The sequence below is a fragment of the Mytilus trossulus genome, chromosome 3, assembly GCF_036588685.1.
Source record: "Mytilus trossulus isolate FHL-02 chromosome 3, PNRI_Mtr1.1.1.hap1, whole genome shotgun sequence".
NCBI classification, from domain to species: Eukaryota; Metazoa; Mollusca; class Bivalvia; order Mytilida; family Mytilidae; genus Mytilus; species Mytilus trossulus.
The window spans coordinates 87,434,046-87,506,134 of record NC_086375.1 but is presented as its reverse complement, the minus strand read 5'-3'; the positions used below and the strand labels follow the sequence as shown (position 1 = coordinate 87,506,134).

At 32.7% G+C, this 72,089-nt stretch overlaps 2 protein-coding genes across 3 annotated transcripts; one reads left to right on the top strand and one right to left on the bottom strand.

Annotated features, from left to right (window-relative positions):
* The first annotated feature begins 18,333 nt into the window (after positions 1-18,333).
* Positions 18,334-22,520, top strand: LOC134712741 (uncharacterized). 2 transcript variants are annotated; one of them, XM_063574579.1, is made up of 2 exons: positions 18,334-18,894; positions 21,483-22,520. In XM_063574579.1, the coding sequence occupies exons 1-2, from the start codon at positions 18,390-18,392 to the stop codon at positions 22,475-22,477; spliced, it is 1,500 nt and encodes a 499-aa protein (XP_063430649.1). In that variant the 5' UTR covers positions 18,334-18,389; the 3' UTR covers positions 22,478-22,520. The 2 variants fall into 2 exon arrangements, with proteins under 2 accessions (XP_063430649.1, XP_063430650.1); XM_063574580.1 differs by having other exon boundaries at positions 18,334-19,553.
* An 8,936-nt stretch (positions 22,521-31,456) lies between these two features.
* LOC134711120 (myosin-9-like) lies at positions 31,457-67,424 on the bottom strand. The gene is made up of 6 exons (XM_063571564.1): positions 66,915-67,424; positions 50,031-50,637; positions 49,321-49,407; positions 47,766-48,101; positions 32,614-32,760; positions 31,457-31,602 (listed from the first exon to the last, which is right to left on the bottom strand). Exons 1-6 carry the CDS (start codon positions 67,419-67,421, stop codon positions 31,457-31,459), a joined length of 1,830 nt encoding a protein of 609 aa, XP_063427634.1. The 5' UTR covers positions 67,422-67,424.
* Between the last annotated feature and the right edge of the window lie 4,665 nt (positions 67,425-72,089).

The following is a 72,089-nucleotide window of genomic DNA, read 5'->3' as shown; positions in this document are numbered from 1 at the left end:
TCATCATCATGAAAAAGCCGAAAACAGCAAATTATTGAAATGTCATTTTATTTCTGCAGGTAATGCGGTCATATTGAAAGACGACATGAAACTACACAACATGATCCAACCAAAATATTGCTAGTACCATCGTACATTGCTGTTTTTCATGTAACAATAACGATATATGTAACCGAAGCCTCAATAGTTATTGTTACATTCGTAATTAATCAGGTCCTTACCCAACCATGCATTCCGGCATTTAGTCTCCAATGTAACAATACTATTTTTATTATTGTTACATTTCCATGTAACCGTAGCCAGTGCCTTCTTTTTTTTTTAATTTGAACTCGGTTGACATATTGATAGATACAACAGAAAATTGCAAAATCAACAAAAACACAATTAGCAAAATAAGTAATAGAAAAAAAATCATAAAAATAGAAAACATTGGCCCCGAGGTCTTAGGCGTTTTATACGATCAGCTGTCATACGTTTACACATAGATTCGATTTCTGAATCCATTTTACCTTAATCGTGTTCTTTAGCTTTTATATAGCTTTGTATAAATTAGTGTTTCTATCTTTTTAATCAATATTTAAAAAAGCAATCTTTATTTCACGTAAATTTTAAATTATCAGTCCCTTTTGTTAATGCAAATTCAACTGTGCTGAATACAAGTAGTATGTTCCCTCAGTCTTCAAAATTAAAAAAAAAACGATTCAAACTTAATTCTCCAGCCAACACCTCACCCGCCAGGAATATAAAATGGTCGTCCCCTAGCATTAAACTATAGGTTGACCGGGATCATAGGTGGTCACATCCGAGTTATGACTACCTCCTCCGAAGTTTCAGGGACTTTAAAGTAATTTTAGATGCGAAATTGTTTTCAAATCAACGTGCACTTAATTATGTACGTACATTTCTAAATTTCAATTAAATATATCTCAGTCGTGCGAAAAAGGAAAATCAAGATTTTTTTACTGATTAAAACTTGACAACGGATTCAGGGAAATGTTTAACGAAGAACAAATTCTAAAAAAAAACACTTATGCGTTTCTAATTTCTCGTCATGAATTTCGTGAAACGTCAAATTCTGCGATGTTTGATTGTCTTTGGAAATTCAGGTATTAATTTTTCTATTCAAATATGAGTACGGGAAGCATGATAAGCAATGAAGTTAATATATAAGTCATGACATGATGAAAACAAAATATGAGTTGCGTTTTTAAAGTAAAGTCTGTCAGACGATGATGAAAAATCAATTTTACTATTTATCAATTTCTATTTACCCATGGACTCGACATGGTTCTCTTTGTTAATCATGAGAAACATTCATAAAAATATTTTAAGCTAAGACAAAAGCTAGTAATACATACTTTTTGAAGGTTGTTTAGAACCATAAGCACTGTCAGGATCTTCAACATCCCTGTAACAATAAATATCTGCAAAAGAAAATGTACGAATGCAAACAACTTGTCATGATTCTTTCTCAGTGATATATAGAAAGGGCCACATTACAAAAAGTAATATTCTAAATAATCCCAAAACATGTTAAGTTTTTTACACCAAAGCATGGATTGTCTTTGTGCTTTCTGTCCCGATTCAAGAACTCCTAATGAGATTAATGTAGAAACAACGAACATACGTCTGGCGTATTGAGTTAAAAGCCTTATATTTGGTAAGATTTTTTTTCAAATTGAACACTTAAGTATCAGATGATCAGACCAATTGACCATCTCATATTTTGCATTCAAGTGAGATAATGTTAAACAAGTAAAACCTTTTATTGTATAGCAATATAATATTTCCCACAGAACGTAACCAAAAGTTAGCGTGCAATAAATTCTAATATTGCACTAGTGCAATAAGTCTTCAATATTCATGACGTCATCAACGACAAAATCTTATCTAAAACCATTTTTAACTTTCAAATATTATATTGCTATACAATAAAAGGGTTATTGCATGAATATTGGGGAATATTGTCCCTCGTAGAACATATATTGCACTCGCAAGCTCGTGCAATATAAAATTCTACTCGGGACAATATTCCCCAATATTCATGCAATAACCCTATATTCTAAGATATTGATATTGCAAATTAATTTTGAAGAGAAAGATACATTTCCAAACTCTTTTGTATTTTTATGATTTAATTTTTTAAAATATATTGTAGATTGAGATGAAAATGACGGTTCATATAGACAACGTTTGAGTCTATTAACTCTGTATTTTTCTGTTTATGCTGATCAGTACTCGACAATCCACTTGATTCAATTTACTATTGAATCTATTTTTCAATTTATTAAGGTATTTGTAATACATTGATGACACATTGTATTACGTGGACTATTTCTTCTAACCAGGTAGTTTTTTTTAATATTTTTTCGGCTTGAAGTACATATTTTCTTTATCCTCATTATTGTATACTCCAGTCAAGCCAGACCATGATTTATGAAAAAAATGCAAATTTTGACGATCGTAGTGCGTAGTCAGGTCGTGGTGATTTCTTCATGATCGCGTTGATCGCATGTAACTGACTTTGGACATGTTCAAAACAATCATTGTGCGTTCGTGGCAAAAATAGGTCGTAGTAGTAGCGTAGTGAAAGCGCAGTACGGTCTTGTTAAGATCAATTGCTGCAACATGTATGTATATCATTGATCATTCTGCTTGTAGAAAACTTATAGGCAAAACAAATTGTTTTGTCACTAGTGTATTTTTGCTGTCATTTTAACAAAATTTTCTTTTGACACTCTTTATAAATTTCGAGAACCAATTTGGCATCTATTATATCAGTTCAATTTTGGGTATGTTTAATTATTTTACAGCAGATATCGAATTTGGGTTTGTTGATATATGTAATATTGATTTCGTATAATCAGCCTTCTAAAAGTCTTTTTCAGTGTGAAGAATGTAAGTACAATATAACGCATTACTGTATAATTAATATCATACACATACATATATATGGCTTCATTTTTATAAAGCCCAGGTGGTCGTGTGGTCAAGCGGGACGGCTACAGTGCAGGGGTTTTTGTGTCATGATATCGCATTAGCATGGGTTCGAATCCCGGCGAGGAAAGAACAAAAAAATTGCGAAAGCAAATTTTCAGGTCTAACATTGTTGGGTTGATGTTTAAACGAGTTGTATATACATAATGTACACAGCCATGTATCATCATCACTGCTGGTGGTCCGATGGATAAATCTGTTGTAGAGTTGTCACTGGCTCAGACGTACTTATAAATATAATTATTTTCTGTGATTGTATCTTACATTTATTTGTAGGATTTTTTACTATAGATAATTGAGCTGATCTGTAAAAAAAACATCTCCATGCCTTATATACCATGTACTGTAGTACGTCGCTAGATTATAACTGACGTGGAAAGGTAACACATGGCCAGCGAAAGCTTCATTTTTATGAAGCCCAGGTGGTCGTGTGGTCTAGCGGGACGGCTACAGTGCAGGCGATTTGGTGTCACGATATCGCAGTAGCATGGGTTCGAATCCCGACGAGGGGAGAACCAAATATTTGCGAAAGCAAATTTACAGGTCTAACATTGTTGGGTTGATGATTAGACGAGTTGTATATACATAATGTACACAGCCATGTATTACCATCACTGCTGGTGATCCGATGGATAAATCTATTGTAGAGTTGTCACGGGCTCAGACGTACTTATAGATATAATTATTTTCTGTGATGGTATCTTACATTAATTTGTAGGATCCTTTACTATAGATAATTTAGCTGATCTGTAACAATAACATCTTCATGCCTTATACATCATGTACTGTAGTATGCCGCTAGATTAAAACTGACGTGGAAAGGTAACATATGGCCACCGAAAGCTCTTTTATTGAGAGCCCAGGTGGTCGTGTGGTCTAGCGGGACGGCTGCAGTGCAGGCGATTTGGTGTCACGATATCACAGTAGCATGGGTTCGAATCCCGACGAGGGAAGAACCAACAATTTGCGAAAGCAAATTTACAGATCTAACATTGTTGGGTTGATGTTTAGACGAGTTGTATATATATATATATATATATATATATAAACGAGTCTAAATTGAAAACTACGTTCAAACCTATGACTGCGTTGGATAAAAACCGCAATTTTTATACGTGTGCATGTCAAACAAATTTCGTTGTAGAAGGGTCTAAAAACAGCACAAACAACATTTTCCAAAAGACCAAAAGAGTGAAAAAGTATATTTAAACAAAACGCATTTGACTAACAGGTCGAACAACTGATGTTCTTTAACCCTGCTGACTGCCATTGGCGATTGCCAAATAAAATTGATCACAGGTTGTAACAAAATGGATCTTATTATAAATTTAATACGTCACAGAAAAAAAAAAATTGTTAACTTGTGGACAGGATGTTGTGCCACAAACATTCGGTGTCAATATTTCTTTAGTACACCATATCCGGATTTCGACAATAAATGTCTCTTCAGTGATGTTAGGGATCGAAACGGTATTTGGAAGGCCATATAAAAAGCACCCTCATTTTTAGAGAAAGTACCCTCATTTTTAGATTAACTCTTGAATTTTAAGAGTCAATATATAGGATGAACGGATCATATAAACCGGAGGGAAAATATGATACATGCCCAAACAAAACATATAAACGAGTCTAAATTGAAAACTACGTTCAAACCTATGACTGCGTTGGATAAAAACCGCAATTTTTATACGTGTGCATGTCAAACAAATTTCGTTGTAGAAGGGTCTAAAAACAGCACAAACAACATTTTCCAAAAGACCAAAAGAGTGAAAAAGTATATTTAAACAAAACGCATTTGACTAACAGGTCGAACAACTGATGTTCTTTAACCCTGCTGACTGCCATTGGCGATTGCCAAATAAAATTGATCACAGGTTGTAACAAAATGGATCTTATTATAAATTTAATACGTCACAGAAAAAAAAAAAATTGTTAACTTGTGGACAGGATGTTGTGCCACAAACATTCGGTGTCAATATTTCTTTAGTACACCATATCCGGATTTCGACAATAAATGTCTCTTCAGTGATGTTAGGGATCGAAACGGTATTTGGAAGGCCATATAAAAAGCACCCTCATTTTTAGAGAAAGTACCCTCATTTTTAGATTAACTCTTGAATTTTAAGAGTCAATATATAGGATGAACGGATCATATAAACCGGAGGGAAAATATGATACATGCCCAAACAAAACATATAAACGAGTCTAAATTGAAAACTACGTTCAAACCTATGACTGCGTTGGATAAAAACCGCAATTTTTATACGTGTGCATGTCAAACAAATTTCGTTGTAGAAGGGTCTAAAAACAGCACAAACAACATTTTCCAAAAGACCAAAAGAGTGAAAAAGTATATTTAAACAAAACGCATTTGACTAACAGGTCGAACAACTGATGTTCTTTAACCCTGCTGACTGCCATTGGCGATTGCCAAATAAAATTGATCACAGGTTGTAACAAAATGGATCTTATTATAAATTTAATACGTCACAGAAAAAAAAAAAAAAATTGTTAACTTGTGGACAGGATGTTGTGCCACAAACATTCGGTGTCAATATTTCTTTAGTACACCATATCCGGATTTCGACAATAAATGTCTCTTCAGTGATGTTAGGGATCGAAACGGTATTTGGAAGGCCATATAAAAAGCACCCTCATTTTTAGAGAAAGTACCCTCATTTTTAGATTAACTCTTGAATTTTAAGAGTCAATATATAGGATGAACGGATCATATAAACCGGAGGGAAAATATGATACATGCCCAAACAAAACATATAAACGAGTCTAAATTGAAAACTACGTTCAAACCTATGACTGCGTTGGATAAAAACCGCAATTTTTATACGTGTGCATGTCAAACAAATTTCGTTGTAGAAGGGTCTAAAAACAGCACAAACAACATTTTCCAAAAGACCAAAAGAGTGAAAAAGTATATTTAAACAAAACGCATTTGACTAACAGGTCGAACAACTGATGTTCTTTAACCCTGCTGACTGCCATTGGCGATTGCCAAATAAAATTGATCACAGGTTGTAACAAAATGGATCTTATTATAAATTTAATACGTCACAGAAAAAAAAAATTGTTAACTTGTGGACAGGATGTTGTGCCACAAACATTCGGTGTCAATATTTCTTTAGTACACCATATCCGGATTTCGACAATAAATGTCTCTTCAGTGATGTTAGGGATCGAAACGGTATTTGGAAGGCCATATAAAAAGCACCCTCATTTTTAGAGAAAGTACCCTCATTTTTAGATTAACTCTTGAATTTTAAGAGTCAATATATAGGATGAACGGATCATATAAACCGGAGGGAAAATATGATACATGCCCAAACAAAACATATAAACGAGTCTAAATTGAAAACTACGTTCAAACCTATGACTGCGTTGGATAAAAACCGCAATTTTTATACGTGTGCATGTCAAACAAATTTCGTTGTAGAAGGGTCTAAAAACAGCACAAACAACATTTTCCAAAAGACCAAAAGAGTGAAAAAGTATATTTAAACAAAACGCATTTGACTAACAGGTCGAACAACTGATGTTCTTTAACCCTGCTGACTGCCATTGGCGATTGCCAAATAAAATTGATCACAGGTTGTAACAAAATGGATCTTATTATAAATTTAATACGTCACAGAAAAAAAAAAAAAATTGTTAACTTGTGGACAGGATGTTGTGCCACAAACATTCGGTGTCAATATATATATATATAAAATGACTGAATAAATAGTCAACGATCAATCTTACAGGGCGATGGATCATGTAATATGATTCTGTACACTACAAAATATAATATATAACAAGTCAAAAAGGGTACAACATCACCATAAAATAACTATAAAATATACAAATATTAGATATTTCGGATAACAGATATCCTTCTTCAATAATAGCACGATGTCAAATGAATCATGTCAATTCAAATTGAGACTCTATCAAAATCTTGATTTATACAATTTAAGCGAACGCTGGAACAATTTTAAAATTTCCAAACACACCGCAAAGACTACAGAAATATGCCAAAAATAAAAATAGTTATTTACGATGTGAAATGGCACAGATTTCCAAAGGATGTTACAGTTGAGATGTAACAACTGCATTGAGGGCAGTCCTCAAACAAAAAAATCAAAATAATCAAAAATGTCCTTACCGATCCAGGATGGTATACATTAGACAACGGTAGGGCAATTACAACGGAAACTACATATTAAAGCCTTCCAAACGAATAGCAGTATAATAGTGATTGAAAAAAAAATTTTGTATATTGAGCTTAAATAATTGAACGTGGCAACGTACTTATACATCATCCCGAATCAATGAAAACCTGTAATTTAAACGGTAATTTTAAAAATAATTTCGAACTGTAAAGCCAGTACAAAATCCGGCGTTGTTTGAAACAGGTGGTCACAGGAAAATGAGGGACTCGTTCTATGTTTTTCATTTATGCCCTCTGGGGAGACTGTCCGTAACTTTCTTATCCAAAATCTTGATTTGCGGATTTGCGAAAAGCGGATTTGATCCTCTGAGGAGGCTGTCACGAAACGGTTACAGGAACTTCGCGGATTTTTTACAAAACGAGGTTATAAGAAATTGGACAAAGATAAGGGGTTTGCGCGCGCTAACAATAACAGCCGCAATGACCTCTTACAGTACAAACAGAAGAGGCGCAGCAAAATAGTCCCGTTTGTTCTTACATACAACCCAGCCTTTAATAACCTTTCACGTTTGATCCGTGCCAATTGGCAAACTATTGCCAAACACCCTAAATTATCCAAGATCTTTCCCAATCCTCCTGTCTTAGCTTTTCGGAGACCAGCAAGTCTGAAAGACTTATTTGTTAGAGCTGACGTTTCCTCAAATAAAAGCTGTTCAACTGCAGGATGGTGCAAGTCATGTGGTAACAGACGTTGCCTGACTTGTCAACAAATACTGAATACTCAAACATTCACTTGCCACTCGACTGGGTCTGTGTACACTATATATTGCAATGTAACTTGCAAAACCCAGAATGTTGTATACCTCCTTCAGTGTCGATGTGGCATGCAGTATGTTGGCGAGACAGAGCAGCCATTTAACAAACGCATGAATGGTCATCGAAGTGACTACACTTGCAAGCCCGACCTACCCGTAAGTCGTCATTTGAGATCACCTGGACACACACAAGCTGATCTCAAAAACCTTACCATCACGATCATAGACCACAACGAGTGTTGGTCGAAGGTCGACAGAGTCGCTCGGGAAAGATTTTGGATAAGAAAGTTACGGACAGTCTCCCCAGAGGGCATAAATGAAAAAACATAGAACGAGTCCCTCATTTTCCTGTGACCACCTGTTTCAAACAACGCCGGATTTTGTACTGGCTTTACAGTTCGAAATTATTTTTAAAATTACCGTTTAAATTACAGGTTTTCATTGATTCGGGATGATGTATAAGTACGTTGCCACGTTCAATTATTTAAGCTCAATATACAAAATTTTTTTTTTTTCAATCACTATTATACTGCTATTCGTTTGGAAGGCTTTAATATGTAGTTTCCGTTGTAATTGCCCTACCGTTGTCTAATGTATACCATCCTGGATCGGTAAGGACATTTTTGATTATTTTGATTTTTTTGTTTGAGGACTGCCCTCAATGCAGTTGTTACATCTCAACTGTAACATCCTTTGGAAATCTGTGCCATTTCACATCGTAAATAACTATTTTTATTTTTGGCATATTTCTGTAGTCTTTGCGGTGTGTTTGGAAATTTTAAAATTGTTCCAGCGTTCGCTTAAATTGTATAAATCAAGATTTTGATAGAGTCTCAATTTGAATTGACATGATTCATTTGACATCGTGCTATTATTGAAGAAGGATATCTGTTATCCGAAATATCTAATATTTGTATATTTTATAGTTATTTTATGGTGATGTTGTACCCTTTTTGACTTGTTATATATATATATATATATATATATATATATATATGTGGGACTCGGGGGTGCGATGGGGACGGTGAAGTGCGATGGTCACGCTGAAGTATGATGGTCCACACCGAATTTTGAAGATGAAGGTTTCATATAAACAACAGATAGGAAGGGAAAAAGAAAGTAACGAGCGACGGAAGTCCCGAACAGTTTTGAGCAGTGCAGCTGGAGTTAATAAACTTATATTAAACTATGCCAGGCGGAAAGTCATTGCGAACAAAGCAGATGAATTATGAACATGGTTTACCAGTGTTCGGAAGTATGCTGTAAACCATTTTACAACAAATAAAATATTTTGATCTAAATATTAATTTTGACTTCACTTCAAGTGTGCTTCACACGATTTTGTGTGGACAACTTAATAATGAAATTACTAGTATTATCAATGTTTTTGCAATATCAAGTTGATATGATGTTGTTTTAGTCTCAAAATAAATCCTGATTTGTAATAATATATATTACCTCAACTCTATCATTATTTTATTGTGGTTACAGTGTTAATTGTCTACAAAATGTTAGTCCGAAATTAACACGACTGGTTCCTACGTGTATTTCCAAATTAATTGTATACTCCTCAGTTGTTTATCAGCAAATGTCAAAGTTTTGGGTGGAAAATGTTACAAGTGCTTTTATATAGACCTACAAGATGAATATTTGTTTTCATCCTTGAACACCATATTTTTTATTCAATACTAATGCGTACTAATTCAAATTAATATTAAAACAAATCAAAACTTTTCTCTAATCAAAAGTCTTTGTTTTGGACTGAAGAGATGGGTCATCTTTCTCCTTATTTTCAAAAATACATATAGATTTATTTAATGGTAGCATTGCGGAAGTGACCCTTCATCTTATGTGGAAGTGGAAGGACAATGTTTTCTTTTTAAAATAGATTGTTTGCAATTGGTTCTAAATATCTACAAAAAAATATGATTTACGAGTTGTTTTGAAAAATTTATATAAAAACCATACTGCAATTTCTAGATTTTTACGACTTTCTTTTCGTTGGTTGTACGCTTTAAATTCAGATAATACCTACTTAAAATAAGGTTTTCGAGGTACAATGTAGGTACTATTTCGTTTGAGATTCTATTGCATTTATCGGACATTTATAATTTTTGGATAATCAAGATGGTTGTGTCCTACTAAGTTACGACATAGTGATACGATTGTGCTTTTGGTGGTAAATATAGTAACCATCAATAAAAAAAATGTTAATCAATTATAGCGAATGTTTGGCTGAAGAGTTATAAGGATTAAACACAATTTTCCTGAGGTTATTGATGTGTAAATCGGGGCGATTTAATCACAAACTGAATAAAAGTCCTATTCAGTTTGTGAGTTAATCGATCCGGTTTACACATCAATATTCTCTAGACAAAATGTGTTTAATACTATTATTATTAGGTGATTCGTTAATTCTGTACCTGTCAATTTTGTGTGTGTGTGTGAAAAACATAATAGTATGCAGCTATAACATTAAGACAAAATGTAAATGGCATACATGTAAACTTCAAATACTGCGTAAGTCAGAACGCAGGAAACTGTGTTTTCTTTTTTTTTAGGAGATAATACAAATTCGCTAAAACATTCAGTTAATATTATGGAAAACGTATTTGATGTGCAATGCTTTACACAAACTTGAGCTTATGTTAACTGCCAAGATAAGGTTGTGCCAGAAATAAATCTAAATTTGAATTCAGCAGGTAAGGTTATATTGCTTGCAATATTTGTTTATACAGAAAGCGTTAAACTTTATAAATTCTAGAAAATAGAAAAAGTTAAAAAGCTATATTTAATTGATGTAGTTACCATATCACGTCATTTTTCTCTGCCTTATCTAATTCAATCCACAACTAATTTACCTTACCTCCCGTCAAATATAGTTGAACAAAAACAAGAGAGGCGGAAAAGATCAAAGGGAAATTTAAACTCGTAAGTCGAAAATAAAATGCCAAAACAAAACAAAAAAATGAAAACAAAGCAAAAGACTAAAATACAAATAATAGAACATAAAGCGCAACACGGAAAACTACAGACTGAGCAACACGAACCTTTATTAAAATCCGAGGTCGATCTCAGGTACTCCGGAAAGGTAAGCAGATATTTTGCCACATTAAGCACTCGTTGAGTTGTTCAAGTATGTACACAAGTTATAAGTCAAATTTTATGACGGGATTGCTGTCAATTGTAACAATGAGAACATATCTGTAGTCATTTGTTAAATAAATATTCCATAATGCAGGCTTCAGACGTTCTCGAAATATGATACCAAATGGGCACACGATGAAAATCCTAGTAGATTTGAAAAGTTGAAGAAAAACAAATACAATCTGAATTTAGTCTGTACTGCAATTCTAGTTTTTTTAACCTAGATAAATTAAATATTAAATTTTTACAGCAGTACACCAAACTACATCATGATCTGGGATTTAATAAGATCAATATATTACCGAAGTTTTATGAAAATCCAAGTTAATCTATTAGTAATAAACAAAAATATTGACTAGCTGAATTCAGTCTGACTGAAAAATCTAGCTTTTTTTACGTATTAATTGAATTCTCAAACATTTAATCAAACTACCAAACAACCTGGCATTCTGTAAGATCAAAGTATAGTTGAGATAGCTGTAGCGTTTAATGAAATTCCAAGTTTATTTGAGAAAGTTACACAAAAAATTAAATATGATTATATGAATTAAATCAAAATTTAAAATTCTTGTTTTTTTCATCAGTTAATTCATTTCTTCAATTTCACAGCAATGCACTAAACTAACAAATAACCAGGAATTATAAATAATTAATTTAATGCGTTAGACGGGCTGATTCAGACCAGTCAAGACTAAATTTAAAGGTCATTACTAGTCGAGACAGGTCGATACTGGTCGAGCCTTGGTCAAGAAAATTTCAGACTACACCAAGATCATCAAGTACGGTAACTGAATCAGACTTATAAAGTAATGTCGAGTACAGTTAAGATATTTCGAAATAATGACGAGTTTAATCGAGTGAGATATGTTCTGCCTTTACTGATCGAGCACCAAATATGGTCTCTTCAGGCTGGCCTCAAAGCATCTTTTTCCGACAGTCATAAGCAACACTTGGGAACAGAGGCGCGTGAAACTCCATAAGCTTCAATTACAATTTATAACACTTATTAATTCCTGCAAAATGACATTCTTTTATGATAAGCCAATCAGGAAAAAGAATACATCTTAGAGAAAATGATGAGCAAATCCTCTTCGTTGAAGGTAAAAATTGTCTTATTTCACGTTCTGAAATGTTTCTACTTGCCCTTTTTAAATATTCGATAATATCCTTATCTTATTTAGCTTTTTGTTTTTCAGTGCAATAACAAACTGATGTTAGTTGTAAACTGAGGAAAGTGTTGATGGGAACATGGAAGTCAGTCAAAACAAAAAAGAACGCTATGGGCATCACAACAGTCTACTAAAGGCACTAGAGACAGTAAATGAGAAGTCATTCTACCACTCTGCACGACTTCACAGAGACGTCTAATATGATATCACGGCGTACGAAGTGTATAAGGTAGAATTAGACCTTTCAAACAATTTGACAAAAGATACGAACGAACGTAAAGGGAGTACGTATTACATTTCGACAATAAGAATAAAGAGTCTTTGTTTAATCTGGTATTACAGCATTCTTTTCTAAATCAAATTTATGTGTCAAAATTAAGCATATCACAAATAAGACACGCTTTTAATATCTGAAAATAAAGAAAATAGTATCAAATACACTTACGTCCGATACGTTACTTCAGCTAAAAACGTATTCACACATTTGCGCGGGAATTGTTCGAGCAATGTGCTTCACGATTAATATTTTAATGAAATTTTGAAGCACGGTTCTTTAAATTTATCAGCAGATTGTCAACGTGCATCATCGAGATTAACAAGACAACTTAAAGGATGCTATAAAGTTTTTAAAAAGGTAATATGAAAGGAAGTTATAGAGCAACCATTTAACTTCAAAGAGGGAGGGAGAAATGTTTTTTTTTGTCGGAGTAATTTTTTTTTAGTATTTCGACGTTCTCAATTGAATTTTGTTTTTTTTAAATTTTAACACTTTATGGTATGAGGAAAATCTGTATTCAGAATATGTGTTTTTTTCATCTGCTGGACCACAATATTTATCAAATTGGGAATCAGAATATTTAAAAAAAATAAATAAAAACATAACCATTTGAAGTAAAATGCTCGTTTTCTTACACAAAAAGTAAAAACGAGGAGCTTGAATGTTTTTGGAAAATTTTAAAAGCGCTTCTCTCTCTCTTTGACGAAATTGTATATAATAGAGCAAAGCAAATATCTAGAATTAAGGACTAGGAACAGTAAACATGCTTTAAAGATAAATGCCTAGTGGTCACTCAACGTCCAGTGGCGAATATTCTATGAATGTTCAAGACTCAAATTTAATTATACTGTGATTGAACGGTTCCATAAAAGAAGTTAATTCTGGTGTATGGGCACATCACCAGGCGACAAATAGTATTAACTAGAGAAAGGCGGTGATTCACTGCATGTTATTAACCCTTTTCCATTCAGGCATTTTCGACCTTTACTTATCGAAAAGACATTATCAAAGTTTAAATGAATACTGCTTTCTCATCAATGGTCATACATATGTCATATTGGGCTCAAATGAAAGATAATTGGTAAATTATTTTAAATAATAAATTTTGAAGATAATTCGTCATTTTTTGGTCACGTAGTATATTTTCAAAAGTCACGTGACTGTTGGAGAAAAAGTGAAAAAATACGAAATCCTGGGGCAAAAAGTCGTACAGGAACATATTTGTACGCTAATAAGGTCAGGTTTGGGTGGAAACACAATGCCTCGAGACTGTTGAAGCCATATACGTTATCATAGTGGTATAAAAAGACGCATAACGTGCTATAGGCTTTGAAATATAGTTGTCGGTAACATTCAAAATAACAGATTTTGGACGCTGTCCTTGTCCGATTTCAAACTTGGACCCTAGTTATTTGTCTTATTCGTTTTCAATCAATAAGCAGCTGAAATTTGTTTTTATAAAGGGAAAATTCATTGAATTACCAATGCTACCTTGATCTGGGACACCCTTGACCGAGCCCGATGGAGCAAAGGGGATAAAAAAAGGGGGGGGGGGGTAATTTCGCACACACCTTCTTTTAAAAAAAAAATAGTAGGTTTTCTTTTTGAAATTGAAAGTAAAGTTAAGTTAAGTTAAGTTAAGTGACATAACATTAAATATAGGAAATTATTTTTTCCAACTCCGGCAGTGGAATTCGAACTCTCAACCTCAGCGCCTTGGTATAGATCAGCGTACAACTGCGCCACTGGCATTGTAATGAAGTTATTGAAATTTAAGTACTGAAGTCTACTACTTCTGAAGAAAATTAAAAACAAAATAGTAAAAAGATTCTCACCCAATTTGTTTTCTTTTGGAATTGTGTGTTCTGAGGATAATTTTTTGTTGCCAAATGCATGATTTTTACGCAAATCTAGGAGGAATCCGCTCTTTAAATTGTCAATTTTTCATTAAAATATACATGTTCCTTTATTCAAACAAAAGTATTTTCAACTTTATCATACCGCAACACTTACGAAACCATGTTTTGTAACATCTATTTCAACTTTGCAAAAAAAATTCAGAATATTTTAGTAGTTTTTGTCTCTTTTCTCATAATATCTCAAAGAAATGACTTCGGAAAATTAGCGCATTTCAAGTTTGTGATTGCGCTGCTACACTTAAAATTACAGTTGCAACAAGTGTAGAAGATAGAACTATAAGTTTAATACTATTCTTCAAAAACTCACTCCACAGTTATTGAAAAAAAGTCATAAATCGTCTTAAAAGAGCAGTTTTCTTTGAACTTCTTTTTGAGAATATTCCTAAAATTTCGAAGAAAAATAAATGTTTTTTTACAGAAAAATTACATATGAGTTAGGGGCGTGTTGTTAATTAACTAATAATGATAGAGATACACATTGAATCGCATTGCTGGTTATCTGCGGATTAATTTAAGCCCTTCACCACATCTGTGCGTCATCAAATGGCGATGGAACAAGTCTAAATGCCCCCAAAAAATCTTAAAATTGGCTTCACCGGTAATTATATATATAAGCTGTACCGGTTTGAATAGGAGAGGGTTAAACGAGCACCGGCATATGACATAGTATTGAATTAAACTTTTTTCTTCATATTGTATTTTGGTCGTTTTGAGTTTAGTCAGTAATTGCTTTTTATTTTTTTCATTTTAATTTCAGAAATTTTGATAGAGAATTCCTTTTATATAGAAATTTAAAGACCGTGAAAAATAAGGATAAAGTAAAAATAAAAATAAGTAATTGAATTAATCTTTCCATAGTTTGCCGAAGGTATAATACCACGGAAGGTCTTGTGAAGCTTTCGTAGCCAATTTATCTCATTACGACATCATGTTTCAACCTGCGTAACGTGAAGTTCGGAAGCCATCCCATGTTCGCCCCATGTTGCACGATATTTCCAAGTTCCATAATCGTATGACCAACTTATGTCAATTTTGGGACAATTTGAGGCTCGCATAACGGTTAAATTACTTGCAAGAACGTCCGTCAAATTTACGAAGGGAGGATTGCAATTTCATCACTTGGAACGTTTGATTTAATAGCATCATTTTTTTTTTTGTAATATATATTTTATTATTTTCATATCATTTTCAAATCTCATCTACAAATAAAGATGCACAAACAAATTATTCTGCTATAAATCCTAAACATATAGTTAACCATACTTGTTACAAATATTATAAAATACAAAGTCAGTAATAGATTACAGAGTACATCTGCATTGAGCTCTATTTCTTAATAATATTATCAATGCTTGACCATTTTTCCTTTAATCTTATTGCTTTACTGGTAGAGCATAAATTCATAGAGACCATGTCAACCCTATAATAATATTTAAGCCATTCAATTGCTTCAGCAACAGATGGGACTGTAAATCTAACTCTACATAAATAAACATATCTTTTCAATATCAGAATACATGTATTAAGAATATCTTTAAATAGATGATGTTTAACACCCAAGATTATACTTGATAAGGTTGGGAGAAAGCTTACATTACATACATCTTCTAACTTTTGAAAAAAATTAAGCCAGAATGTTCGAACATAACTACATTCAAAAAAGAGGTGTATGTATGTTTCTTTAGTTTCAGTACAAAAAGTGCACAGTTCTGTTTCACTATATTTACACTTCATAAGTAAAGTATTTGTTCCTAGAATTCTATGGAGTAATCTGTATTGAAATGCCCTTAGAGTGGGATCTTCAGTTATAAGTAAAGGAAGACTAAAAAAATAATTCCATTCTTCGGCCACAATATCTATTCTCAATTTCATTTTCCATTTCTCTTGTATGCGTGATGGGGTTTCCTTTATTTTATCTAGAAAAAATTTATAAAAATGTTTTGATACTTTATCAACTGTTTTTATGGCGGTAACATTTTTGTGACTGACAGTATTTAGTTTGATAAATACTTGAGAATGAATAACATTCTTCCATTCCTTTGGCAGTGCCAAGATTAGTCCATAGAAATCTAAGAAAGTTGTTTTTATATTATAATTTCTAATAAATTCATCATAATTGTAAAATTCTCCATTTTCCTTAATGAGATCATTTATGAAAAATACATTATTCTGTATCCATTTTTTGTAAAAAGCTGTTTTTCCATCAATCATAATATTTTCATTTAAAAACAATGGTTGAGACAAAATATCACTTGGGGCTGTGGTCAGAGGTTCACACAATGAGGTCCATGATGAAATTACATTTTGCCAAAAAGGGTTAAATTCTTTTTTAATTTCATTGAGTGCTGATTTTGATAAATGCCACATATTTTCACCACCATTCATTTCAAGGTGATCTGCCAGTAGAACCTTCCATGAGGAATAATTTGTGGGGTCTAAAACTTTTTTAACCCAGGATAACTTAAGTGATTTTATAAATGATTCAATATGTGGCATTTTTACACCACCATCCTCGTAATTTGAGATAAGTATATTTCTTTTAATTTTGTCCCCTTTACCATCCCACACAAATCTGTATAGCATAGATTGTAACTGCTTTAATATATCTGGGGATGGATCTGGTAAAACAGTAAAACATTGAATTAGAATTGGTAGGGCGAGAGTTTTCACAACTACAATTTTCCCATATATAGTAATATTTCTAAATGACCAGTCACTTAAAAGATTTTTAAGTTTTTGAATTTTTTCTAAATAATTATCAACACATATATCAACTTTTGACAAACAATATTGAATGCCTAGGAGTTTGAAATTTCCTGAATGGTTCCATATTATTGTTTTATTTGTGTTTAGCTCCTCACCACAGCCCCTTTTTGCCCCAATCCATATTACTTGGGTTTTTTCAAAATTAGCCTTCAAACCAGAGCATGAGTAAAACAAGTCTATCCTATCTAGAGCACTGTTGAGAGATTCTTCACTATCATCCAGGATCAAAGTCGAATCATCAGCATACTGACTGAGTAAAAATTCAGAATTCTTAATCTTTATACCATTTATGTTGTTGTCATATTTTATTGATGCACTAAGCAGTTCCAAACATAAAATAAAGAGATAGGGAGACAATGGATCCCCTTGTCGTACCCCCCTCTCTATTACAAAAAAATCAGATAGATACCCATTATTTTGAATGCAGCTTTGTGAATTATAGTAAAGGGTTGTGAACCATTTCACTATTGTGTCCCCAAAACCTAGAAATTTCAAGGTTTCACATATAAAGTTCCACTCAAGAGAATCGAAGGCTTTTTCAAGGTCCAACAAGACAAGCAAGCCAGGAATATCTTCGTCATCTACTTTTTTCAAGAGGTCATATATAAGTCTCGTACACTCACCAATATATCTGCCTTTCATAAAGCCAGTTTGAGTTTCACTAATCAGGTGATCAAGGACTTTTTTAATTCTATTTGCAATACATGTTGATACTATTTTATAGTCTACATTAAGCAGTGAAATAGGTCGCCAATTTTATAGAAAATGTTTTGGTTTACCATCTTTGGGTAGAACGGTGATAACACCTTGTGTTTGTGAAATTGATAATTTACCTTCTTGAAATGATTCTTTGAAAGAACGCAGTAGGAAAGTATTAATGTCGTGCCAAAAAAATTTATAAAACTCAGTTGTAAAACCATCCAGACCAGGAGATTTTCCATTTTTCATATTTTTTAATGCATTATGAATTTCTGAGCTTTTTAGTTCCCCCTCTAAATTGGTTAAAAATGGCTAGTCATTTTGTTTAATTTGTTCGGGGCGTACTCCATGTTTTAGATTCACCAATATAGCTCTTTCTTAAAAGAGATATGTTTAGCACATCAATTATCGATCCAATTTGGAAACCACGTTTTTATGTCCCAAAGGATTTGTAGCTTTTGTGGGATCAAAGTTGTTGATCATAGAGGACCAACGGGGATCAGATGTCCAAAGAACATATCTTATGACTTTTCTTTTGATACACGTAATCAGGGACAGGGTGCTGATGCTATGTCTTTAGAAAATCTTTCTTCCACCCCCGATAAAAGTGAAAATGGCGCGCTGGAAACCATGGCGGGTAATGTACCCAAAACCCCGAAACAAAGCCTTGACGAGACTTTGTCAGCTCTAGAACAAGAGAATGAAAAACTTTTAGAAGAAATTAAATTGCGTGAACTTGTCGAAAAGAACAAAACTCTGAAAAAGAAACTTAAGCAAACAGACTTTAACGTGAAACAAAAACAGGACCAAACTAACAAAATTGATTTAAAATCCTTGAGAAAAGACGAAGACTTGAAACAGAAAATAACAGAAAAACAGAAAGGATTAGTGAGCAAATTATTCATATCTGATGATTCCGATAGTGATACAGAATCAGAAGGTGAGATTCATTTCACACAAACATTCAAAACACTTAACTATCCTAAATTCAAACTCAAAAAGAATAAAAACCTTTCAAAATCTGGTTCGTCTAGAAAATCTAGTGATAAGGCAATTTTTCATATCGCATGGCCTCATGAGTTTGCCGGGAGTGACGATATCGAATTCATGTCCTTAAGTATGCCTGCTCTTGTCAGGGGAGAAAATTACATTATACATAATATTGAACCCGCAGAATATAGAGACAAACGTGCTGAACATCTGACACAGCTTATGTTTTATAGTGAACAATTTATATGGTCTGATGTGCTTGCATTTCACAAAGATGTACTACGAGAAATAGAAACTGGTCGTGCTTCATGGAATGACAATTTTGAATTTTGCAAAGCACGTCGCTTGCATCAGTCTCATCCTAGGTTTTATTGTTCAGCTTACAACAAAGGTTCATGCAACAAAAAAGAATTACACAAAAATACTCTGGGTTTATTGGAGGAACATTTCTGTAGTTCATGCTGGATTAAACGAAAAACTATAATGAATCATGCTGCTAAAGACTGTCAAAGTCAAAAACAGTTCCAGGGTAATGCAGGTCGAGGTCGAGGTTCAGACTATGTCCAAAATTGGCAACATGACTTTCCTGCACACAGATGACTAGGAAAAGTATGTGGTAATTCAGCTAAAACTATTGATGTATCAACACAAACTGACAATTCCGACACACATAATGAAATCAATGTAAAATCAAAACCATGTATTATGCCTTCAAAATTTCAAAGCAGATCAAATATAGATAAATGTTTTAAAAGTACTGTTAATATTGGTACTTGTGTAGATCATACATGTAGAAAAATTGTAAATGACTTTACACTGGTAGATAATAATGTAAATGATGATATTAATCAGGTGTGTCAAAATCCTGTTGTTCTTCATGATATTGTTTTTAAATCAGGGGTTCCAAATTATATTGGATCACAAATACATGTTCCTTCAACAATGAACATTCCTATATGGAGAAAATTGTTAGATGGTTATCATGACTATAAAATTGTTGATTTTTTAGAATTTGGTTGGCCTGTTGGCTATAGCAAACATGAATTTCCAGAGACTATTGTTAGAAATCACAAGTCAGCATTGTTTTTTAGTGAGCACATAGACGAATACATAAACAAAGAATTATCATATAATGCTTTAGTTGGCCCTTTTAAGGTCAACCCTTTTCTAGTTCCTTTAGCTACCTCACCTTTGTCTTCTGTTCCCAAAAAAGATACAATAGAGAGAAGAACTATCATGGACTTGTCCTTTCCCATAGGTACTTCAGTCAATGATGGCATACCAAAACATACTTACATGGGTGACCCGTTCACATTACACTACCCTGCCACTGATCACTTAGTACAGCTTATAAACGAAAAGGGTCCCAACTGTCTATTGTACAAAGTGGACATAAAGAGATGTTACCGTTGGTTACCGGTTGATCCCTATGATTATCATTTATTAGGACTAGTCTGGAATGACCAGTTATACTTTGACACTAAAATTCCCTTCGGTTTGCGTACAGGGGCTATGGCAGCACAAAGGACCACAAATGCTATAATGTACATGTACAGAAACATGGGTTACAATGGTGTTAACTATATTGATGATATAGGTTCAGCTGAAACGACAGAATTTGCGGGGAATGGTTTTCACATTCTCAAAAATTTAATTGATGATCTTGGTTTTAAAGTTGCAGAGCAAAAATGTTGTGCACCCAACACAAATATGGTATTTCTTGGAAAACAATTTGACACTGTAAATATGACAATTTCTATTCCCATGGACAAATTATGTGAAATAAAAGGAGTTATTGAGAAATTATTGACTAAGAAAACTATCACAAGAAAAAAGCTTGAATCAATTATTGGAAAGTTGTCCTACATAGCTGATTGTATTAGATCTGCAAGGTTATTCATTGCACGCTTGCTTGCTCTACTCAGAACTGTATCACGCAAAGGTCATCATATTAATTTGAATGGCGAAGCCAAAAAAGACTTGAAATGGTTTTTAAAATTCATGACAAGGTTCAATGGAAAAACCACAATTCCAGAGCATATCTGGACCACACCGGACCAATTAATACAAACTGATGCGTCTTTATCAGGAATAGGTGGTATTTTTTATAATAGTGGCATCACTGAGTACTTTCATAGTGATATACATACATCTTGGTCAGGCCACCATATTAGTGTTTATGAACTTTTGGCTGTCCTGATCAGTTTAAAAGTGTGGGGTAAAAAACTGCAAAATAAACGTATTGTGTTGCAATGTGACAATTCATCTTCAGTCAGTCTACTTAATACAGGTAGATGTCGTGATAAAATCATGCTTAGCATAGCAAGAAACATTTGGTTAATTTGTGCGCAATATAACATTCAAATCAAAGCGATTCATATTCAAGGAATAAACAATCGAGCAGCAGATATTTTGTCGCGTTGGACATCAATTGAAAACCCTTATGCAAAACTGTCAACTGCTTTAGATGACAATTGTATGTTAGATATTGAAGTGCTGGACAAATTATTTAAGTTAGACTTTTCAATTTAATTTCAGAAACCAGATCAGACGAATGGCTATCACTTCGTCGGAAAGCAAGAACAGTGTTAAAAGCAGCTTTCAGACCGGGAACTTTTAAAAATTTGAGGACTCAGCTAAATACATACCTTTTGTTTTGTGAAAAATTTTGTAGATCAGCATTTCCTGTTGATCAAGAGACACTCTGCGGATATGTGTGTTTTTTGTCAGATAACTTTAAGAATAGTGGATCCGTTAGAAATTACTTATCAGGTGTTAAAACGTGGGCCATTCTGTTAAATTTTGATACTGAGGAGTTTAATTCACCGTCGCTCAGGCTAACCTTGTCAGGTATTGACAAGCTTAATACTAATATTCCAAATATAAAATTACCATTTGAACCATATCATTTGAACCGCATGTTTGAAGTCCTAGATATGACAAGTGTACAGGATGCTGTGATGTGGGCTGTTATTATGATAAGCTTTTATGCTATGCTTAGAAAATCACAATTCGCTAACAATTCAAGGACAACGTTTAACCCTAAGGAGCAGTTAACCAGAGGTGATATTCAAATTACTGAGGAAGGATTAATTATCGATATACAGTGGTCAAAAACTAGTCAAAAACATAAAAATATTCACCAGATTCCTCTTAAAAGAGTCGAGGATTGTACTCTATGCCCGGTACTGGCTTATTCTAGAATGGTAACAATGTTGCCTGCACTACCAGGAGAACCCGCTTTCGGTCTAAGTGATAGTAAGGGAAAGATTTGTGCCTTTTCAAAGTCAGACATAGACAAAATTCTTCACAAACTCTTAGTGCGTTGTGGAATAGACACTTCACAATACTCGTTTCACAGCTTGCGTAGAGGCGGTGCAACTTGTGCATCAGCTGCTGGATGCTCAGACTCAGAAATTTGTACAATAGGCAATTGGACTTCCTCTTGCTACAAGGGCTACATCAAACACTCTACTGACAAACTTTATTACATTTCAAGCAAGATGGGACTTTTTTGCAAACTTTCCAACTGATAAACATCCATGATAAATTTTATTTTGTCCTTCCTTCTGATTTCTGTGCTTGGCTTTGCGTTGCCTTGGTAATTGTGGTGTTCATTTTTTATATGACAATTGGTGAAATAACATTGTTTCTTTATGCGTGTTTGCATATTTATATTTTGTATGCGTATTTGCATTTGATTTATTAAACACCACCTTTGAATGCCAGCACAGACTTCAGTTTTATATAGCCTTTCTGATAGTACAGTTCAAATAGGTTAAAAATGGCTAGTCATTTTGTTTAATTTGTTCGGGGCGTACTCCATGTTTTAGATTCACCAATATAGCTCTTTCTTAAAAGAGATATGTTTAGCACATCAATTATCGATCCAATTTGGAAACCACGTTTTTATCCCTCCCGCCCACCCTATCAGAATTATTGTCTTATTTCATATGCATTATGTTAAAAAAATTTTTTTTTCTCGACATGTCTTAGCTTGCAACTTTAGTGAAATGTTGTTTGCAATATTTTTTTTGTATTATTTTTTGTTGTATAAATTTAAAATTATTTTACCTTTATAGGTAATTGTGGTGTTCATTTTTTATATGACAATTGGTGAAATAACATTGTTTCTTTATGCGTGTTTGCATATTTATATTTTGTATGCGTATTTGCATTTGATTTATTAAACACCACCTTTGAATGCCAGCACAGACTTCAGTTTTATATAGCCTTTCTGATAGTACAGTTCAAATTAATATTTTGTTCATCAGAGAGAATTTTGATAAATGGGTTTTCAAGAGAAAAGAAATTAGCTCTGTGTGTATTATTTATAAGTGTTTTCTTAGATGAATATAGATTCTCATAATATAACTTTTGTTCCGCACGAATTTTTGCTTGATCAGTGATGCATTCACCATTATCTAAAGTTAATTTTTGTATTACTTTGTCAATATAATTTCTTTTCTCTAGATTACAGAAATATTTTGTACTTCTCTCCCCTTCAATTTGCCATTTAGCTTTTGCTCTCATTATTGCCCCTTTTATTCTAGATTCTCTTAACGACCTTAACTGAAGTTCAATACGTGTAATTTCTTCCCTTTTATCATTGATATTTTCATTATTGTTCAAATTGTTCAATTGACTTTCTAGTTCTTGTTCTTCCCTACTGCGTTCTTTCTTTTTAAAAGATGAATAAGAAATTGTTTTTCCTCGTATCATCAGTTTTAAAGTTTCCCAAAACAGTTGGTCGGAAATGGAAAATTCTATTTCTTCCCTATTTTCAGAGTCAACTATTTTATATTGATCAATACAATCAGCAATACAAGTTTTAGTATTAGTAATAAATTCTTTGTCGTATAATAAAGCATTGTTAAATTTCCACGTCCCTTTGCCTTTTTCATTTGTATTAAATTGAATGGACAGAGATACGGGTGAGTGATCAGACCTATATGCAACACCAATATCACACGAGGTTATCAGTGGTTGAAAATCAGATGAGACAAGGAAGTAGTCCAGTCTTGCCTGCTTCTTGTTAGGTCCTCTCCAGGAAAACCTCTTTTTCTCTGGGTATAATTCCCTATAAACATCAACCAGATCTATTTCTGACATCATTTCATTAACCTTTTTTTGAGCTTTAGGATTATTTTTATGCAAATAGTTTAAAGTATCCATATCATAATTTTGTGGTAAATTCCAATCACCCCCCACTATTACTGAAGTATTACCAAAATTTTCAATATCTCTTTGGAGTATTTCATAAAAAGCTGGTTTGTCCTCATTGGGTCCATATACCACTGCTATTGTCATTCTATGATTGAAAATTTTTATATCTAGAATTGCATAGTTCCCGTTTTGATCCACTTTCTGTCCAAAAATTTCAAAAGAAAAAGTGCTTCTAAACAAGATAGCCACGCCTCTACTGCTCGTGGTATGCGACCCAAATATAATTTTATAACCCCATTCTGCCTGCCAATACTTTTCAAGTTCTTTTTTACAGTGAGTATCTACCAAGAAGACCATATCATAATTTTCTCTACATTTACTAAATATATCTCTTCTTTTAATTTTATCAGAAGACAGGCCTCTACAATTTATGCAACCAATTTTCAAACTACCCATATTTTATATCACTTACAATTGTAACAGATGAATGATCTAAAATTATACAGTCAATCAACATATTCAGAGCAATACAAAAAAATAAAGTACAAATAAGTAGAGAGAAATGAAAGTGACATAAAAATGTTTTTTTCGAACCGTTTAACCCACAACAACCTGAGGTCTCCCGTTTCATGGTAATACAATTCTAATTAAGTAAATTAATTAACTAAAATACAGTGGGTGTCTCTCTTCCCCAGCCCTTTATATATAAAAACAAAATATAGTTTTTTTAACAAAAACAAAAAAACAAAAATAACTGTTTTCCCCTTTCTTTATACCTCTAAAAAAAAAGATTATGGTGCAAATCTCTGTAAGTCTTTTCCCATTTCAAGTTTTGTAATGTTTTTAATTTTGAGGATCAGAAGTTCAACTGTTTATTATTGTTGTCCGGGGTGCCCCCTTTTTGCTGAAAGCAGATAATTCTGCTTTTATTTGAGAATGACATGTCTCTCAGATTGTTTAGTTGTTTTTTAAAGGTGATACAGTTTTGAACAACTGTTAAGTGACATTCTATTTATATGTGGGGTTCTTTACATAAAAGTAGACAGTATGAGGAATTATAGCCATGTGCGTTTTATATGATGGACCGCTAGTAATTAAGTCTGACCACGTTTAAAACTTAATAAAAACTATTAACACCTACTAGACGAGTTCAATAAGGGTGTATATTTGGAATAAAGTTTACCTAAGTACTCTTGAAAGGCACATATAATTTATTTCTTTAGTTTAGAGAGGGTTTTATTATTCTCCGTGTTTTTGTCTGTATCATGAGCCAAAACATCCGGTTTACGTTGCGCATGCCCACCTGAGCAATCTAATATGCAAATTAGCCATGTGCGGATGAGCCAGGACATACAATTTATCAACATAGAAAAAAAAACCCGAACAATTAGAGAGTTTTAGAATACACAATGTAGAATAAAAACAACCCAAAAACAGGAACGTAGTAATAAAATACAACAATAATAAACAGAATGTTACTGTGAGTGTTCCAATGCAATTTGTTTAAATATTTTTTTGTTTAAAATCAGTTAAAAGTTATTTATTTTACATGAGAAGGTCTGCTGAAGGGTCTATGATGATCTCTTCTTTTTTAGCATGACAAACGGATACTCTTTAATGTATACAAGATGGACTTTCCTCTGTTCAGATGAAGACAGTGCACGTCTTTCATTTAAAAGATTAAATCGAAGTTTGGCAACAGACGGCGGCACATCGGGCACAACACTATACCCACTTCCACGTTGGAGCTTCATCCCAGCGGCCAGAACGTCGTCTCGATCTATCAGACTATTAAAGCGCACAATAATCTTTCTCTTCTCTTTGTCTCCCTCTTTTCCTGGTAGCCTATGCACGGCCTGGAACAGCATTTTTTCGATGCGCTCCTTGGGTATTTCTAAAGTTTTTTCAAAGAAGTGTCGGACATACACATCAGTTGCTTTAGGCATCTCGGCCAAGGGGGTTCCTCTCACACCACTTACCACAAGGTTCCATTTTCTGCCCCAATACTCTAGCTTTAGTCTTTCTTTTTCTTCTGTCGATATTTTTTCCTCAATATCAGGAAGGAGAGTGTTATGTATGTCTTTAATACTGTCATCCATGAGTTTAGCATGAGATTCAAGGTTTTCTACATTGTCCTTTAGTACCTTGACCTCTGTTTTCAGAAATTCAACATCCCCCTCTAATTTGAGGTGCAAACTTGCAAAGCATTCGGACACAGATTTAGATTCGTACATTTTTTTTAATGTCTCATACCTTTCTTGTTCCCTGGGGTCCATGGTTATCAGTTGTCTCCGTATATTTCCGTCAAAATGTACTTTAAGTAACGATTATCGATTCTGACTCCGACCACTGACCTGACCTCTGTTTACACGAATAACGAAGTTCGGTCCGGGACTTCCGGTAGCATGGCGATTGCATGAAGTGGTGTTTTTCTACTCTCCGCCTTTTTTATTGAAAAACCAGTTAGTAAATGTATGTGAGTTATGTGAAGGTCGTAAACTAAAAACAATAGATGATCCACAAAAACTCTAGCAAGTTTTTAATGACATAATCCTGATACAAAAGTCTTTAATTGTTACAAACATTATCTTGGAAATATTATTCGAGTGGACCGAACTTCGTTAATAGCATCATTTTGAGTAACAATCCTCTATCAAGAACATCGGGATAATGATAGGAAATGCACGATCTGGTATAATGTATCAACTGTGAGATATAAACTCAATATGCAGGCGGTGGAAATGGAAATTTCCCAATTATTCTATTGTTTAATAAATAATTTAAAATAAACATTAAACCGATAGTTTAGGAAAACTGATGCAAAGAAGTTACACTTTGAATAAATGATTAACTAAATGATTATATGATCTTTCAATCTGCTAGGAAATATTCTGTCAAAACTGCCTTCTCATATGAACTGATATTAAATATAAATGATTCAACAGCTGGAAACATACCATTCTGGGGAAAGAAAAGAGTTTCGATACATTGAAATATTGATTTCTGTCGAAAAAAAACAGTATGTATTTCAATTCAAGAATTGTCTCGCTGTTTTCAGAACAGACTATAAAACATCATGATAATGAACAAAGAATCGTAAAAAAGACATCCTAAAAGGAACTGATAGCAATACATAGAGATTAATACATGGCCTTTTCCATATCAGCCTGGGTATCATCCCGAGACCCCCATATCAGCCCGAGACGGAGTCGAGGCGCTGATATGGGTCGAGGGATGATACCCAGGCTGATATGGAAAAGGCCATGTATTAATCGCTTTATCATATACTTCCGACAATAGTTTTATGTCAGGCAAATAAACAAATGCAACAACAAAAACAGTATAAAACTTTACAAAGAAGTTACGTTATGAATCAAATATACATCAACATCACTACCTCCATATATATGTATGGTATATATGTATGGTAACATTTCCTATAGAGGCATTTTGAAACATTAATAATTTGGAAGAGTTTTATGATCATTATTATTGAAGGTGTGTTGTACCATAAAATGATTCATAATTGCCAATGGCATTTGTTAGCAAGTACTTAACTATCCCCACAAAAGTTCACGTAGATTTTGACGTCGTCATAAAAAATATCTGACGTCACAATGGAAAAGTAACAACCGATACCGGAAACACCGGAAGTAACATGCACGAGAAGCACTGTTATGGGTTTTTGCACGAGACGCCCCTGATATGGGTTATCAGACCGGGCTGATATGGGTTATCAGCCTGGGTGGGAATTTATGGCTAGTGTACTTCCGTTCGTTACACATATACAAAAGCTACCATATTAATGCTAAGTATATGATAAATTGTTTTAATTTTTAAATACAAAACAAATGCACACATAAACTTAAGCACAAAGTGTGTTTTATTCAAGTGAAAACTGTCTGAAACAGTCCTCTGAAATTTCTGTAAAAAAATGTGAGCTTATCCTTCTCCCATATCTTGATAGAATTGTATGGTTTGTAATGAAAAATAGACTGTTAACCATATTAGACCTTGGATTACCAATTTTTGCAAAAGTTGTAATGTGATATACCGAATTAGACCTACCGAATTAGACTATTTACTGGATTTGTTATATTATGATCAACACTACGGGTGCCACATGCAGAGCAGGAGCTGCTTACCCTTCCGGAGCACCTGAGATCACCCCTAGTTTTTGTCTTGGTGCTTGTTGCTTATTCTTTAGTTTTTTATGTTGTGTCATGTGTACTAATGTTTGTCTTTTTCTTTTTTAGTCATGGCGTTGTCAATTTATTTTCAATTAATGAGTTTGACTATCCCTCTGGCATCTTTCGTTCCTCTTTTGTTAAAGATCCTACGAATAAATACAAGATGAAGTCACAGAAATAATTATATGTATACGTACGTCTGAACGAGTGACAACTCTACGACAGATTTATCCATCAGAACACCAGCAATGATGGTGATACGAGGCTTTGTACATTCTGTGTATATATTTCGTCTAAACATTAGCTTAACTATATTAGAGCGGTAAATTTGCTTTTTGCTATGTTTAGGGTTTTCCCTCGCCGGGATTCGAACTTACGCTAAAATTGAGAATGGAAATGGGGAATGTATCAAAGAGACAACAACCCGACCATAAAAATAAACAACAGCAGAAGGTCACCATAGGTCTTTAATGTAACGAGAAATTCCCGCACCCGGAGGCGTCCTTCAGGTGGCCCCCTAAACAAATATATACTAGTTCAGTGAAAATGAACGCCATACTAATTTCCAAACTGTACACAAGAAACTAAAATTAAATTATGCTACTGTTATATCGTGAAACCAAATCGCCTTGCACTGTATCCGACACCCTATAGACCACTAGGCCACCTAGGCTAGACAATGATAAATTTATTGATGGCCGGATGTGACTTTTCCTCGTCAGTCTTAATCTAGCGTCGTAATACAGTACATGATATACTGTAAATTCAGAAAATATGGCGAGGTTTCAATATTGCGAAAAATGCGACACAGTTGTAATCGCAATAATTTAATCTCGCATTCTGAAATATTTTATATGAATTAAAAAGGATTTTTTTTTTTCAAATCGTAAAATTTAAAATCTTAAATGACAAAATAGCAATAATAGATGCACGCAATAATTTCTGAATTTACAGTATAAGGCATGAAGATGGGATTGTTACAGATCAGCTGCAATATCTATTGTAAGGACCAATTTATTTCTTAGATGAAAACCTTGTTTAAAGCTTACCTTCCTTTCCATCAAGAGAGCAGAAAAGATAAATAATCAATACTGTATTGCCTTGTACAAGTAACTATATATTTACTGTAAAATAAGTAATTTCCCAAAACACTACCATTCTTACTATTACGAAGTTTTTCTATGCCTGTAGTATACGCATGATCATCTTTGATGTTATTTATAGAGCCCGTTTTTACAGATTTGATGCATGTTAACTAAATGATCTGTAGAAATACAATTGTTTCCTATTTGAAATTTCAAAAATTTGTAAATTTATTTTATTTTTATTTAAATTTATCATTCGCTCGCTCGCCCCAGTTTTTTTTGTGGAAAATCGGTAGAACAAGAAATAACATCGGTGTGGCCTAACCAATTAAAATGACAAATGACAGTCTGAATTTTAAATATACGCAAAAGTTTTTTTTTACTTTTGTTTGATATTAAGGTTAAATATTTTAAATAAGTACTATTTAAATATTTTAAATTTCATTTTTTTAATGTAATTTTGAAAAAAAGTACAGTTGTTATATGTATATGTTCCGGACCATATGAGTATTTGGACCATACGCGTATGGTCATGACCATATGGGTATATACTCATTTGGTCCGACCATACGCGTATGATCCCACCGTACGCGTATGGTCGGGGTAATTAACACTCTGTTACAGTTTACTTTTAATACTTATAAACTCTTCATATGGTATGACCGTTCATTGAAAAGACGGTCCGCTATCATATAGGTAATTTTATTAATATATTACAATAAAAAGATAAGCTAAATAAAAATAACAGGTTTCACCTAATTAATTTTACTTACATGTCAAAACTATAATAAACACATTTTATACCTACATGTATGTTCAATACTGATGGTCATAACCGATGGTCAATACCGATTTCATATTACGAGTGAATGGCAATATTTCGACTTAAAAAAAAAATCAAAATTTTCTTAATAAACTGAACAACATTACACAATTGAGAAGTTACTGGAAAGTAACATAGTTTATTTAAATGGTTTGTGAATATGATGTATTGCAGTCATGTTACGATATTTGAGATCTAGAGCTTCTTTTTAAAAAACAACGTAGACATATCGGGATGGCCCAAGACCTCGTTGTCACTGTACCCAGAGCTACAAAAAAGGCTAGCTTTTCACTCGCAAACAACAGGTGTAAATATAAAGAATCGTGCACAACCAAGACTTTCAAATGCAAAAAAACTATGATGTCGTATGGAAGTAAATGTCACCCAAGACTATAGCTACATGTAAGAATGTAATTAACGATGAAAACTATGGCATCAATATTTGATTGTTACGTAGTATTTTATTATAAAATTTATACATTGTCAACTTTTATAATGTAATTAAAAAAAGAAAATATGTACCTATATGGTCCAAATACTCATATGGTCCGGCCCGTTAATAATTAAACGACTATTATACTCATTTGGTCCGACCATATGAGTATACGCATATGGGCATGACCATACGCGTATGGTGCAAATACTCATATGGTCCGGAATATATATAAAATACATTAAGGTAAACAGTCAAATTTTTATTGAAATATTATAAAACTGCGAAGACAAGAAGCTGATCAAAGATGTCAAGACGACAGTAGCTAACTGATGTTGATATCTCGTAAATCAAAAAGGAAGACACAAATTATGGTAACGAAATGGAACTGAGGGAATTACATGTCGATAGAGTAGACGTCAATTGATATGCATGCTTCATCAGCCATGCGAACATACACTAAGCAAAAAGGATGCAATTAGAAATATGACACAGTTGGTGAAATTACATATCAAAAGACAATACTGGTTTCTTAAAATCTTAGATCGCGAATAGATATCGCTGCTGATGAATATAACACTTATAAATTGTCGATTTCAGTCGTCATTTTTTATGACTGTTGGAGCAATATTTTTACAATACCAGAGTTTTGCCTGAGAAATAAATCACAAACACACACATAAATATTTTGACGATCCAAGTTAAATATTTCCAATAAGCAACCATGAATTATGTTTTTTCTTCAAATTAGTAATTTTCATTAATTGTCATCTTTTTTGTTCGATAATTGGGATAGAATTATTTGTCAATATATTTTAATTACCCTTTGCTTTACTATCATGATGTCCGGTTATCGAACGATGCAGGCACACCTTTAGATATAAATTCTCGATATCTTGCTCTATTTCAGTTATTCTTTTGTCTTTTTCAATACAATACATACAGGTTGACGTTCTCGTATCTGAAATGCAAACATCTAAGGTTATTAAATGTTTTATAGTAGTTTGTATTTAAAGTTTGTTTGTCTCCAGGAGTATCTTGATATAAAATCATGTTTAAGATTCTTTTTTATTGAGATAATTCAAATGTTCAAAGAAAGGAAGTCAAAATTTGACGTGGATACTTTTTAACACTAAAGCCTTTCATTAATTTCGTCGTAAAGAGATTGTAATAAGTAGAAAATGTCCATGGGAATGGAATATAGATTGCCAATTATATATGTAAAAATTTGTTTACACGCGGTTAATAAGTTGAAGGAACCAAATGAAATCCGTAAAATAAGGGTAACCTAGACACACATTATCTAGTAGCGCCTGTCCGTTAACCAATAAAGATTAATTAAAAACAATTCATCTGGTAGCACAGGGTCTTTTTGTTTTGCGACAGTGGTATTCAGCAGCATTTGTTATATGATTACAGCGAGTTGCTATAAGGGTTCTTTAATATGAAAAAAGGTTGACACTATCGCTACATGAGGTATAGTTTTAACATCCCCATGACGCAGCTGCGAATTTATTCATCTTGGAAATCAAAACGCACTCTCATTTTAAGCAGAATGGTAATGCTGGAATGGGAGAATGAAGGGGATGTTTGACCATATTTTTATACTCCAGCTGTCAATCCTAGGATTCATATTTTATATGATTTAATGTTAATAACAGAATTTGAGCTAGTTTTATGATACAATAAGGATTATACATTTACGCACGGGCATATAAATACCACAATGCCTAAAAAACGTTAAAATGGCAATACAAATACTTACTAAAATCCCGGCTGAAAAAAAGACATACGAAGGTGATAGTAGTTATCAAAGGTACCAGGATTATATTTTAGTACGCAAGACGCGCGTTTTCTCAGTCATTGTGTGCTAGTGCATACAACCGACAAGAACATTGTTCTATAAAATACTAAGATTTGTTATTATACATACTAGTAATGATTGGTCAGGAATATAACAAAACTATATTACCTTTTTCCTTTTCGGTACTTTCCATTTTGTCTTTTTCAATAATACCAGTTTGTTCATTAGTTTTGTCAGGTTCTTTCTGGGGACTTAATATCACCCTTTCACTTGTGCTTTCTTGTCTGATTAAATCGATCAGAACATTAATCTCATCTTAAAATAAAAAAGGGAAATACTTATTTGCAAATGCTATATTGCCTACAAAGTAACTCAATATTGTTTTTCTTTTTGTCATACCAATAATTATCAAGCTATTTCGTTCTAAACAAAGAAACCATACAAATACATCGCCACACAAACTATCAATAAAACTTTATCTTACATTAAATATACAATTCATATTTTTCAGTTGAAATCATATTGACTCATGGTCCGCTTAAAATTGACGCATTGCCTGTTTGATATAACAATGATCGCATTTTACTTCAGTTTGAGAAGGAATATACAGAATAACCGCTTCGACATTGGGCATATATATTTATATATATATAAGTCTAAATTGAATGTAAATATCCGAAGTTTTACCGAAGTCCTAAAATGGTTATATTTACATGCATCTTTCACATTAAACCCCTCATGGTCAAGCAGGAGATATGGACAGTATATAGTTACACTGTACAACTACTTATTTTCTCCTTATGGTCGAAAGTTTTCGCCCATAAATCCTCAATAGATAAAACAACCATATGGTGGATTTTAGTTTGGTTTAAATCCATTCGATACTTTGAGAGGTCTTGAATATTATTGATATATTACAAACAGACGGACAGAGAGATAGACAGACCAACAATACTAACTGTCAGTGTGCACTTCTTATTGTGGGCGTGTTTCTGTATTGACTAAAGTCATCAAAAACAACATCCGAAACAAAACAAAAATTCAAAAATTCAATAACAATTTATTTTTTTTTAATAATAAAATGACGATTACATTACAGAGATCTATCCTCCTGACTTGTCTTTAAATGATGTTAATACTGACAAAAACAATGCCTTTACGTTATATCTATATTTTTGACGGCATATACAAAAAAGTACGATAAAAGAAATGATTTTTCATTTCCTATTGTTTATAATCCATTTTCAGATGATGACGTTCTCTTTTCACCGTCTTATGGCGTTTATATATATCAACTTATTTTGTTGGCTTGTGTATGTAACAATGTATTTAATTTTAACGACGAAAGCAATCTCTAATTGATTTATGATAAAAGGGATGATTTTTCATTTCCTATCGTTAATTATCCGTTTTTAGATGGTGACGTTCCCTTGTCACCATCTTACGGTGTTTATATATCTCAACTTGTACGATTCGCTCGTGTATGTAAACATGTTTTAGATTTTAACGAGAGAAATTTATGTATTACTGAAAAATTATTACACCAGGGTTTTCGATATCACAAACTAGTCAAAACATTTACTAAATTTTATCAGCGGTATAAAGACATCATTCGTAAATAAAGCTCAACATGCAGACTTCTTATACGTTCAGGTATTTCACATCCAATTTTTATGTAAATATTCTTTATAAAGCACAAAGGTGTAAGTATTCACCTCAGAAACTTACAAAACCTTTGAATAGACTTATTAAAAAGGGATATAATTACGATACTGTTGTCAAGTCATTAAAGATTGCATATTTTGGCGTTAATATTGAGTCACTGATAAGGTCTTTGCGTCGGAACTAAACACATTTATTCTAAAAACAGTTGTTGGCATGGAACGGGTTATGTTCTTCTCATATATGTTATGATGGTATGATACTAAACCCCTAACGGGAAGGATTGTGCCTGATGTTCATATGATGAAATCATAATCTTTCAGTCAGTTTAATTGAAGTCTGGAGCTGGCATGTCAGTTAACTGCTAGTAGTCTGTTGTAATTTATGTATTATTGTAATTTTGTTTATTTTCTTTGGTTATATCTTCTGACATCAGACTCGGACTTCTCTTGAACTGCATTTTAATGTGCTTATTGTTATGCGTTTACTTTTCTACATTGGTTAGAGGTATAGGGGGAGGGTTAAGATCTCACAAACATGTTTAATCTTGTATTATTTTAATTTTAGTTTCTTGTGTACAACTTGGAAATTAGTATGGCGTTCATTATCACTGAACTAGTATATATTTGTTTAGGGGCTAGCTGAAGGACGCCTCCGGGTGCGGGAATTTCTCGCTACATTGAAGACCTGTTGCTGACCTTCTGCTGTTGTTTTTTTATTTGGTCGGGTTGTTGTCTCTTTGACACATTCCCCATTTCCATTCTCAATTTTAACTGTAATACTGACAAGTTATTACATTCGGCTTTTCGATAACTCAAACTAGTCAAAACGTTTGCTAATGTCAAGGCAATTAATGCTGGTAATTGAAACACTAATACAATGATGGTGGTATTTCATTGTAGTTACACTGTACTGCTTTTGCAACAAAAAAATAATTTCAAGTTGCAATTTATATGCTATCTATATGATATAAAATAAAATTGAGAATGAAAATTGGGAATGTGTCAAAGAGACAACAACTCGACAATAGAACAGACCATAGCAGAAGGTCAACAACAGGTCTAAATGTAGCGAAAAATTCCCGCACCCGGAGGCGTCTTTCAGCTGTCCCCTAAACAAATATGTATACTAGTTCAGTGATAATGAACGCCATACTAATTTCCAAATTGTACACAAGAAACTAAAACTAAAATAATAGGCCAGAGGCTCCTGACTTGGAACAGGCGCAAAAATGCGGCGGGGTTAAACATGTTTATGAGATCTGAACTCTCCCCCTATACCTAGGCAATGTAGAAGTAAACGCACAATAATACGCACATTAGGGGTTTAGTATCATACCATCATAACATTTATGAGAAGAACATAACCATTGTCATGCCAACAATTATCTTTTGAATAAATGTGTTTAGTTCTGATGCAAAGACCCTATAAGCGAATCAATATTAACGCCAAAATATGTAATCTTTAATTACCTGACAACAGTATCGTAACTATATCCCTTCTTAATAAGTTTATTTAAAGGTTTTGTTAGTTTCTGAGGTGAATACTGACTTTTTTGTGCTTTATAAAGAATATTTCCATAAGAAAATTGGATGTGAACTACCTGAACGTATAAGAAGTCTGTATGTTCAGCTATATTTATTGAGATGCTTCATTTTGTTGGCATATTCTTGCTTGACTATTGATATATGATATTCAAACATGTAAGGTTTTTGTTTAAAACTTTATGCAATTTTGTAAAATGACAAGCAAATAATAGTTCATCTTCCGAATTATCATCAGGGTCGGCTGTTATATTTGCTCTGTCAAATTATTCAGTTTCTGCTGTTTCATTATATCCTCCAAGTAGTTTGTCTTTGCTATAAAAGTTATTAACAGAGCCTGACAGTCTTCTAAATATATGGTATTTGTATCTACAAAATAAATCATAACCATGTTATCCATTGTTATCATAATATATGGAATTGGTTGAGCATAACGTAGGCAATTATAGACAATTTTAAAAAGCTAAAAGAATAGTGTTCTAGCTCACAACAGTTTTTTTTCTATCGCTACTGACAGAAGCCTTATTGCTCTCTCAAACAGCTAGTCATTTTACTGACACTGCCTTTCTTTTTTTAGAACAATACAAGGGTTACCACAGTGACTATAAAAGCACGACACGCTTACTAAATTATAATCTTGGTACCTTTGATAGTTATTTACTATTATTAAGTACCCAAGTATCTTCTCTTATTTAAGCTTTTATGGAGTTTTTATTGGTTATGTAAATTTCTATAGTTCTTATAAAATTCACTTGTAACAACGATGTTTATTGATTGTCAAAATACAGTATGAGGGTTAAACCCCCTGAATATCAAAAGGTGGCTTCCTTACGATCATTCCAATAATGTGGAAGCAAATTCTGGTACATTTTGTGAAGCAGAGTTCTCCACTCAAACAGCTTATTTTCATATTTGTATTACATCAATACATATCTTTATTATAAGCCTTGTCATTGAATGTTTTCCCCAAAATGATGAAAAAGCAACCAGAAGAACGAAAATCGAGATATACAAAAAACACGATGATGATCGTAACCTATATTTCTATTTTATTTTTATCAACAATGATCGTTACTTTTACTGAGGATGATAGTAGCTCTCTGGCTCATCGAAGCATTTTCTGATAAATTTCGCTGTCTGGTATACGTAAAGGATACATAATCAGCTAATCTAAAAAGAAGATGTGGTATGATTGCCAATAAGACAAATATCCACAAAAGACATAAATGACACAAACATTTACATTGTTATAATAATGAGGGACGATAACTGGAGGGAAGGGTAACGTCATATTGATTTGTAAACGAGTTAGTGTACAAGCTATGATTTAGCGAGATTTTGTAACATTTTAATCTATTTCTATCTTACAATGGATTGGGATTAACAGCTTTATATTGATTTCATATTTTGTATGTAAATCAGGTATTGGGTATTTCATATTCAGTTCGGTAAAATTTGCGCATGTCCTTTTTTGAATGTGGGTATCAAATCACAATATTCTATATAAAGGTCATTTTTTTATATACCTGTATTTATTTCAGTATTGATACCAAATTTCAGTGAATGCTATATGCATGTACAATTGTTACATTTTAAAGTCAGAAGTGGCACATCCAAACAAATTCGAAGTTCCAACTTCATTCCCCCTTTTCTTAGTCAACACACGCATACACATTGTGTGACATATACACATAGGGACAATAATAACTTTCGATAATCTGTTAATTTTTGAGAATTCGTAGTTTATTGTTTTCATTAACAGATACATGATTTTTAAAGTAGAGGTAAACATATAGCATTTAGAAGTGTAATCTTATTTATTGAATTAAAACAATTGAACCAACAATAAAATAATTTATTATGATTTTTGCCTCAATCAATATCAATACGTTTCCTATTATCTTAAGTCAAGTGTAAGAATTTGTATTGTGTGCATTGGGTGAATTTTTCACGTTCATTCGAATATCTCCTTTTATTTTCGTTTTTATTTTGCTCTGTAGTAGGAAAAGAAAAAAGAATTAAAAAAAACAATTGTTCAGAAATCAATTTTCATAGTTTTTTTAAAATAAGCTAGATCCGGTTTACACAAAGTTAAAATTGGCGTCCAATCATATAAGTTTCTTCATACTGATGCAAAAAATATATGGGTCCTGTATACCTTTGAGTGAAATAAGGGATTTAATGTGATACTTCCGGTGAAGTAAATGTCACTTCTGGTCTCATATAATACATGTAGCTTCTTGGGCTTGTTTTACTTACCATTCATGTGATACATTGACATAACACTTCTGTCAAATTCAAAAAAGGAAATAACTGTCATTTGAGTCTACGAATTAAGTCGGCTCAATTTTACAAATCATCCTGAGGATATAAAGTGCTATTTAGTTTACTAAAATTGTCGCTTAATTTTACAGTTACGTAGGAGATCTCGTCATATTAAAAACAGTGTTTGGGGAGACAACTTCAATCTTCAACTAAACAGGGTCAGTCTCAAAGATAAATACTGTTCGATATCATATGCAAACAATCTAAGCGATATCTTTCAACAGCACAAAACAAGTTTTGAAATTTGTCTGAAGGAGAAAAAAACAAACCATCAGTACAAATACAATAAGTCTTTCCTCAAAATAGTAAGAAAAAAAGAAGGAGTTAGTCCGGTAAGGGCCAATTGCCTCTAACGAAAGATTTTTGACACTTTTTAAACACTTAAGTGTATATTTCAATTGATTCAACTAGTTAATGTGAAAGATTTTAACTGATTCAGTTATTTAAAACGTTCCGATTCAAGCTTAAATATGAAAAATCTATCAAATATGCCAAAAAACGTCACTTTTCAGATGGTTTTTGTCAAAAATGAAAGTCGCCGCATCCGTGTTCATCCTCAACCTTTATATATGTTATGTATTATCATCAAATACAACTTGCATTTCAATATTATGAATGAACACAAATGCGACCACTTTCATTTTAGACGGACACCGTTTAAAATTTAACAAAAATGCTAAAATTGTGAAGATTTCAGTAATTTAGCATGATTTAATAATGCTAGTACCCAATATATGTGCATTGTATTGTCAAAAACAGCCCATATTTATGTAGCAGAAGAATTATACTTTCTAGTAAAAAGCTAAAAGATTACATTTTCTCGTTTTTTGTAAAACTGATATATTTTGGGGCCAAAAAGGTGTCTTACTTAACCTACTCCTTTATCACGATTTCCAAATGCACTATATGATTATGATGATTAAACACATTTTATTGATGTGTAAACCGGGGCGATTAACTCATAAACTGAAAGTATTCTTTAATATATTTCAATACTTTCAAATTCTGTTCAATCACATCAAAATTCCTCAAGTCAATCAATAATTTATTTTCGTAATCAAATTATTAAGTATTTCCAGTTTAAATCAACACATGTTTTGTTCAGTGAACCGGATATACGATAGTGATGTTATACAGTGATCCTATCAGGTGGGAAAATCAATTGTAATGGTTATTTAAATATAATTATGTATGTAAAACTATTGTATGAACTCATTTGATATTTTCCCTGGTCAAGTGAGGATGTTAAAAAACAAGGGCCCCTAAGTATGCAACCTGGGCTACTTAGGTATTTATACAACAGGAAATGATTGAATAAAATATTTGTTATCGTTAAAAAAACAACAACAAACACTCATACACTGAATAATAGTCCACAGGACTTTTATATTAAAGTCATAAGAAACCTCAAATCAAAAAACATTAATGCATACGTTTTTTATAACTCAATATGTTTTCATTATAACACTTATGTAAATATTCTTTGTCTGAGGAAAATTCTTTAATTTATTCATATTTAGGAGAAGTTTACTTTATTTGAATTGCTTCCCAATTCCAGGAAGAAATTCCCCCGACATATTTTCCGTATGCAAAGTGACCTAAGTGTGACCCATCTCGTAAAAATCCGGTGATCACAATACGCATGGATGTTCTTAAAATAAACTATTTTCTGTATTTACATGTTAAACACGTGCTCAATTTCCATGAATTTTATTTATTTGTTGTCGATTGTTGACAAACAGGTGACAATCGTTAAACTTCGGTTGTAAAACACGAACTTTAATTACCTCCCATATTTTGACAACACCACTGACCGATTGAAAAAAAAATTATTACACGAAATTTACACGAAAAAAATGATAAAATTCGTGCATTGAAGACTAAGTTTATGATGTTTGTATGCATTAATTCAAGAATTGGACGAACATTATTTTTTAACGGTTACTCGTTTCTTATTACTTTAAGTTTGTGATTAAGAGACCCGGTTTACACATCAGCAACCTGTTTAATCCTTATAAAAGAGGGACGAAGATTCCAGAGGGACAGTCAAACTCATGAATCGTAAATATACTGACAACGCCTGGCTAAAAATAAAAGAAGGCAAACAGACACACAATAGAACACATGACAGAACATAGAAAACTTAGAAGACACCCATCGTGTTGCTTATGTTATAACAAATCCTGTTAATAATCGGGAAAGGGATTGGCGTTACGACGTAAGAAACTTATCTGATATCATTCGTGAAACGGTTATTCCTTAACTGTCAACCAACTCGGGATGGCGTCCTTAAAATTTACGAATGGATGATATCAACTTCACCATTTGAAACTATTGCGCAGCCAAACAAACCAGATTATTAATTTACATTATTGTATTACATTAATGGCTAATATATTTATCATCAAAAGCACAATGACATGTCGTAACTTAGGAGTGCGCCGCCATCTTGACTTTCTATAAGCCACAAATTTTCGATAAATGCAACAGAACTTAAAATGAAATAGACCCTAACTCAAAAACTTCCTTTCAATTAGTAAATATTCGAATTTGAAGCGTACAAGTATAGGAAATAATTTTTCATTTGAAAGTTTTCAATCGCATGACGTCGTGTTTTACCATGACGTAAATTTGTCAAATCATTCGTAAAATTTTAAAGCTTTATTGCAATATTTCTTTTCTGTTATATGTGCATTAAAATAAAAACAGGTCTAATAATATTTTTTTGTTTTTCAATCTACTTTTGCTAAAAATCCCGGGATCCCTTTATGTATGTATATCGCGCATGAATAGATCACAGTGAAGTTTATGAAAGTAGTTTCGGAAACATGGTTTATCGTAGGTTAAACCAAGGAATGAAATGAAATTGACCAATCCTGTTCAGGTATTTATAGATATGAAAATCATATTTGAATTTTAATGTATTAATTACATGAAAGTATTTCTTTTAGATACTGAAAAAAAATTTAAACCGGAGCATTATTTTATGAATGATGCATTGGATTTCTAGAAATTTAATGTTTGCGACTCAATATTAAGACGCTTACAATCAATGAATAATAATAATAATAACTAGAGGCTCTAAAGAGCCTGTGTCGCTCACCTTGGTCTATGTGAATATAAAACAAAGGATGCAGATGGATATATGACAAAATTTTGAACATTCTTGCTGCTTACAATTATTTCTATCTATAATGAACTTGGCCCAGTAGTTTCAGTGGAAAACGTTAGTTTAAATTTACAAATTTTATGAAAATTGTTATAAATTGACCATAAAGGACAATAACTCCTAGGGGGTCAATTGACCATTTTGGTCATGTTGACTTTTTTTTAGGTCTTACTTTGCTCTACATTATTGCTGTTTACAGTTTATCTCTATCTATTATAATATTCAAAATAATAACAAATAGAGGCTCTTAAGAGCCTGTGTCGCTCACCTTGGTCTATGTGCATATTAAACAAAGGACACAGATGGATTCATGACAAATTGTGTTTTGGTGATGGTAATATGTTTGTAGTTACTTTACAGAACATTCTGGTTGCTACAATTATCTATATCTATAATGAACTTGGCCCAGTAATAACAGTGGAAAATATTTTCAAAAAATTAAAAAAAATTATGAACATTGTTAAACATTGACTATAAAAGGCAATAACTCCTGAAGGGGTAATTTGAAAATGTTGGTCATGTCTGACTATTTTGTTGATCTTATTTTGCTGTCATTATTGCTGTTTACAGTTTATCTCTATACATAATAATATTCAAGATAATAACCAAAAACTGCAAAATTCTATTTAAAATTACTAATCTGGGGGGAGAAACCCAACAACGGGTTGTCTGATTTGTCTGAAAACTTCAGGGCAGACAGTTCTTGATCTGATAATCAATTTAATCATAGCAGATTTGCTCTAAATGCCTTGGTTTCAGAGATATAAGCCAAAATCTACATGTCACCCCTATGTACTAATTTTAGCCATTGCGGCCATCTTTGTTGGGTTGCCAGGTCACGCCACACATTTTTTTAACTACATACCTTAATAATGATTGTGGCCAAGTTTGGTTAAATTTGGCCCAGTAGTTTCAGAGGCGAAGATGTTTTAAAAAGAATACTTTTTTTTTTAAATGGTTAAAAATTGACTATAAAGGGCAATAACTCCATAAGGGTCAATTGACAATTTTGGTCATATTGACTTTTTTGTAGATCTTACTTTGTTAACATTATTGCTGTTAACAGTTTATCTCTATCCATAATAATATTCAAGGTAATAACCAAAAGCTGCAAAATTTTCTCTAAAATTACTAATTTGGTGGCAGCAACACAACAACGGGTTGTCTAATTTGATAGAACTTGACATGAAAAACAATTTTACCCCCTGTCAGATTTGCTCTGAATGCTTTGGTTTCAGAGTTATAAGTCAAACTCTGCATTTTACCCCTACATCTGAAAAAATAATTGAAATTGATGCAAACTGATGTCTATCAATCAAATGCGAAGTAAACCAATGAACTGAATTATAAGAACATTTATATTTTTGTATTTTTTAAAGGAGGAGTTTATGATTTAAAAGATAAAAAGCTTTACAGAGATCCAAAAAATACTACTCCTATTCAATTTCCGTCAGCAATGGCTTTTAACCATTTAACATACACAGAAGTGATATCAGTTTGACAGGAATGGATTGCACGAAAGCCTGATAGCATGACATACTGTAGATTATATTTTTTTTAGAAAATTCATCAATGAGTTTTTACGTGTTGCTCAAGAATCTTAGATAGTAATGGTAAAATTGCAATTGGTCTGTAGTTAAATACACAATGTTTTAACCTTTATTTTTTTAAAACTGGTAATTTTAGCCAGTTTGAAAAAAGACAGGTTTTCTGATATTTTGATGCTTAAATTAAACTAGAGGCTCTAAAGAGCCTGTGTCGATAACCTTGGCCTATGTGCATAGTAAACAAAGGACACAGAAGAATTCATGACAAAATTGTATTTTGGTATTGGTAATGTGTTTGTATATCTTTCTTTACTTAACAGTCTTGCTGCTTACAATTATCTCTACCTATAATGAACTTCGCCGAGATGTTGCTTGTTTCTGGATCCTTATTGTGAATGTGTTTATAATTTATACTTGTATTTACGATAATAATAAAAATATTGTTTACACTATGTCACAGTGGAAAATATTAAATAAAAATTTACAAAAATTTACAAAATTTATATAAATTGTTCAAATTGACCATAAAGGGCAATAATTCATTAAGGGGTCAATTGACCACTTTGGTCAAGTTGATCAAATGTAGCTCTTTCTTTCCTTTACATTATTGCTATTATCAGTTTATCTCTATCTATAATAATATTCAGGATAATAACCAAAAGCTGCAAAATTTTCTTAAAATTACCAAGTCAGAGGCAGCAACCAAACAACCAAGTTGCCCGATTGGTCTAAAATTTCAAAGCAGATTTATATTGACCTAATGATGAATTGTAGCAAAGCAGATTTGCACGGACACATTTTTTAAACAAGATACCCAAATGATGATTGTGGAAATGTTTGGTTAAATTTTTCATTGTATTTTCAGAGAAGGTTTTTGTAAAAGATAACAAAAATTTACAAAACATTGTTAAAAATTGACTATATAGGATAATAACTCTTTGAGGGGTCAACTGACCTTTTTGGTCATGTTGACTTATTTGTAGGTCTTACTTTGTTGAACATTATTGCTGTTTACAGTTTATCTCTTTTTATATTAATATTCAAATAATAACATTTTTTTTTTGAATAACCAATTTAGTAGCAGCAACCCAACATCAAATTTTCCGATTCATCTGAAAATTTTAGGGCAAATAGATCTTGACCTGATAAACGATTTTATTACTAGAAGATTTACTCTGAATGATTTGGTTTCAGAGATATAAGCAAAAATCTACGTTTTACCCCATATGTTCTATTTTTAGCCATGGTGGCCATCTTGGTTGATTGGCCGGGTCACCGAACACATTTTTTAAACTAGATACCCAATAATGCTTGTGGCCAAGTTTGGTGAAATTTGACCCAGTAGTTTAAGAGGAAAATATTTTTTTAAGTTAACAGACAACGCTAGACGAAGACGACGACGACAAACGCAAAGTGATGAGAAAAGCTCACGTGGCCCTTCGTGCCAGGTGAGTTAATCAGTGACATAATGGAGCTGAAGTAAGGTGTGATGACATTTTTCAATCTTTGCACTTATATTATTAAGACCTGTTGCTTTTTTCTCATCAAGTGTGATTAACTGATGCAGAACATATTCATTGGTTATTTATGGTATAGTAGAACAGGCATTTTTTTTTGGTAAACGACATAACATATAACCATCAAATTTTCTAGAACAATTGATGCTTGAGTTTGAAGTAAGATTATTATTTTCAGTAATATTTGTAAAATTGCGGTGTTCATTTACATTTGATCAAGTTTCAGTTTTTGAATATTATTATTGGTACTGATACCAATATATCGTGACCGCTAAATAGGATGTTAAATTAAAGAAGAAACACATCGTCAATTTTAAGTATAAACGATCATCTTTATATAAAAAAAATCAAGTTGCAATCATCAATAGACGAAGTTACGCTCATCATCGTGTGTTTTTGTATTTGTATTTTCGTTTCTTCTGGTTGCTTTTCAATCACTTTAAAAAAAACCAGTCAATGGCAAAGCTAATGTTCCGCACCATACGCGTATGGTCATGACCATATGTGTATACTTATATGGTCCGACCATACGCGAATGGTCCGATCGTACGCGTATGGTCGGACTATATAAGTTTATACTCGTTTGGTTATTAAAGGGCCGGACGAGTATGAGTATTATGACCATATAGCTATTTGTTTTCAAAAGTGCAATAATAAATTTTATAAAAGAACCAATGACTGTAACATGCATATGAAAATGTATGAATTCATAATGCAACAATACATTCACTAAAAAAGGCGTTTAAACTTTTATTATATGACACAGCATAGGTTTGTGAACCAAAATGAATGTGTTCAAAGAACTGAAAAATTTGAAATTGGACATATACCTATTATGATACAATATCAAATCAATGTAAGATCAATTTGTTAGAATTAGCGTATCAAAGAACCCCAAGAACTCAGTTTTTTTATAAAATACTAAATCAATTTTTGTTCAAAGGGAAATTTCTCAAATTCATATAATACATGTAACAACAACCAGTGATGATGTTTAACAAAAGACCCTTTGCAACTCAAGTCTCAAAGTGGTTTTATCTATAGTAATATTCATAATAAAAAATAAATACAGTTTAAGATTCATAATTTCTTAGAACCCTATATTTATTCGATGTGTGTTCAATTCATAAAAAAATATATATATGGCATTCAGAAAATTAGTTTTTACAGAATAACATTGAAACAAACCACAAAATTCTTTAAACAAATTTCCAAAGAAAAGAAATAAATCAAAAAGTGTATTTATTATTAATTCAATGTCTGTTAAAAATCTTTAAAACTTATCTGTAATCATCCCCAAATCAATAAACGATTTTTCTTTCTACAATCAGGTTAAAGGTTAAAAAAGAATTTCATCCTCTAAAAAATAGAAATGTTAAACACACCCAGTATTTTTCTTTTATAGGTTTTAGAATTCGGCAGCTAGCTTTTCGGGGATGCGAGTGCGAAAATTCATTTATTATTTTATAACATATTTTTAAAATAAATTATATGTTAGAGAAGGTTTATATGAAAAAATTTCATCTAAATGAGCCTATGCAAAAATAATTAATTTACTCCCAAAATATTGATAATTACTTTATAAATAAATCTTCAAAGCTAAACCACATACCCCTTTCCCAAAAAAAAAATCAAAAGGTTCTCGGGAATCTTTCAATGTGTATGTGTATGGAAAGCGGGTGTATTCTTACCTATTCCTATGCTCATGATATCTCTTGTAGGTACTAGTAACATTTCAGTTTCTTGAGTTTCTTGTCTAACACATGCCAAAAAAACAAGTCTTTGTGTTGCTGGAAGATGTTTAACTGACGTAATCTAGGATGCATATTAAAAAATCCAGTGCGATATGACAGCAAGTAAACTTTTTGATTTCACTTTGACTTCAATCCAGACAATACAATCCAATCAAATGTATACGTCGTGTTTTCTTATTACACTGTGAAATAGTTGTCGTGAGTGTGACATAGTTCATTTCCCACAAGATATACCAATAATAAATATGATACACATTTCTTTATCTTCATCTTCTTGACTATACAATTTATAGCTCTTCATCTTTTATTTACAAGTAAGCTATGGATTTCAAATATTTTGGCCACGATCATCACTTAAGAGACATGTATTGTCGAAATGCGCATCTGGTGCAAGAAAATTGGTACCGTTAATTTTATTATAGTAACAATTATCTCTTCATAATGGATAGTGTTAAGAAGAGGGAAGAACTATGACTAGATTTTCCCTATTTAAGAGATTTCAAAAAATTACATTAAAGTAATGACAATATTACGTATGTAAAATATGTCATGAAATAATCTTATATATATTATGTTTTAAGTCCCTTCACAGCTCAGGAGTCATGTGTTTAAACTAGAATTTAGATAACTTGATAGTTTATCAATATATAGGAAAGTACGATCAAAATTTCAAATACTTGGAATAATTTTCGATACTTTTGACTTTATTCATTTAATTAGTTCGTTGACTGATGAATGATGACTGATTAAAATAAAAAGATTAATTGACTAAACAAAGTTCATTGTAGCCTACAAGGCTTTCAGTGATACCCCTAACGATAATCGTTCGAGACAAATCTTACCTGATATGGTTTTATTTTTGTCTATCCAGGTTATTTGTAGCAAATAAGTTTAAATTGCCATTAACACTGTAAAGCATCAGAACTTGTTGAGTTGAAACAATCTTTTTTTCACTATCAACGGCCTTTCTATCCAATTTCGTACCCTGGCAAAATCATTTCGTACCCTGACCACGTTGTAACTTGGCTATTCCGTACCTCGTGGAATGTTATCATGTATTCTTATTCGTATCCCATGGACGATTTATAAATTATATGTATGCCATTTCGTACCTCATGAATGATTTATATGTGTTTCATTTCTGGGTAAAAACTGTCTCATTGATGTGTACCATTTCGTATATTATGGAATATTTGAATGTTTCTATTTCGTACAAATGTACTCTTGGACGATTTGTATGTATACTATTTTTGCCTGCACTTTTTTGGAAACCATATCTAGATAAAATAAATCATTGGTAGTCTGTATTGTCTTAGATTAAGCCATGGCAATTTCTTTGACATGTCACGTAAGGTGCATATTTTTATGCAAACACTTTTATTCATGGCTTACTTCTTATGTACATATTTAAAACCATTTCAAATGTTTTTATATCTTACAGAATTGATAACTTTTACAAATATACTCTACGAAATAGTAAACATGTATGCAGTCCCTCAGGTACGAAATGTCAAATGTGTTTTTATCTGTGGGTAGTAAATGGTTATAAACTGTTAGATACGAAATGTAAATGTTGGGTTCGAAATGGCAAAAGTACGAAATGGTCAAGGTACAAAATGACTTACCTCCGTTGGTTTATACCTGGACGGGAACAAAGCGTTATAAATTTTAAAAGGCTTATCCTCACAAACCACACATACAAATGCATTATTTACATATTCGAAGAGGAATAACTTCTTGGCCGATTGACCCAAAATAAAAGAAAAGAAAAAAAAGACAGACAGACAGACAAACATACTTACGTTTAGAGAGGTTACTTTCTATATTGAGTTTTAGGGTGATAGTAGCTTTAATGTCTGTATCAATTTCTCCTGCTTCCAATATCTTTTGTACGAGAACTATAAGTGCAGACCGCAATGTTTTTGAACTTTTGAATATTTCAGACGTTATTTTCAAATCAAGAATTATACTACTTTTTTTCTTTGCTTCAACAAATATTCGTGACAGCACAGGTATATTCTTATCTGTATTTGATTCAAGATCAATTTCGGTCGGGAGACTTGTAATAATCAAATTTTCGTTCCATTCCGTAAAGCAATCAGAATTCATTTTACTCTCTAGCTTGATATGACGATCACCTAAAAAAAACAACACATTCAATCACTTAGTAATCGTTTTTATATTCACATAATATCGTTCAAACCCAAAACATTGTTTGTGAAAAATTTTACAATATTTTTAAAATGAAGATGTGGTATGATTGCAAAGAGACAACCCTCAACACGAGAACGAATAATACTGAAATTAACAACTATAGTTTATCGTACGGCCTTCAAAAATGAACAAAGCCAATATCGCATAATCGGCTATAAAAAGTCTCGGAAATGACAAATGTAAAACAATTCAAACGAGAAAAATAACTGCCTAATTTACATACAAAAAATGAACGAAAAACAAGTATGTAACATATCCGCAAACGGCAACCACTGAATAACAGGCTCCTGACTTGGGACAGTCACATACATACAGAATGTGGCGGGGTTAAACATGCTATCGGGATCCCAACCCTCCCTTAGCCTGGGACACCGGTTTAACAGTACAAAATCACACAAATTTATTTATAATATGAATACATAATGGTTTATGTCGATTAAGTTTAAGGAACCTGATTATTCTGTTGTCTCTATTGGCACATAACTCCAAATATCTCAACGTATTTTTTTAATCGCTGACTTTTAAAGTTTGTCGAAGGTCCAGTTTTCCTCACAGGATGTATGAAATTTAAAAAGAAGTGTTATTTTCATTTATAATGTAACCACATGTTAGGTATTTCTATAGACAAACTCGATATTCTGCAATGGTTCTTTATTTTTCCTCTTATAACACAAAATTAGAAAAAAAAACTCAAATATAAGATAGGGTAACGCGAAACGTTCAGATGCAATGTCGGATAACAAAATGTGCCTAACTATTGTCGTCTTTATAACTGAAATGATTGTTTTCACTTATATCCATAAGAATCAATTCATGGGGATTTATTTTTAATTCATCTTTCATGTATTTCGAATTGATTAGGTAAGGATGTGGTTGAATTTTTGTGGTATTCTGTGAGTAATTTAGAATAGGAACATATAACGGAAAATATGATGGAGAAAGACTGTTTATTGATAAAAAAAAAAGAACTCTTGGCCAACAGGTAGAAAAAGAAGAAACTGGTATCCTTTATACGGTATTATTTTATCATTATTGACATCATGCAGGGACTTTCTATGTAAAAAAAGTCCCTGCATCATTCCATCAATGATTAAAAAAAGATTAGGAGAATTAATCAGTTCATTATATTACATTACATCTTACCACTCTCATTGGATGTCAAAATATTTTCTCTTGGTAAATACACTGACACCTGGATTCTCTGATTTCCTAGTATTCCAATAATTTTTTCTGAAAATAGGATTAAATTTGAATAATGTGTAAAAAAGAAGATGTGGTATGGTTGCCAATGAGACAACTATTTGTGCACTTATTCGATGAAAGTATGTTCTTTTTTACGTATATTTGTGTTATCTTAAGGTGTTTTCATGTATGATTACAAACAAGTTTAAGAACGTTTTTGATATATATATAACAAACAAATGTATTACAGGAGGGACATTTATGATGTCATTTGGGGGTATTGGTGTGTCCATATTGTCATTACCCTTCTATCTAGTTTTTTCTTTCTTTCTGAATATGAACAACTATCACACCAAACAATAAACAATGTATGATATTATCAATATGTTTCAAAGAGACAAAACCGGAAAATTACTTTAGTGGTTAAAATGTTGATACATGTATAGTTATTATAGTTTTTAAGAAGGTCACATCTAATAATTAAATTTGTTATCTTTGTTATATGTATTAAATGCATTTTTGTGTATATTTAAAAGAGATAAAAACCCAAACACACAAGAAACCTAAAAGATGTCGAAAGACTCATATACGGTCTTAAAAAAGATAAATAATTGCAAAGGTATATGTAGATCTTCCCGAGTTATAATAAATGACACACTGATATTACATACCTTGTGCTCTGTTTAAGGAATCGATCTTCTCTTTCAAATCTAATATTTCCAGTTCCTGTTTGGTTAGTTGATTCTGAACGGTTTGAGAATTATTTTCAATATTATCATCCGTATTTGTTAATTTCTTCACTATTGCCTCTTGCCATTCCTCTTGCACCTGTGATACATTTGTCATTTCTTGCTTAATTTTCATCTCGCTGGATTCAATGGTTTGACACACAGTTGATACACTACTTTCTATACGTTGATCAACGTGTTGTACTGATTTAAGTAGATTGTTATGAGAGTCTCGGAAATCTGTTGAGTCTTTGCTGATAAGATTTTTAATTGTTTCTTCGGTTGATTCTAATTTTTCCACAGTAGTTGACTGATAAGCGATTAATTCATTTTGAATTTCAGTGGTTTTTGATTCAACAGTTTTTTGTATGCTTTCCTGGCATTTTGTTGAATGTTGCAATATATTTTTCGAACTTGATGATACAACTTGTTCTGTTGCTACTGTTGTCTGATGTACTATGGCTTTGCTACATTCTTTTTGATAGTCGAGAACCAACCCTATTTCCTCAGTTACATGATTGCAAATATTCTCTGAATTGGTTATAATCTCCTGAAGAAAAAAAATTAAATATACAGTCTGTCAATGGTTTCAACAATTAAATAAAATGTGTGTTGTACGGTGAGGTAATTATAAGTGTGGTTTTCATAATTACAAAATTTATGGTAATATAAAAACAGCGTCGGAGATAAAAGGCTTATAATTGTGTCTTCAAAAGACTTGCCAGTAACAATAGTCGTATAAACAACATTAAAGGCAAAATACATGCAGTCGAAGAACATTGAGGGCCAAACATTCCAATTTAAATTGCCAAAAACAGCTTAGATGATATATTACTCTGACAGAACATCCTTTGTATTTCGAACAATAGAAATTTTTGATATCATTTAATACAATTGTTTGTTTTTATAACACATTTCTTTTTTTAAATTCAATATGTTTCTTTTTGTTCCTATGAGCATATACAAACATAGTTATAGCAAGTGATTGAATGATATTGCGATAAATATTTAGATGTAAAGGCATTTACGTAAGAAGGAAAAACTGGGGGGTACGGGATATAACTCTTTACAAATGTTTTGAAGTCACTTGTGCTTTTTAAATGGCCATTTCTTGAAAAAAGATTTAACCATTTATGCAATACTAGTGGTGCATCGATGTTCAAAGCTAATTAATTTATAAGAAAATAAGGTAAATGAAATAAATATGAGGGAATGTAGGAACTCATATATCACATTTACTGTTTATATATGATTGTGAGATTAGAACAACTTCATAAAAATGGACAAGTTAGACACTGTCGCGCATTTGATGAAGCCATTGCATTTTTTCTCGCAGTTCGGAGATCAAAATCTGATACATGCTGAATATCTTCATAAATACCATTTCAACAAAAAGGTGAAGGGAAACATTGACTTTTAATGCAATATGGATGGATTAATGAATGTACAATGTTTCTGTGCATAAGGCTGAACTAATCTGTCCGTTTTATATCCTAAAAAACACACGAAAGCATGTTCAGGTTACCACATAACAAAACATTCAGATTCAAGACAACGTTGAAGGTTGACAGTTTACTGCAAACAGCACAAAAATAGTAAAGTTGCCCTCATTGAACAGTAAAATCGGTGATAGCGTCGTTTTTGTAAATTTTTCAATTGTAAAATAAAGATGTCTAATTCAAAAATAATAATAATAAAAAAAAATAATCAACCTATTGTTTTTTTCTTGTAAATTTTGATGACATTGAAACGTTTACATACATTATTGACAAATTGGTGGATAATCTTGGCTATTCGAATTTCTAGTAATCTGATGAGTTAGTTGAAATGGGCACTAGCTGCGATATATGTCAAAAACCTCATATATTATTTTGTTTGGCTCAATCAGTAATAAAATACAAATAGAGAAATAATAAGTCCTTTTTAGTAGCCAACAATGATCAATTTTGTCAAAATAAGCATTGAAGGCCGTACTTTAACCTATAATGGTTTACTTTTTAAATTGTTATTTGGATGGAGAGTTGTCTCATTGGCACTCACACCACATCTTCCTATATCTATATAGATATATACAGATTAAACAATCAATATCCAGCCATAAAAAAACGACTTGTGAGATACTAAAAAGCTTAAAATTCTATAAAAATTTCAAATATATTCCGTAAAAAACATACAAGTCACAAAATATTCAACAATAAAATAAAAATAAAAAATAAAAAATCACTTTTCTCAATAAATATATATATTTAAGAATTGAATGCTTCTTTTTGTAAATTTATTGGGTGGTAAAAGCGTTGACCGAAGTACATTTTGTATGAAGCGCTTCTCATTCTAAAAATGCACGCACGGTCAACGCTTTTACAAACCTATAAAGTTTCAAAAAGAAGTATTCAATACTTATAATTACATTTTTTAGCTAAAATCATGAAAACACGATTTTTATCCAGTTTTATTTAATTCACCTGTGCACTTTTTTGTGGGACCTCGTGTCATCATGCATGATAAATGTTATTGTCTGATGCAATTGTCCACGGAATAACATGTTAGCCAATCAGAATAACGTATTATAAAGAAATTTACATCTAATGTAATTATATATATATATACAAGTTGTCGAAATCTGACTTTCCTGGTAAAATTACAATAATAAAACTCTGAAGCTAGTAAAAATTTCATAAAGAGCTGTTAAACAATTTTCTTCGCCAGAAAAGTTATACAAAAATTTGCATAGGAAATATTGTATATCATAACAGTTCATAATTTCAATAAATTTATTATCTATATCAAGGCTGTGAAAATTTTGAATACATTTTGAACATTCATGAAAAAGGAAATTCTGTTAAAATGTGTCATTTTGGCATTTTACGGTTATAATAAGCATTTGAAAGCAGTTTACATTTTATGCCTAAGAGGCATGCTGACTTTCTATCTGACAGCTGTTTCGTTCCTGATATTAGTGTTTCTATGCTTAAATCACATTTGATTAACCATTTGTGAACTCTGAATATAGAGAAAAGTAGATTATCACAGAAAAAAGTGCAGCATATTTTGTATTCATGGCCCTGCTTAAACGGCCTAATTAATGTATGTAAAATGTGAAGCGCTTTGTACATCAAATCTGTAGTCCGTCACAAATAATTCACTAAATCTGAAAAAAAAGCATTTAACTATATTCAGTACACCTCACTCCTGCAAAGGCTACCATATTTTTTTTCCTGTATGAAAGTAAGTGGTCCAAATTTATGCCTATTGAGACTAATGCAAGTTTTCCATTGAAAAGTGAAAAAACTGAAAAAACTGGCCGTCAGACAATATTGTCTTTCAAAAAATTTAAATGCAAGAGTCCTTTTGCCATTAGACTTCTTGTATCATAACACCTTAGCATAGAAATGAACAAATACTAACACATTTTCACTTCTGATAGCTTCTGTGTGCATTTTTATATGTCAATATGGACTACCGCCTAAATTGACTCTACATAATTCTCAGTACTACATGGTCCAAGACCATTTTATACTCATATGGTATACTTTTTGTAACTTTTCCATACATTTAAAGTACATTTAATATATATGAAAGAATAATTTAGGCTTAAAAAACTTCAAAAACTTCAAATTGGCTAAGAAAAATGCATATTTATATAAGGCTTCCCTGAATTGGAAAATCTCTATTTTCAGGCATAGGCTCACATAAATTTTAACTCTGATATGATTACAATACATCTGATAAATAAAATGAGTGTGCAGATGCTTTTAATACTTAATATCTAATATTAAAGAGCATTTAAAAAGCAAATGTTTTCAAAATTTCAAATTTTTAGGCCAAAATCTTGACAGTTGAATTTATACGTCAAAAATAAACATCCAAATGTCAAAAGTAAAATGACCCAAGTTTCTCTTAAATATGATATATGGCCATGAAACTTTGCTAACTATCTCATTATTGCCTACGCTTAGTTTATGCCGTTTATACAGATTGGTCAAGTCTTTCTGTCCTATTAGATCCAAGGACACAGTTATCGTCCTTTGGTTTTCGTTGTCTACTAATATAGTCCCAAGTTTAAACATTGTATAACTTGCATGGTTTATCTTATACTTTTTTCCAATTGATTTCTTGATATCAAATGCATGAAATATTAAGTAGGGGGATGTAATTACATGTCAAAAAAATTTGGGTGCTAAAACTTTATGCTAAGTAGAGAATTGGTCCAGTTCTAAAAGGTCAAATTTTATCACGTCTGAAGCTGTCAAACTGAATTGTACACCCCCTTAACACAGAATTTTCAATATTTTGAGTTAGAGCAGGTAGAAGTTTCTATAATTTTGATAGTATTTGTCTCACTAGTAGTACACTACACTGTAAAAATATTTTTGAGAAAGAGCAGGTTTGATTTTTTCAATTTCAATTAATTGTCTAAAAGAAATGCACTACGAAATAACTGTGTTCTCGGGCCTAAGAATTAATGTAAGATACAGTCACAGAAAATAATTAAATTTATTAGTACGTCTTAGTCAGTGACAACTCTACAACATATGTATCCATCGGATCGCCATCAAAGATGGTGATACATGGCTGTGTACATAATGTATATACAACTCGTCTAAACATCAACCCAACAATGTCAGATCTGTAAATTTGCTTTCGCAAATTTTTGGTTCTTCCCTCGCCGGGATTCGAACCAATGCTACTGTGATATCGTGCCACCAAATTGCCTGCACTGCAGCCGTCCCGCTAGACCATACGATCACCTGGGCTTTACAATAATAGAGCTTTTGCTGGCTGTGTGTTACCTTTCCACGTCAGTTTTAATCTAGCGGCGTACTCCAATAAATGATATATAAGGCATGAAGATGTTATTGTTACAGATCAGTTAAATTATCTATAGTAATTTTTTTTATATATGTATATATTAAGATTTGCATTATAAAGTGTAAATATTGTCAGTTTTAGTTGATGCAGTCACATATGGCCAGTTTTGGTTAATGCTGTCACATATGGTCAGTTTTGGTTAATGCTGTCAAATATGGTCAGTTTTCATGGTTTTGGTTGATGTGGACAAATAATTTTGTTATATCCATGAGTCAGTCTGAGATATCAAAACTACTGAAATTAGTTTACGATTCAAAATTTTGATTAAAAAGATGACATGCTGGCACTATATGAACTGATGCGAGCATACTTTTATTTTCCAATATTGCTTTCATTTATATTAAACAATTCATCTTGCTATAAAACAAATATAAGCTCGTGCAATATAAAATTCTACTCGGAACAATATTTCCCAATATTCACTCAATAACCGTATAATATAGGTCATCTGTATTATCATGAGTATACACTAACATTAAACATCCTTACATAAAAATATAACAGATTTACTATGCGACTATAAGAGATACTAGTAAATAAAAAAGAGCAAATATGGTCAGTTTTGGTTGATGTGGTCAAATATGGTCAGTTTTGGTTGATGCCTTCAAATATGGTCAGTGTTGATTGATGCAGACAAATAATGTTGTTACATGAGTCAGTCTGAGGTATGAAAACTACTGATATTTGTTTCTGATGCGATATTTTGAATAATAATAAAAATAGGAAAGGCTGGCACCCTCAATTGATGCGAAAAAAACATTGTGGTCAATGATTTCCAATATTGCAGTTATTTATATACTACAGTCCCTCAGGACCTATAATTATAACTGAATTGCTGTGCAGCTATATAGATTTACATAATAAAAAGCAAATATGTTAAGTTTTAGTTGATTCAGTCAAAACATTTTATTACACAACTCAGTCTGAAGTATAAAAACTACTGATATTTGTTTATGATTCAATAGTTTGAATAAAACGAGGACATGCTCATTGGAGGATCAAGTGGAGGAGGTCCAGGGATTGGAACCCCACTTTTTTTTTAACACCAATGCATTTGAATGGGAGCATCTGGTTGTACCCCTTCCCCCCCCCCCCCCCCAGCTTTTTAAAAATAGCTGGATCTCCCCCTGCATGCTCATGATGCTGGTACTATAAATTGAGGCAAACAATTTTTTCAAGTTGTATAATACAGTCCCTATAGACCTAACATTAAAACTGAAGTACTTTACCGTGCAGCTATATGGATTTGCAGAAAGAAAAAGCAAATAATGGCAGTTTAGATTGATGCGGTCAAAAGATTTCTGTTAAACAGGTCGTCCGAGGTATGAAAACTTATATTATATTGGTTAAAGAGGTCCGATTACTTTCTTATATGATAACGAGCCATCCTGACTCCCGGAACAACAAATGTAAAACTATTCAAATAATAATGCCCCCTTCTCATACTAATGGCCTTAAATATTTACAAAACATTAAAGAAAAACAAATAATTTATGAAACACATCAACAAAAGAAATCACTGAATTACATGCTCCTGACTTGGAACAGACACATACATGCAGAATATGACGGGTTAACAGGTTAAACATATAGCTATGATTAAAAATTTCTACCAAATAGAAACGATATCTACCTCCTTTAACAGATCCCCTAGAGCAAGAGAGAAATTTGATTGTAATTGGGAATTAATTAAAAACATAGTTCACATGTGAGGAGAGATCTTTCTATTTTGTACTTACTTAAGGCTTTATAATAGTTCATGTAGAATTAATTATATGTTGATGCACATCACAACTGGACAGTGATTTGTGTGCTTCTGAAAAGTACTATCTATGTTTATTGCTATTGTTATATATATATTGATATACTAGTTTTTGTTTGGTTGTATTTGAATTATCTCCTCTTGACTTATGTTGACATTTATTATGGGACTCTGTCAAACATGTTATCTGCTAATGATCTCTGGTGGCCTCTCCTGGTACCTTTCATGTTCAACATCATTATATAGGCAGTGATGCATGTGTATGGAACGCCAGCACTGTCTTGTTATGACCATTTTCATTATATGATGTGCATTTACCTTTATATGCTGTGCTTTTACCTTTACATGATGTGAACTTGTCATTATATGATGTGCAAACACCCTTATATGATGTGTAAATACCTTTATATGATGTGCAAATATCCTTATATGATGTGCAAATATCCTTATATGATGTGCAAACATCATTATAGTATGTGCAAACATACTTATATGATGTGCATATATACTTATATGATGTGCAAGTATACTTATATGATGTGCACAATCATATACTTATATGATGTGCAAACATTCTTATATGATGTGCAAACATTCTTATATGATGTGCAAATGTACTTATATTATGTGCAAAGATCCTTATTTGATGTGCAAAAATTCTTATATGGTGTGTACATATCCTTATATGATGTGCAGTTTTCTTTATATTACGTGCAAACATCTTGATATGATGTTGTTGTGTCATTATATTATGTGCTTGTAATCTTATATTATGTGGTTAGGTTTACTCCATTATATGATGTCGAAACTTCATTTATTATTATATGATGTGCTTTCATCGTCGTTATGGTCAATGAACATGATTACGATTAGAATGATTACTGTCTACGTCATAACTGATTCCGATCTGCTTCTGTAAAGTATTAACCCGGTTAAAATATGTATCTATCGCTAACGAAAGTGCAATGAACCAAAGCAATTTAACAAAATCAAAGTTTCAAATATTTCGGTTGAAAATTAAGATGAGTTAATACAGGATCCCGGAGCTAGTTGAAGAAATTCCCGGCTGTGGAGAAAATGATAACAAATGTAAGAGCCTTTTATAGCTTGCTATTCGGTTTAAGCATAGGCTCCGTGTTGAAAGTCGTACTATGACCTATAAAAAGTAAAAACACAAAAATACTGAACTCCGAGGAAAATTCAAAAAGGAAAGTCAAAATCAAAAGGCAAAATCAAAAGTCCAAACACATCTTCTTCTCTAAGTAAATTCCTTCCCGACGGAGCACCCGTGTCACACGGTAAAAAAAATCCCTTATTTTTATTTATTACTGTTTAAAAACATGGAGCAAACTAGATTAGAATATATACAATCCTTAAAAGATTATCGTTGTCCTAAAACGACATAAGCATATCAAACGAATGGATAAACAACTGTCATATTCCTGACTTGGTACAGGTATATAGTTGTTTCCTCTTACAAATTATGACTTGGATGGAGAGCTGTCACAGTGGCTCTCATACCACATCTGCTTATTTCTATTTCATTGCAAAAGACACCATTGAAATCACAGTCTGTTTCAAAAATATTTCATAACAACAGCTTTACGATTATCTACTGATGCATAACATGGCGAGATGGTTTGTTTTATAAAATGTTATTGAATAATATTAATCTGTAAATGGTAAGAGGTATAATGTATTATTGAATATGTACAATGATATTAAATCTAGTATATCATATAATCTATGCCACTAAAGGAAGAGACCGATTTCATTGAGCTGCAACTCCTCTAAAACCATACAAAGTCGGAAATATTTGTGATATAACGTTTACATGTAGTGTTTTTTACTTTTAATTTGTCTTTGAACCAATCTTTTTTCCACAGAAAACGCCAATTATGTGAGAAAATACCCAATTTCGAATATTGCAAGCTTAGTCGACGTAGTGCCCGCGAAATGTGAAATGGCTATGTGGGTAATTATAAAAAAAAGAAAAAGTGTATCTTTGCTAATGAGACAACTCTCCACAACAGAGCAAATGACACATAAATTAATAACTATAGGTCACCATACGGTCTTCAACAATGAACACATATTGGCATATACAAATTATTTATTTTCAACTTATTTTAATGGAGATTTTTTTAATTGCTAATAAAATTCTGATACATGAGTACTAGTATGTCAATAGATTTGAGTAGCGTCAACGATTTCTGAGATACAAGGGGTTGATTCCTGATGAAGTGTTTTAGATTTAATTTTTCGTCCGATTACATCGGATTTTCTCCATTGTGGTACTTATTTTGATCCTTTTCGGTAATGGCAACGATTTTACGAAGACGATACAGTTATTGAGTTAAAAGGGGGAAAAATATTTTCCACCCGACATGAATGGGTGACGCCCGTCTTTTGCATGTTGTTCCTATTTTTTGTTTCCTTAAAAAATAGAATAAAAAGGATTAACTTTGTCATTACTGTGTCTACCTTATTACTGTGTCATCACTCTTTGTTTCAACACTTGCCCACTCGCTGACATCTCCGTGTATCATCGGTACAGCGGATATAGGTACTAACCAAGGGGTCGTGATCGATTTTTCTTCTGACACGGTACGAAAATCTTTGTTTTGTTTACATAATATCAATCTGTACTTCAATCTAAACATATTTGTTGTTTAAAGACATGATTTGGTCGTAGGGTGTTGATAAGAGAAGTCTCACTTTTTTCCCAAATAACAACCCTTACTAAAAACATGTGCAAATACTTGTCAAAGAAGTTGGCGCTCGTCTCATCCGATATGATTCTAGATTCATTGCAACTCTTTTTCTGATAGAAGGCCACTGTTTGTGCGTAATAAGTATAGCTGTTTCAATAATTGGCATTGAAATATTTTGTACATAAGTTATTTTTTTGATATTTTATTCCGACAAGAAGCGTTGTGTATAGCTGACCAAATGAATCCTTCTGTACGGTGCATAGTTAAATGAATGTATATATAGTTTATCACGCTTCGAAGTACCTTTAAAGCTATATCCGCTGTACCGATGATACAAGGTAGTAATTATAATTCGGAATATTGCCTCACATTCTCATTAAGAAAAAATTCACACACCTAATTAAATGGGCATTCAAAAAATCAGAATGTGAATATATATGTTCCAACTCTTTTAGGTCATTTTTTAGTAGCAATAAACAAAAAAACTATGTTAATTGGACATGCTTTGATACTATATATGCCCTTGAATTTTTACTAGATAACATTTTTGTTCGCTTTGGGGATTCCGTATATCGTCAGATTATCGGAATTCCAATGGGGACTAACTGTGCACCACTTATTGCGGACCTCTTTTTGTATTGTTATGAGTTACAATTTATGACAAAAATAAGCAAAGACCCATCAAAACAACATCTGATAAACAAATTTAATAATACTTTTAGATATTTGGATGATATTTTGGCTCTTAATAATGACGACTTCAGTATGTATATAAATGAAATTTATCCTGCTGAACTTACTTTAAATAAAGCTTATACTAATAATGACCACTGCCCTTTCCTCGATCTTGATATCTATATCACTAACGGAAAGCTGAATACTAAAATTTATGATAAAAGGGATGATTTTTCATTTCCTATCGTTAATTATCCGTTTTTAGATGGTGACGTTCCCTTGTCACCATCTTACGGTGTTTATATATCTCAACTTGTACGATTCGCTCGTGTTTGTAACAATGTTTTAGATTTTGACGAGAGAAATTTATGTATTACTGAAAAATTATTACACCAGGGTTTTCGATATCACAAACTAGTCAAAACTTTTACTAAATTTTATCATCGGTATAAAGACATCATTCGTAAATATAGCTCAACATGCAGACTTCTTATACGTTCAGGTATTTCACATCCATTTTTTTATGGAAATATTCTTTATAAAGCACAAAGGTGTCAGTATTCACCTCAGAAACTTACAAAACCTTTAAATAGACTGATTAAGAAGGGATATAATTACGATACTGTTGTCAAGTCATTAAAGATTGCATATTTTGGCGTTAATATTGAGTCACTGATAAGGTCTTTGCGTCGTTACTAAAGACATTTATTCTAAAAACAGTTGTTGGCATGGCACGGGTTATGTTCTTCTCATATATGTTATGATGGTATTATACTAAACCCCTAACGGGAAGGATTGTGCCTGATGTTCATATGATGAAATCATAATCTTTCAGTCAGTTTAATTGAAGTCTGGAGCTGGCATGTCAGTTAACTGTTAGTAGTCTGTTGTTATTTATGTATTATTGTCATTTTGTTTATTATTTTTGGTTACATCTTCTGACATCAGACTCGGACTTCTCTTGAACTGAATTTTAATGTGCGTATTGTTATGCGTTTATTTTTCTACATTGGTTAGAGGTATAGGGGGAGGGTTGAGATCTCACAAACATGTTTAACCCCGCCGCATTTTTGCGCCTGTCCCAAGTCAGGAGCCTCTGGCCTTTGTTAGTCTTGTATTATTTTTATATTAGTTTCTTGTGTACAATTTGGAAATTAGTATGGCGTTCATTATCACTGAACCAGTATATATTTGTTTAGGGGCCAGCTGAAGGACGCCTCCGGGTGCGGGAATTTCTCGCTACATTGAAGACCTGTTGGTGACCTTCTGCTGTTGTTTTTTATTTGGTCGGGTTGTTGTCTCTTTGACACATTCCCCATTTCCATTCTCAATTTTATTTGCTTGTTTGTGACAATGGTGTTCGACAAGGAGAAAACTTATCACCTTTCCTATTTTATTTACTTTTGATTGACTAAATTAATTTCTTAGTGACTAAAAATATTACAGGACTTAACAGAACTATACCAGAAGATCTGGAAAGAGAATTAGAAATATATCTTAAGTGTTTTGTTATATTGTTTGCAAATGACACGATGTTGTTAGCTGAAACAGCACAGGACCTGCAGACTCAACTCAATACTTTCCATGATTATTGTAAGGCTTGGAACTTGAAAGGAAAGTTGATAAAATTAAAGTCTTTGTGGGTTGTTTTTTTGGACGGAAGCCAAAAAATCTCCGATTTTCTTACAATGATACATACATTGAAATGATAAAACAATATAACTATTTGGGAATTGTTGTTACTAAAACGGGAAATTTTAATATGAAATAAAACATTTATCCGATTAGGCTTTAAGCCATGTACGAAAACTTGAAAACAGGAAGGATGTATACGATTTCTGTAAAATGTCAACTTCAGCTTGTTCGTTTATATAAAAAAAATATAAACACGTGCGTTTGTCCTCCAGCTGGCTTAGTAATTTTGAAACCTCTCTCTCTTGTTTTGTATATACTGTAAATAGTTATTATTGTTATCTCTGTATACTGATGTCATACATTGACTTTGTGAGACCAAATGTATAGATTTAGAAGCCATAAGTATACCGGTATGGATTATTGATTGACTGTTATTTAGCGCCACTTTCAACACTTTCATGCTATTTCGTGGTTGTGAGTTTATATTGGTGGAGAAAGCCGAAGTGCCCGAAAGACCTCCTGACCTTCGTTTGGAAAACAGACAATTCTGGTCAATTAAGATTGGAATCGAGCTTACCTGCCACGTGCGGAATTTAAAATCGCACACCTAATAATTGTTGACATGCTAGTGATACAGCAGTTCGACTATTCATAAAAAAGAAGATGTGGTATGACTGCTAAAGAGAAAACTCTCCACAAGAGGTCAAAATGACACAGAAATTAACAATTATAGGTCACCGTACGGCCTTCAACAATGAACAAAGCCCATACCGCATATTCAGCTATAAAAGGCCCCGAAATGACAATGTAACCACTCGGCCACCGAGCGCCCATCACTTTCAACCCGAAATGGATTAAAGGAGATATGGAATGAACCTGAACTCGGTGCATTACATTTACGTGCAGCTTTTTATCATGTTTTTGTGCATATATTTCACAGTTTCAACTATAGATGATTATGGGTGGATTCCTGAGATCCAGCGGCAAATTGATATATGCATATTCGTACAAGAACATGTTAATGTGATATGAATATTAACCCTGTTTTTTACTAAACCGACACACTGAGCCAGATTTTATGCTAGTTCAAAAGGTAGAATTCCGAAGGAAGACATTATATCACCTTACCCGGACACATTTTTCTGATTCCGAGCCGACCAGCTTTTGCTTTTAATCCGTAATCCCGCGTGCTTATATAATTAGCTGGGAAGCAGCATGTGAATATGAATTCTAATGTCTTTGGTTTTGACCCGGCCGGGGTTCGAACCCACGACCTCTCTCGATCACTCAAGACGAACATGCTACGACGAAAGTATCACCACTAGACATGCAGTAACCTGCAATATAACAGGTTTCGTGGGAAGCCGCTCATATACTAGTATACACCTCTAGACTCAATTAAACAGAGCTAACGTACCGACCATTGATATTTTTATGTGAGTGTGTGTGTGGGGGGGGGGGGGGGTGCAGGTTGTTAAGGGTTAGGGTTAGCAAGAGATTTTATCTATTTCAAAAGGGAAGCGAAATAGTTTGTTTCCATTTAAAATGAGGAAAAAATAAAACAATGATGAAACTTTAAAAAAAAAAAACCCATGTTTTCTTGTGTGTGTTTTTTTATTATTAATTTCGAACAAGGATACACGTGCTCTTTCCCTCAAACTAGAGTCGGTGTCTACCACATTTATTTATTAATATATAATGTACAGATCATATGTTTAAGCTTTGGATACAAGGATCTGACAACACGTCATTTTATTTTCTGTCCTTGTATATATTACATCAGCCAATGAAATTTCAGCCTTTAAATTTTTGAAGGTGTGTATCAATCCAACAAAACCGGAGAATTGAGCGTTTTTAATCTGGTGTCTAAATGAACTTAAAACACTGCATTTATTTATTTTTTTACTGAGATCTGTTGTTCTCTTACAGATAAAGAGTGGTGTTTTGAATTTTTCAAAGTGAAGATTTACGGCAGCGGCTTTTAATATTTTGCGTTTATCCTGGAAACATAATAGATTTAAAAAAAAAAATAGTGCAATGTGTCTGGATTATACTCTATAACAAAGGTTCTTTTTTGGCAATTTTGGCTTTTCAGAGTTTTGTTGTCTTATTGGCTATTATCTTGAAAACTAATAATAGAGAAACCTTTTCTTGCAAGGTATAGCCAAGAACATAATTATATAATCAAAGTACTGAAGTATGAAAGTTGTTTGCGACTTCAGGGAACTTAGTTTGAATTTGCCGTTTGTGGTTTCATTTTTACCACGCCTTCATTCAATAATAGCTACAGATGAAAAATTCTCTGCTAGAAGAAATTGTTGAAACTAAATTTTCAGGTTTTAACAATTCAGGTGAGCGAAACGAGGCGTAAAGATTGATGCCTACGGTTGACGAAGAATTCGTCATAACATTATACCGCGGCAAATTTATAATTATATAAAATTGAATGTCACTTTTCCATTCCAAAAATGATAAAATGAATGGCCCCCTTCATTTTTTCCTATCCCCTCTTTTTTTTGGTTACAAATGAAAGGTTCCTTATATGAACCATTACTCTACCAGAGTCCGGTTTTTTCCCAATTGTTTGTGTCTATCTTGAGAATATATAAAGAGAAACTCCAACAGCTAAAATGATCAGAAAGGCAATATTTACATAAATGACAATACTAAACTTCGTGTATTATCTTCTAAAAATATAGAAAAATGCTAACGTTAAGTATACTAAAATTGACAAATATAAAGCCTTCCCTCGTTAAAACGTGCATAGAACATGACATAAAAGAATTATTTATAAAATTAAATAACCTTAACCGTATTGAAGACTTCGTATGAATATGTTTATTATTAAAGACCCGTCGATTTAAACAAAACTTTGCAATTCATATATATTTTTTTTCAATTTCCAACAATATCAGATGTGTTTTTTGCATGCATCTTAAAACGAGGTACTAACATGGCAAGGTTTATCTCAAGTCTCAACCATTTTCTAAACGGTAGCTACTGATTTAATCCTAAACAGTAGTAACGGTTACTCCGCAGAAGCAGATCAGAATCAGTTATGACGTAGACAGTAACCATTCTAATCGTAATCATGTTCATTGACCATAACGACGATGAAAGCACATCATATAATGACGTTTTGACATCATATAATGAAGTAAATAAAACCACATAATATAAGATTACAAGCACATAATATAATGACACAAGCACATCATATAAAGATGTTTGCACATGATATAAGGGAAACTGCACATCATATAATGATATGTACATATCATACAAGTATATTTGCACAGCATATAAGTATATTTGCACAGCATATAAGTATATTTGCACATCATATAAGGATCTTTTTCAACTTAATATAAGTATATTTTCACATCATATAAGAATGTTTGCACATCATATAAGTACATTTGCACATCATATAAGTATATTTGCACATCATATAAGTATATATGCGCATCATATAAGTATGTCTGCACATCATATAATGATGTTTGCACATCATATAACGATGATTGCACATCATATAAGGATGTTTGCACATCATATAAGGATATTTGCACATCATATAAAGGTGTTTGCACATCATATGATGACAAGTGTACATCATATAAAGGTAAATGCACATTATATAAAGGTAAATGCACAACATATAATGAATAATGGGCATAATAAGACAGTGTTGGAGTTCCATACATGTGGCTAGAGGAGAAGGCTGATGCAATCATTAACCTTATCAGCATATTCTGGTATTCGAATCCAGAGTGATAAAAGATGCGTATGATTTAGTAGAAAATTTAGAACAACTAGCATAACTAACTGTTTAATTTTAGACTGTTATTGAAAAATTTAATATCAATATATGTATTATGAAATAACTGTGTAATTATATAGCACAATATATACTTTGTGTATTTTCAGATGAAATAAAAATAAATTACGAAAAAAGTTAGCAAAAAAAGCCAAAAAAAACCCCAAAAAAACCCAGGTTAAACATGTTCTTTTGCCGATTATAAATATGATATAAAACCGGCAAAACTCTATATAATTTAAATCGCCTTTATATTAAGGCAAAGAGTTCTAAAAAACTTATGAATCAACTCTAGCCATAGAATTTATAAATCAATTTTAGCCGTAGAATTTATTAATCAATTCTGGCCGTAGAATTTATTAAAATCAATTCTAGCCGTAGAATTAAATTTCAATTGTAGCCGTAGAATTATAAATCAATTATAACCGTAGAATAAGAAATCAATTCTAACCGTAGAACTGTTCTAGAAGAAGAACTGACCAAATATTTGGTCAGTTCTAGCTAGAACTGCTTTAAACTGTTCTAGGGTAGAACTGTCCAAATCAGTTCTAGGTAGAACTGATCAAATCAGTTCTAGCTAGAACAGTTCTAACCTAGAACTGACTAAATGGTGTCAGTCTGACAGTTCTACGTACTGTTCTAGAACAGTTCTCCTGACAGATGTAATGAGTGGTTAGAAGTGATCTACACTGTAACTTCGTTCAATCACAGGAGCTATCAAAAAAATGTTCAGTATTAAAGTGAAACACTTAATATATATATTTATTTTGATCTAAACCATGACAAACTTGACCAAAACCATGACGAATGTCTAGACTCTTAACCGAACCATGTCAATCGTTTAACCATAGCAATTCCGATATATTGCTTATTCTGCATTTATTTCGTGAAACAACAATTCCAATGGTTGACCGTTTGACCTCCAATACAGATTCAAATATCTTATTTGCTTTTCATCTGCTCTTGAGAATAGAACTGAGGCAATAAGTTGGGAAAGTAACATAAATTAACCATGTCAAACTTATCCAAACTATTACAAAATACCTGTTCTAAACGCTCCTCGATATGACGACCTTACTACCCGTAAGAAATAGAAATATTTCTTCGAAGGACAGACAATGCACAATTAATTATAAAAGAAAAAGACACACACACGTACAAAAAGGAAAAAGGTAATTTAGAATTAAACAAAATACTGTAAGTATGCACATCGAGTTAAATGTAAACTTAGTGTGAGATGGGTTGCTAAGAACTTATGAAAGGAAAGACGTGGTTAGATATTTTTGGATAAACTAATATCAGTTACTGGATATACATTGTAATTGTCATACAAAATTATAGGATGTATTTACCTGTTTCATGTTTTCCATTCTCTGTAAAATCTGGTCAGCTTCTACTTCACTCAGTCGTGTCGTTTTTAAAGTTTGTATCTGCATCACTACCATTTTCTTGTATCGTGGTGGTTCAGCAAAATGTTCTATCGCGTCTCCCAAAGTTGTCCACATCTGCGTAAGTTCAGTGTTTGAATAGATATTTGTTGAAGGTGGATGGCAAATATGGCCCCTAACCAACATAATAGATTGCATAAATTGTCGTTCCTGTGACGACAGCGACCCTTTGTTCCACAAAAAAAAATTCAGATCACTTAAATCCAAATTATCAACAGAAACTGTCTTTGGAACATATCTATCTAAACAGGAAGAAGTATCTGTTTCTCCATTTTTCAAGTAAACTTTATTGAAAATTTGCTTATCCATGTTTCCTTTAATGGCACAGCCGTGCAATTGACCACAACATGGTTTGCGTTTTTCATATTGATGGTAAAAAAAATGTTTGTTCGTTTTCAGAAACTGATCCATACCTATGTTATTGTTATTCAGTAGCCTATTCTCAGCCACACTCCTGAGTACATCAGCACTAGTATCAACAAGGCATTTAAATAGTCTAAGATGTTCATCAGTCTCCCTACTGCTCATGGTGGCACTACAAAAATAAATATTTGCACTTTTCTATCTGTTGGACGTTTTACATAGTGATTATGTAACCAATGGATCCTAGCATAGAATAACATTGATTTTGTCAGGTATTATTTTATTTTGAATTGCAGTCCAGTATTTTTGTTGTATTATTTTCATGTTTTATCTTAAAATATTACCGTTTAGTTTACTCACTATCACACACAACTGAGTGTAACCTGTATAATCTTGCACAACCGTTTACTCTAGAAACATACACTTGACCCATAACTTTTAAAAGTTAAAAAAAAGTATGATTTAGCATGGCCTCCTCTGAACATTTGAAGGTCTTCATTGGTATTTTTAACTAGTCAAAATTAAACCTATTTCATTTATTCAACAACATTTACTTTAGTGGTATAAATTCATTTTATTATCAGTAAATAAAAACCTAAATCAGTATTCCAATTGTTTATTATTGATGCGCAATGATTAGAAACATGTATTGGCAGTATTTGGCCACAGCTATATTAAGGAATTATAAACACATTTAGCCAGCTATATGTATATAGGTAAACAGTTACGATATAGACGTACTTATATAGCCGCAATGACCTCTTACAGTACAAACGGAAGAGGCGCAACAAAATAGTCCCGTTTGTTCTTACATACAATCCAGCCTTTAATAACCTTTCACGTTTGATCCGTGCCAATTGGCAAACTATTGCCAAACACCCTAAATTATCCAAGATCTTTCCCAATCCTCCTGTCTTAGCTTTTCGGAGACCAGCAAGTCTGAAAGACTTATTTGTTAGAGCTGACGTCTCCTCAAATAAAAGCTGTTCAATTGCAGGTTGGTGCAAGTCATGTGGTAACAGACGTTGCCTGACTTGTCAACAAATACTGAATACTCAAACATTCACTTGCTACTCGACTGGGTCTGTGTACACTATATATTGGATTGTAACTTGCAAAACCCAGAATGTTGTATACCTCCTTCAGTGTCGATGTGGCATGCAGTATGTTGGCGACACAGAGCAGCCATTTTACAAACGCATGATGGTCATCGAAGTGACTACACTTCCAGGCCCGACCTACCCATAAGTCGTCATTTGAGATCACCTGGACACACACAAGCTGATCTCAAAAACCTTACCATCACAATCATAGACCACAACGAGGGTTGGTCGAAGGTCAACAGAGTCGCTCGGGAAATATTTTGGATAAGAAAGTTACGGACAGTTTCCCCAGAGGGCATAAATGAAAAAACATAGAACGAGTCCCATATTTTCCTGTGACCACCTGTTTCACACAACGCCGGATTCAGTACTGGCTTTACAGTTCGAAATTATTCTTTAAAATAACAGTTTAAATTACAGGTTTCCATTTATACAGGATGATGTATGAGTACGTTGCCACGTTCAATTATTTTACCTCATTATATAAAACTTATTTTTTCAATCATTATTATACTGCTATTCGTTTGGGAGGCTTAAATATGTAGTTTTTGTTGTAATTGCCCTACCGTTGTCTAATTTATACCATCCTGGATCGGTTAGGACATTTTTGATTTTTTTGTTTGAGGACTGCCCTCAATGCAGTTATAACATTTCAACTGTCACAACCTTTAGAAATCTAGAGTTGTGCCATTTCACATCGTAAATAACTATTTTTATTTTTGGCATATTTCTGTAGTCTTTGCGGTGTATTTGGAAATTTAAAAATTGTTCCAGCGTTCGTTTAAATTGTATAAATCAAGATTTTGATAGAGTCTTAATTTGAATTGACATGATTCATTTGTCATCGTGCAATTACCGAAGAAGGATATCTGTTATCCGAAATATCTAATATTTGTATATTTCATAGTTATTAAATGGTGATGTTGTACCCTTTTTGACTTGTTATATATTATATTTTGTAGTGTACAAAATCATATTTCATGATCCATCGCCCTGTAAGATTGATCGTTGACTATTTATTCAGTCATTTTATATATATATATATATATAGTAAAGGATCCTACAAATTAATGTAAGATACAGTCACAGAAAATAATTATATTTATAAGTACGTCTGAGTCAGTGACAACTCTACAACAGAAGTCTCCATCGGATCGCCATCAATGATGGTGATACATAATGTATATACAACTCGTCTAAACATCAACCCAACAAAAGTTAGATCTGTACATTTGCTTTCGCAAATTTTGGTTCTTCCCTAGCCGTGATTCGAACCCATGCTACTGTGATATCGTGACACCAAATCGCCTGCACTGCAGCCGTCCAGCTAGACCACACGACCACCTGGGCTCTACAATAATAGAGCTTACGCTGGCCGTGTGTTACCTTTCCACGTCAGTTTTAATCTAGCGGCGTACTGCAGTACATGATATATAAGGCATGAAGATGTTATTGTTACAGATCAGCTAAATTATTTATAGTAAAGGATCCTACAAATGGTCCAAGGACACAGTTATCGTCCTTTTAGTTTTCGTTGTCTACGAATATAGTCCCTAGTGTAAACAGTGAATAACTTGCATGTTTTATTTAATGCACTTTCACAATTGATTTTTGATATCAAATGCATGAATATTAAGTAGGGGGATGTAATTACATGTCAACAAAATTTGGGTACTAAAACTTTATGCTTAGTAGTGAATTAGTCCAGTTCTAAAAGGTCAAATGTTATCACGTCTGGAGCAGTCAAACTGAATATCACCCCCCCCCCCCCCCCCCCCCCCCCCCCCTTAGCACAGAATTGTCAATATTTTGAGTTAGAACAGGTAGAAGTTTCTATAATTGTGATAGTATTTGTCTCACTAGTAGTACACTACACTGTAAAAATATTTTTGAGAAAGAGTAGGTGCGATTTTTTTAATTTGAATTTAGTGTCTAAAAGAAATGCACTACGAAATTAAAAACCAATTCTTCAGAGAACAATTGAAGGTCTTTCCACCTCGATAATTAGAATGAAAATTAGAAAACTTGTTTATGTAATTTGGTACCTCAACTGATATAGAAAAATAAGATTAATAGGTATATACAGAAGATTTAATTGTTTTATAAAGAACAAAAACAAATTTAAAGCAAAGGTCAAAATCTAGAACGTCAAGTTGACCTTTGACCTTGAACTCAATTTCAAGGTCATAGGTCAGTGATCTCAAATCAAAAGACCCCAGGCCAATCACTTGTATGGTTGTAGAGAAATATCGATTTCAAAAACAAAAGGGGAGAAAACTCCTAAAAGTTTTGACCAAAACACTTCGACTTAAATGGGTTGAAGTTGCCCCTTGTTGTAAACAGTAATTAGGCAAACACATCGTATCATTAACTGTTACAGTTTCTTATGAATAACGATAACAAGCAAAATTAAAAATTTATAACATGACCTTGACCTTTGACCTTGACCTCAATTTCAAGGTCATGGGTCAGTGAACTCAAATAAGAAGGTCCGAGGTCAATCACTTGTATGGTTGTTGAGAAATAACGATTTCAAATACATAAGGGGAGAAAACTCTTATAAGGGTTAATCAAAACACTTCGACTGAATAAGTTGAAGTTGCGCCTTATTGTAAACAGTTATTTTTCAAACATATCATATCATCAACTGTTACAGTTTCTTTTGAATAACGATAACAAGCATAATTCAAAATTTATAACATGACCTTGACCTTTGACCTTGACCTCAATTTCCTTTATATGGACCAAGGACTACATATCAAAAGACTGTAGGCCTCTACAACTTATACTGTATGAATTAACCCAACATATCGTTTATTTTAAATTTTCAAAGGGAAATAACTCCCATAAGATGTCTTCTGATCACCCCAGTCAAAGTAAAACAAATCATTCTGAAGAGTAGACGAACAATTTGGTGAAAACAGTTTGTAAAAATCTTATACGGTTTTTGAGATATAGCGATAACAAGAAAAAGGGGACGCGGGGAGATAACTCCTATAAGAATAAGTGTTCGGTCACACAGGGTGAGTTTTGAAACCTCCATTACTGAACAACATCATTGGCCAAACATCCATTCGATATGTTATAAAACAAAAAAGCATCTCAGACGGCAGAAGAAAAAAAAAAAAAAAAAAAAAATAATCAGAAGAAAAACAATAGGTCTTTCCACGAAAAGTGGAAAGACCTAATAACTGTGTTCTCGGGCCTAGGAATTAATGTAAGATACAGTCACAGAAAACAATTATATTTATAAGTACGTCTGAGTCAGTGACAACTCTAAAACAGATGTATCCATCGGATCGCCATCAATGATGGTGATACATGGCTGTGTACATAATGTATATACAACTCGTCTAAACATCAACCCAACAAAAGTTAGATCTGTACATTTGCTTTCGCAAATTTTTGGTTCTTCCCTCGCCGTGATTCGAACCCATGCTACTGTGATATCGTGACACCAAATCGCCTGCACTGCAGCCGTCCAGTTAGACCACACGACCACCTGGGCTCTACAATAATAGAGATTTCGCTGGCCGTGTGTTACCTTTCCACGTCAGTTTTAATCTAGCGGCGTACTGCAGTACATGATATATAAGGCATGAAGATGTTATTG

Coding starts and splice junctions, on each gene's coding strand:
- LOC134712741 (XM_063574579.1), top strand. CDS start 18,390: ATGTCCCAAAGGATTTGTAGCTTTTGTGGGATCAAAGTTGTTGATCAT. Junction 18,895..21,482: donor TAGTGATACAGAATCAGAAG/GTGAGATTCATT, acceptor ATTTAATTTCAG/AAACCAGATCAGACGAATGG.
- LOC134711120 (XM_063571564.1), bottom strand. CDS start 67,421: ATGGATCAGTTTCTGAAAACGAACAAACATTTTTTTTACCATCAATAT. Junction 49,408..50,030: donor TTCCTTAAACAGAGCACAAG/GTATGTAATATC, acceptor TCCTATTTTCAG/AAAAAATTATTGGAATACTA. Junction 31,603..32,613: donor AAGTACCGAAAAGGAAAAAG/GTAATATAGTTT, acceptor TTTGCATTTCAG/ATACGAGAACGTCAACCTGT.